At 37.8% G+C, this 72,089-nt stretch overlaps 1 protein-coding gene across 2 annotated transcripts; it reads left to right on the plus strand.

Moving 5' to 3' along the window:
* Nucleotides 1–814: 814 nt before the first annotated feature.
* Nucleotides 815–47,802, plus strand: Tmem65 (transmembrane protein 65). Of its 2 annotated transcripts, XM_063231131.1 has the most exons (8): nt 815–1,478; nt 15,225–15,302; nt 29,393–29,437; nt 32,002–32,069; nt 36,681–36,735; nt 37,576–37,618; nt 39,589–39,694; nt 45,022–47,802. In XM_063231131.1, the coding sequence occupies exons 1-8, from the start codon at nt 1,223–1,225 to the stop codon at nt 45,121–45,123; spliced, it is 753 nt and encodes a 250-aa protein (XP_063087201.1). In that variant the 5' UTR covers nt 815–1,222; the 3' UTR covers nt 45,124–47,802. The 2 variants fall into 2 exon arrangements, with proteins under 2 accessions (XP_063087201.1, XP_063087202.1); XM_063231132.1 differs by lacking the exon at nt 15,225–15,302 and having other exon boundaries at nt 824–1,478.
* Nucleotides 47,803–72,089: the final 24,287 nt, after the last annotated feature.

Raw genomic sequence — 72,089 nt, forward strand, 5'->3', positions numbered from 1 at the left:
AGAAGACCCTTTGACAAAGGCCTTACAGCTGGCTTGGACCTAGACACATAAAAATACTGGACAATGGCAGAGTTCTTTCCGCCCCAAGATGAAGGGGAAAACAAGACAAAACAAGACACAACACAGCACACCCACAAGCAGCGACCCAGAAGAGGCCGCAGACGCTGCTGCCTCGGGCTCCAGCATCAGCGATCTGCACGCGGTCGCAGTCATCAGGGCAGGGGCGGGAGTTCTCTGGCTCGACCGACCGCAGTCTCTAACCCTGCTCTTCGGGAGAGAACGGGTAGAACCGGCCCCGCTTCTCCTGGGAGCACCCTCGCCGGCGGGCGCCTCGGTGGTTGGCGGGCTGGTCGCGGTGGGCGCTGACCTGGCAAAGGGCGCGGCTGCGACGCCGCATTTTCCGAAGGCCTGAGCGGGGCGCTGCACCTGGGAGAGCGAGCTGCAAGGCGGGGCACCGCTCAGAGCAAGATCCAGACTGAGGACGGTGCGGGGTGGGGAGGGGAGCTCACAGCCTGTCCGGGAGAGGGGTTCAAAACTCGTTTTGCCTTTCCGCCGCGGTGGAGTTAGCGCGGCGGGGGCCGCAGGCCAGCGGGGCTCCTTCTCCCTCCATCTGTACGCCCTGGGGGCAGGGAGGCGCGCGCCCCCTCCCGGTGAGCGCTGCGGGGCGGGGTCAGAGCTCTGCGCCTGCGCCGCCCCGCCCACTCCCGCCCCTTCCCCGCGCCCCGCCCTGACGCTCTCGGGGCGGCCGCTAAGGGCAGCGCCAGCGGCCGGGGCCTGGGAGGCGGCTGCTGGGCGGGCGCGGAGCCCCACGGAGTGTAGATCGGGGAGTCAGAAGGGTGGGAAAACCGGCGGGAGAGGAGGGCGGCGCCACGGGGGGGCGGCGCGAGGCTGACTCATCCCTCCGGGCGCTGAGTGACAGTCGCAGACCCTCGCCGAGCGCCCGCTCCCGTGCCCGCGCTCGCTCCGCTCCTCCTCAGCCGGGAGGCGCCCGCCCGCACGCCCGCCCGCCCTGAGCTCCGCGGGCCCGGGCTCCGGAAAGTTTGTCGGGTCGGAGGGCCGGAGCCCCGCGGCCCCGGGGGCAAGAGCGGGGGCCCGCGGCGTGCATGGTGCCCGGCGCCGCGGCCGCCAGTCCGGAGGAGCTCGGGGCGGGTCGGGCTGAGCCCAGCGCCTCCCCTCGGCCCCGGCCCCGGCCCCGGCTCGGCGGGGCCACGCTCCGCCCGCCATGTCCCGGCTGCTGCCGCTGCTGAGGTGCCGGCCCGCGCGCTGCCTGAGACCGGGCCCAGCCGCCGCTGCCTTCGCGCCCCGCCCGCCGCCCTGGTGCAGCGCCCGGCGGCTGGGCACACACCCCAAGAAGGAGCCCATGGAGGCGCTGAACACGGCGCAGGGCGCGCGCGACTTCATCTACAGCCTGCACTCCACCGAGCGCAGCTGCCTGCTCAAGGAGCTGCACCGCTTCGAGTCCATCGCCATCGCCCAAGGTGAGGGGCGGGGGCGGGGCGCCCCCCTGCTGGAGCCCCGGCCTGGCGGGGACCCGCGCCTGGGACGGTAGGGGCGCGCTCGCCCGCGCAGCTGCCCGGAGGCCGGGAGGTTGGGGCCACGCCTGGCTGGTGTCTCCGGGCCCGTGGACCCCGAGTCCAGCCGGCGCTGTTGGGAGTTGGGTTTGCATGCGCCATGAGCCCCAAGCCCTGGCAGCCCCACGAGAGCGTGCACCCCCGCAGTTGGCGAGTCCCGAGAGTGCTGCGAACCCGCCGGGCAGGGAGAAAGTTTCCTGAATGGTTGTCAGACGGAGAATCTGGGAGTTCCCCAAACGGGTTGTAGCCTCCTGAGACAGGGATGCTCTCCGCTGCTGTTTCTGGGCGCTTCTGGTTGTATTAAGCAATCGAAGCTAAACGGAAAGGATGGAGCAAGCCCGGAACGCAGATCCATAGTTGGAAGCCCAAGGAGGTCCACACTGAACTCCAGGTTTTGTTGCCCCAAGTTTGAAAGAATGAGATAAATAAGGTATTGCAGAGCGGGAGGGAAATCTGTGGCTATACAATAAAAGCGTTCTGCCGAAAATTAACCTGGAAGAATGGAAGCAAAGCTATTTTTAAACTAACGTGTTAAAATAGGATATTTTTAAAACAAGTGCAGAATGTGGTGGATCAGAATTTGAGTCTAGGTGAAAAGGCTGAAAGTTCAAGAAAATCAAAAGACTGAAAGGAGCAAAGGACCAAAACGGAATCAGTCTTAAAATATTTTTGCCATTTAAATACTATGAATTATGTTTTTAAGTGTTAAAAGGTTTTGAAAAAGTGTACCTTTACCCTCCTGAAGTTGGTATATATAAACATCCCCATAAATTGTTGATTTGGAACATGAAGTTTGATTTGCCCGAGGCACTTGTATCATTGGACTTTGTGCATGAGTTATCTTTACTACTTCAGAAACTTATTAATTGTACTTGTTTGTTCTTTTGTTGATCAGTTCATGGAACATATGGAAAAGGTTTCTCCAGACCTTGTTTCCCCACAGTGGTTTTAGAGGAAAATATAACATTGCAATCACCTCAGTTATTAAACAAGTTGTAATGTTACAGGAAATCATAATTAGATACACAAGCATATTGTAATTTTGTGTGCACTCTGTAGTTTTCATATACTCAAGTCTGAAAATGTGTTCGTTGGAAAACAATATAGACAATCACATTACAGTGTTAATTTTTGACACTGGATAGGCAAAACTATTTGAGCAAAAGTAATTTACTGGAAATTCTGCATTGTCAACATGTTGCAAGATTGCAGGGCCCTTTGAATCTGATTTGATGATGGTATTGAAAAACATGTCCTGCTATAAGACTGAATACATTTTATCTCATACATTTTTACTTTTGAACATGCAGGCAGTATCACAGGAGGATACTCCATTTTCCAATGCAGATAATAGTTTAAAAATTTACATGATTTTAGCATCAGTTAAACTTATGTAAGTTGAAAGAGAGAGACAGAGAGAATGAGACTGGTAACATATTGTTCAGAAGAAACAAGTATATAGGAACAATGATACTCCAGTGTTGATTTCCTGTTTATATGGTAAAGAACTTTTACTGACTGTTACTGCTTTTGTTTTAGCTGTCACTTAGAGATGCTGCTGCTTTAATTTTTTAGTGCAGTCTTGGTGCTCACACAGATATCAGTACTTATAGTTATGAGAGAGCTAGAATCATCACTGAACAGATGATCTTATTCATTAATCATAGACCTTAAAAAGGATTTCACTGTGTGTGTACCAAGTGCACTTTCTAATGAAACAAATTTACTGTTCAAAGGGTAGTTTCCCACTACAGAAGTCTGTGTGTCCTTGGAAAGGGTACTGATGAACTGATGAAATTTTTTAGTATGGAAACATTGTAGACAAAAATCATTTTTACTTTGACATGGTTAGTGAAATCTGCTGAAATGTAGTATATTTGTCCTTATCTTTCTTCTATGTTTATCAGTACGCATGTGGTTTAATTTGTGACAAGATAAAACCTGAGAATAAATTTGTAAAGATAAGGCAGACTGGGATGTCTTATCGTGGTTAAATAAGAGATTACGATTTTTTTAAAATTACAAACTCTTTCTTTCCCAATTTTAAAGGAGTTTATGCTGTATCTCAATATGCTAAGCCCCAGCAGCCAAGATTTTGATAGCAATTTTTCTTAAGTTTTGTAACTAATGTCTCTATTTCTATTATAATGTAACATTTTGGTTTTGAAGATGGCAGTGCTCATTGTGTTAGTTAACCATTGTGGTATAACAAATTTTCCCAAAACAAGCATGTATTATCTCACAATTTCTGATACTCAGGAATCCTGCAGCAGCTTAGTTGGGTATTTCTGGCTCATAGGGTCTTACAAAGTTGAATTCTTGATGGTCTGGAAAACGCATTTGCAAAACGACTGTCATGGTTTTTGAGTTGAAGTGTCAGTTCTTTGCTGTATGGTCTTCTTGCAGGGCTGCCTGAGTGGTGTTTTCAAGTCATGGGTGCTGGTTTCATCTAGAATAAGTAAGTGTATGCAAGAAAGAGACACAGTCAGTCAGACAGACGGAGGCCAACTAGACTGGGAGCTGTAGTCTATTATAACTCCTTAAAAGTAACCGTGCATCTCTTTTGCTATGGAACATCGTGGGAGGGTACTGCATAGAGTGAGTAAATGAAAGGATGGACGTCATCAGAGACCATCGCGCAGACTGGCTTTATTCTTAGGTGAGGTATTGCAACTCATGCTCACTGTAGAATTACATGGAGACAACAAGAGCTGGCTCTTGGGCAGGCAACATAATGAGCGATACAATTTGAAAAAAAGCTTCTTGGCAAATGTTTTTGTTAAATGTGCACTTAAGATATGTTTAAAAAATTATTTTTATGAATAGCAAATAGATGTAGCAAGATGAATATAGCAGTTTTTCTATCAATAATAGAGTTTTGTTAGCTTACATTTTTTTCCCTTTGTATAAGTAGAAATTGTGCTTTTAAATTTGTTTTTTGTACTTTTCTACATCCATATCTATTAACCATGTACTTTTTTGGTCTTTTTTTTTTTGGTACTGGGGATGGAACCAGGGTATGTGTGTGTGTGTGTGTGTGTGTATTTATTTTTTTGAGACGAGGGCTTGATGGTTCTCTAGGCTATCCTTGCACTTGTGATCCTCCTGCCTCAGCCTTCAGAATTGCGTGGGTTCCAGCCATATACCGCAACTGTGCCTGGCTAATCATATAATTTTAAACTTTAATCTTACAATTTCCAACTTTTTTTTTAGTTTAGTTTTTTGTTTTAATACCAAGTAAATTTATCAGAAAAGAAGAAAGTAAGAAAACACCCCCACATTTTTCCCTGAGAAATTAATATCCAACTTACTGTGATTGTTCACTTAAGGTAGAATTAGTTTTGTTTTGAGTTTGCCATGTAGCTTAAATGGCTTTTGACAAAATGATAAAAACCTGGTATTAAGTTGAATATGTAGAATAATCACAAGTGAGATTTGTCACACAGTTTTTGGCCATAGGGATCCTGGGCCTTTAGCAGCAGTTGCCCCGTTGCTCAGGAGTAATTGAGAAAGAAACAATTCTGTTAATCTCACATCGGGAATAGATCGGGGATGATCTCGTACCCTAAACTAAGATGCACCAATGAACATACTTCAGTGCCTTGGTTAACATAATACAAGAGAGATAAGGGAAATACAGGCCCAGCAGGAGAGAATGAACAGGGGGTCCAAAACGGCTTTACTTGCACAAGGCTGGCCCCCGCTGGAACACTTTGGGGTCTCACTAGTGTGACAGCCTCAGAATGGTTTTAACACTTAGATAACGGGTCTGGGCTCCCAGAGGAGATGTTCACAAAGCTAGGTAGATTCGTATTGGTTCCCTTTTTCTGTTGTAACAAATTGTCACACATCTAATAGCTTAAAACAGTACAAACTTATTCTCTTAAAGTTGTGTGGCCCAGAGTCCAAAAGGAGTCCAACGAGGCTAAAATCAAAGTGTCAGCAAGTAAGATTCGTCCTTGCAGAGGCTCCAGGGAGAATCTGTTGCTTGCTTCTTTCCAGCATTTGGCATTCTTGCTTCTTGGCGCAGCGCTGGAATCTTGTTTCAGCTGTTGCATTATCTCCTTTCTCATTGACCTTTTTGCCTTCCTCTTAGAAGGACTCTTGTGATTACATGTAGGGCCAACCAGATCATTCAAGGTAATCTCTCTCAAAATCTTTAATGACACCTGTAGAGTCTCTTGCTGTGTAAAGTCACATATTCACAAGTTGGGGAATTAAGATGTGGACGCCATTGGGATCCATTGCCCATCCTAGTGTTACGATTTTGGCTTGGAAGTCCCAGAATATCATTTCTGTTCCATGCTATTGATCAAGTAAGTCACTGAGTCCAGTCCAGATTCACAGGGAGGAAGATTAGGAGGTGACATTTCATGTAATAGTCATACCCAATAATTGGAGTTTGTTCTTTTATGTGAATACATTAAAAACCATTTCTGTTGGAAATTTTGTATTATAGCCTTACTAAGGCAGGTGACTAATATATCAGCTTTTTTTTTTTTTTTTTTTTTTTTTTTTTTTTTTTAGGTCTAGGTACTTTATTTTGAGTACTTATTGTACTGGGTTCTAGTGTAATGATTTCTTTGAAAAGATTGTTTAGTGTTCCTTTCTCCATATTAAGATTTCTTACTCTTGGGGCTGGGGATTTAGCTCAGTGGCATAAGCACCTGCCTGGCAAGCGCAAGGTTGTGAGTTCAATCCCCAGCACCACAAAAAATAAAAAAAAAAAGAAAAAAAGAAAAAGATTTCTTACTCTTAGCAGTGTATTCATTTTGGGCTGAGGTTTTGTTACGGGAACTATCCTCCAAACAGGATATTTTAGCAACATCCTTTCTGCACTAAATGCCAGCAGCACTTCTATCATCCTTATCCTATTTGGCTATTGCAAAATGTCTCCAGACGTACGTAAATGTTCCTTGGTAGAAGAGGGGTTAGCAAACTCTCACTGTTTGAGAGCTGTTCCCTTATGTGAAAGCTGTAAGCTGTGTCTTCAGTTCCTCTGCCTCCTCTCTCCTCTCCTCTTATCCAGTGATACTTGTTGTTATAAGTGCATTGTTTTTGCTTCTAACTCAATGCAATGTGTATATTTGTTTTGGGATAAGAACAGAAGGATAATTCCTTACCTATCAGACTTTTCACCTCTATCTATTAAATGAACTTTCTGATGACTTTTCCTTGATTGCATTGTCTCTTTACTTCTCAGCTAAATTCTAAATACTAGGTAAAAACTTAGAAACTATGGCTCAGGGAAGTCAAGCATTGCGTTCGTTTAATGCACCAATATAGTTAATTTGAAATTTTCCATCAGAAATCACTTACTGATTCTTTTTATGGCTGTTGTAACAAGCAAGTTTTTATAAAACAAATTTTTGGGTAGGGAAGTTAAAATAATATAAAGTCAGTAATTTTTAGGATCATCTGATGAAAACGATCTGGAGCCAAAAGATAATGGATGATTTTGAGTGTTAGTAGAGATTGTTTTAGTTTTTAAAATGATGTTTACATAGCCACACTCTTATCCTGTTTCTTTTGGCCTATCAGTATAAAGTAACTGGAACACAGGGACTAAATTCCTGAGTGCAGATTTTATGGGTGTCTTGTGCAAGTCAGCTGAATTAATTAGAAAGTGAATGTATTAGTATTCTTTTTTCTTGACTCACAGGCTTCCCTCTGTTGCAAGTTAATGAAAACAATCACATAAAAACAAGTAGTTACATGTTAAAAATTGCCTCAAAATGATCTGAGTAACAAGAGCTTTTATAGGTAAAAGGTTTTCCAGGCAGCTCAGTGTCTTTACATTTCAGTAATAGCAGCACTCTGGGAGGCTGAGGCAGGTGAATCACATGTTTGAGCTCACCTTGGGCAATTTAGTTTGAGAGACTATGGCTCAACATAAAAATAAAAAAAAATGACTGGAGATGTAGCTCAATGTGAAGGCCCTCGATTCAATTCACAGTTACTCCTTTCCTCCCAAAAAAGGATTTTGCAGGAAAACTTTGAATCATTTGTTTTGCTGGCTTTTGATGGTACCATGTTTGAAGATCTAAAAGTTTTTTTCTGCCTTAGTAAAAATATAAGCACAATGTAGCTTTCAGTTGTTGAGAGTCCTTATCTCTTGTATTTTTACACAATAATTTGAGAGAGGTGCTTCTACTCATAGGCATTCTGATCATTATGCTTGATCCTCTAGACACTGCTGTTTCAGGGCATGTTTTGTAGGCTTTTATAGCGACCATGAAATGGTTGGGCTTATTAGCCTCCTTTTTCTAGTGTTCTCAGACTGTTCTGCACTATTGCTGTTCATACTTCATGGTTATGGAAGATTTTCTGCTTTGTAAGGAAGTCTCTTCTAGGCATTTTGTTATTTCTAACATAAGCTCCTCTGCTGTTGTGCACTCTTCTCCTTCATCCGTAGTGTTTTTGGATGTTTTTCTCTTTTTTTTTTTTGCTTTTATCTCTCTTTTAAAATTAACTGTCCCCCTATTTACTTCTCAGTAGAGTTTAATCTTGATAGACATTTCAAGGAGCACTATTATTTTTGCAGCTAAGCATTAACATCTGTCACATGTTATTGGTTTTTGTTAGCTCTTAAAACATGGAGACAAACCTATGGTTTATCTCTAAACATTGCTACACTGGGAGTAAAACCCTCAATAAGTGGATCTTCAGGTGGATACTTTATGTTTAAACTATAGCACTATCCAGTAGTTAACTGAATACATGGGCTCTGGAGTACCTGGGGAAGGTTCAGGTTGGAGAACTATTGAGTGTATATAGCAACTAGGCCAAAGTGAGTAAAATCAGGAGCTCCTAGGAATTAAATCTGAAAAACAGCAATATCTATTGTAAAGGAAGAGAAAGAACCAGAATTAGGTAAGGAATAATGTCCAGAGACCCAGGAAAAAAAGCAAGAATAACATATCCCAAAAGCCATAAGTGTTCCAAGAAAGAGGGAATGAATGACTAATGCTTTTGATAGGTCAAAGAACCACAATGCTGAAGGTTCATTGGATTTAATAACCTAAAAGAGATTGATGTCTTTGTTGGAGCAATTTTATGATTAACTTGTGGGGAGAAGCCAGATTTTAGTTGGCTTAGAAGGAACCGTGAATAAAGAAAATTCAACTCTAATGAGAACTTAGGATGTAAAAGGAAGATGTTAGACATTGCTAGATTTTATCTGAGATGCTCTATTTATTCATTAGTCAGAAGTCTGAACTTAACTTTAAGCACATTACTAGTATGTTCTTTTTTTATAGATAGTTCCTGTGTAGAATTCTAGTTGATCAGAGGCATTATTTTATGCTGTATGAACGTAGATTTCCTGTCTTCCCTTACTTTTTCCACTCAGTTCTCAATATATTTAAGATTGGAGAATGACGTTCTTTTTTCCATACTTTGAAAAATCGTATTGTAGAAAGCTGACACTTTAACATATTTTCTGTGGCAACAATAACCATCTTGCAGATACCTGTTTAAGGGCTTATTAATCTTCTATTTACTTAACAGCAAAAATATTACTGTGTGCTTCTCTATGTTCTCAGAAAGTTAAAAATGACCAAAATTTTTTTTAAATGAGGCGTACATTTTAGAAGTAAGCAAATAACACTGCTTTTAAGCAGCATTGTGTAGAAAAACCAGTAGCTATTTAGCAGATGAGATCTTTTCATGGTATGAAGCCTATAGACAAATGGAATTTGCCACATTTTACATTTGCCCTATTTGCCCAGTCATCAGCTGTTGATCAGTTTAAATTCAGAAACTACAAAAGTTAAAGGAGTTTTGTGGTGTTTTAGGAATCACATCAGGAGAAACAAGTTCAAATAGCTCTGAATTAGTGTTGTCAGGGAAAGTGGTAACTTACATGTTGAGAAGGAACAGGGGCTGGTGACTGATAGAAGACGAAGAATGTGTACACAGAATGGAAATAGTCATTAAATTTGAAGGGTAGCCTCTCTGTATGTGCCTAGGGCACAGAGGAAGTGTGCTGTTGTTTAGGTAGTCACAGATGCTTGTAATCAAAGGTGTCCACAAAGTTTACATTCCAGGCAGCAGCTTAAATTGTACATGTAAGTCCTACATCCATAATAGCCTCCTGACTATTTTGAAAAGCTCCTTCAGTGTTGCTTTCACCATAATTTTCTTTTCACACAGCCATCCTGCATTGGTCTTAAAATTTTCATCGAAGTCAGGCGTATGATTTGAAACTTCATTTTTCTAATTAAAGTACATAGAGCCAGAGGAACTTTTTTGTTGTTGCTATTGAGATTAAGCATCAACTGTAAGAAGAATGGTGTCTTAGTCACTTTTCTCATTGAGACAAAATACTTGACACCTAAAGTTAGAGCAGGAAAGGCTTATTTAGCTTATAGTTTGTAGAGATTTCAGTCCATAGTTGGTTGTGGCATGGCAGAGGAGGCATGCAGAAGGCAGCAAGGGACAACAGGAACCCGTTCTGTCCCTTGTGTCTCGCCAGGTTACCCACCCTTAGGGCAGATCGCACTCACACCCAGGGTGGGGCAGCCTTACTCCTAGCACTGTCCATCTCTCCCAGCGTTGCATCCATGTTCCCAACAGCACACACCCTAGATCTGGCCACCTCCAGAAAGCCACACTTATTATTCCATGAGGCTTTAGGGGACGTGGAGACATAAGCCATAACATACGATCACTTACAAGATCTGACACAATTGTTCCTGCACTGTAAGTAACCAGCGTATTTGTTATAGGAAATTCTCCTTTTGTTTATTCACATGACATTTCAGTTGAAACCTTTGGAACAGGAAATTTAACTTTATTCAATTTTATAGAGCAGTCAGGAGACCAACACAATAATCTGTCTTTGATTTTGTGGTGTGCCCAAGATAATTCAGTGACCACTATTTGTGCATTGTTGGGGCTTAGAAAATGCTATTCCCCATACTGGTGCTTGCGTAAGTTGAGAGCCCTTAGAAGCTGCCTCAGAGTCCTTTTGACCTTGTATGTTCCTCCATCCCTTACACAGGCATAGCAGAGAGTGTATTCTTAAATCTCGTCAAATAACCAGAAAGAGTAAGCAGGAAGAGGAAACAAGCACAGGGTACTTAGTGTGATCAGACTTTACTTATTCTTCTGAGGGCACCTGAGGGGTGGAGGAAGAAGACAGACAGGATTATAACACACTCAGTTATTTAGAGTGGTATCACTGTAGGTGATGTAACATACCAGTGATCCATTACAGTGAGCCAGGAACCGTACTTACTAACACCAGTGGAGGTGGTGCACAGCAGGCTGAGTGTTGTGTTGTGGTGGAAATGAGTATATGTGGAAGACCCATATATCAGATGGCACGCATGTGTGTGTGTGCGCCCACACACACACACACACACACACACACACACACAATCATATAAGGGGACTGACCAAAGGACCTCCCCACAGCTTCACCCTGGGGATCATTACAGTGGACCTTTGGGTCCCTCAGGCCTTGGAAGTGACAGGCTATTTCATTGTGGCCTCGTAAGATTATAAAGCAGGTCCCCAACTTATGAACATTCAAGTTGTGAACATTCACAGATGCAAACAGTCCTTGCATTGCACATTACCTAGTGACATCAGAATCCTTAGTTTAAGTATATTTATTCTACGTTTGAACAACAAAATCACCTAATCGTGTTTTTCTCAGATACATCGCTATTACAAAGTGATGTGTGACTGTACATTTTTCTTCATCTTTTATTTACCATTATGATTTGGGATAATACTGTCAGATGAAGTCTTACTTCTTCAGTGAGCTGTGTGCCCAGTCAGACATAGTTTTTCTTTTTTGTGTTATTCTCCTCCTGTACCTTTATTACCTTTAAAATTACTTCTGAAATTTTGAAGCACTCTCCAATTAAAAAAAAAATTCAAATACAGTACAAAAGCCTTTGTTTCTGCTTCTTAAATCATTAGAAAATGAGGTTCTGGCAAGGTGCCCTGTCATCCCTGCCCCCGGTTTATTTCCTTGGGTGGTAGTTTCTTAGGGATTAACTTGTAGGCAGTTTACTGTGTGTACTGTTGGAGTCCTCACCTTACAAAGGGAAGGGAAGGAAGCAGGTTTGGGCAGAGGTCGATGTAAAGTGGTGAGCCCTGTGAGGAGCTCTGGAGTTGGGATAACCGTTTCATACTGCTCTGAGTTGCTTGCAAGAACTGGGTGGGCCTCCACTGCTGTCAAAGTGAGCTGTTGGATGTAGATGACCCTGGCAGGGTGCAGGGCCTTGGAGGAAGCAGCATTCTTCAGCTGGGCAGTCCCTAAGGATGGCTGTGGAGAGCTCTGTTAGCAGGACTTGGAACAGCTAAGGACTGGACGTGCATCCAGTGTTTACCGTACCTGGAGTGCTGCGGTGTGCATTTTCTGCTAAGGGAGCATTGCTCTGGAGGCCACAGTATAAAAGTAATGTAGTACCAAGTTTCATCTCATTCATCCTCCATACTCCTTAAGAGCTGAAAGATCCGGACCTGAATCACGCATTGTTATTTAGTGGTTATGCATCTTTAACTTCCTTCCATGTGGAGTAATTCCTCAGGGTAGCCACTGCACTCAATGTAACAGCCTTGTCCTGTACTTTTCCCACTCTAGCTCTAGAATCAACCATTTTTCTAAGGATCCCTGGTTTCTTTCAGTGCGCAGTGTTATTTAGAAACCACCCTCTGGTAGTAAATATGTTCTTTGCTGTTAGAAGGTGGCTATTTCCAGACCCTCACAGTAGACAAAGCTAGTGAACAAAAGACTGTATTTATATGTAATATATGTCATTTCTGTTTCTGTATCTGTTTTTGTAGTATAAATAAGAGTTCGTAACAAGTTCTCTAACGCTAATCCAATACCACAAAGCACATTCCTGTTTTCTTACTTTCTGGTATTTCTAGGCATTACCTAGCAGAGCAGTACCTGGCCCTTGTTACTCTTGGCGTGTTTGTTATGTTGACCACTGCAGCAGGGTGTCATCAGTATCCCATCATCACCAGGGCCGACCTTTTCCTCATACCCATATCCTTCTCACTTCAGCTCAGGCACGGACACCCTGTGCCACAGAAGCCCTTCCTGCTACCATGCAGAAGCCCCTCTCACCCCAGTTGCATCTGACATCTTCTGTCAGACTGACCCCATGCGTGGGTAGCGTCATCCTGCTTGAGCTCTGAGACTCTGCTGTACGCTGCTGTCTGGCTGTCTCCTGCACACGTGCCTGCTTTAGTCCCACCTCGTGGCTTTTAGAGTGAAATGTTGTGGGAAGCAGAGAGTTACCTCCTTCTCTTCAACCACGTACTCAAATCTGTAAAGCCTTAATTAAGTTCAGCACCTTAGAGCTTTACTCTTCTGGAGGCTGTCTCTTTTTACGCACATGATTTCTTCCCTTTGAAAATTTATGTTATAACTTATTATTATTATCTCATATTCACCCATATACCAACTCCAACTCTGTAACTTTTGTGGAATTATTTTCTGCAAGGTTTTTGTTTGTTTGTTTGTGCTTTTCTGGAGACAGGGTCTCACTATGCAGTTCAAGCTGGCCTTGAATGCATTATGTAGCCTAGGCTGGCCTTGAACTTGTGGCAGTCTTCCTGCCTTAGCCTCCGCAGTGCTGGGATTACAGGCATGTGCCACCATGCCAGTCTTTCTGGAAGTTTTTTCCTTTAGTAATAATGCAAGGACAGATTTTTTTTTTTAAAAAAATTGCTAGTTGATTTGTGAGAAAGTTCCTTTACTTTGGAACTTAAGATTTAGTAATTGAACCATTTTCTTATAGATTAGTAAATCTGCAGCTGATAGTTAAATGATAGTAAATTCAAGTAATTTAAATGGGAAATACTTTTGAGAAAAAGAATATTCTTCCCTTTTATTTTTAATTAATTTGTATATATAGAAAACACATTAGATTCTAATGATATATTTTTCTGGATTTATGACATTTTATTAAATCATTTTTTATAATTAGAATCCTGTTTTGCTTGAATTTCAGTAACTCTTAAATAACATCTATATCCAACAACACAATTCAAATTTTATTTATCTCATTCCTTTAACTTCAAATAATTGGATGAAGTACAAACTTTATTGTAAACTTTGCTGCTGTCTCCTCAGTTCACAAATCATTATGTAAAAACAGATGATCATGAGATTATTATTTATTATACTTACAGATAGAAAAACACGCTTATGTTTCGTTGTTTATTATGTTCCCTAGGGATAAAGCCACATAGCATTTTACAAAAATGTGTACTCCAAAGGGAATTGAAGACCTGACCCAGGAGCAGGGTGCCCCTATACTCAGCTGCTCAGGGAGAGCAGGAGGATTTCTTGAATCCAGGAATTCTGGGCCAGCCTGGGCAATATAGTCTAAAGCAAGGAAAAGACTGAAAAGGAAATTGACTAAAAAGCAGCAGTGTAAGGCATAATTGTATTAGTTGGTTTTCCCTTATTATAGCAAAATACTTGAGGCTAATAACTGTTAAAAAAAAAAAGATTCGTTTAGCTTATAGCTGTAGAGGCTCAAAGGCCTGCATGTGGTGATGGCTGTCTTACTAGCAGAGTCTTGATGTGCAGGGCATCCCATGGCCAGAGATGGGGCACGGGTGTATGATTCTCTCTAATTCGATCTCTCTTCTTCTGAACTGCTGGTAATGTTATGGCAGCTTCAGCCTGATGACTCTAATTCTAATCATTTCCAAAAAGCCCCACTTGTAAACCACATAGGTAATCAAGTTTTCACGCTCTTAATACCTCACAGTGGGAATTAACTTTCCATGCATGAGCTGTCGGGAACATGCTTGAACTTTGTCTAAACCACAGCACTGATAATGCCATAATGAAATTCCATTCCATTCCAGCGGAGTACAGAAGAAACGGCTGGGAATGTCAACACTGGCACCGAACTGCTGCCATCTGAGATGCCAGGAGAGTTCAGGGAGACAAACTTATTGATGTAAATGAGGAAAGTGAAGAGGCTGTGATGAGACGGTGGTATTCTGCAGGAAGTGATCCTAGTGAAAAGTTCACTTTAGTAAAGGAAGTCTCAGAGATAATTTCATGGCATTGAACATGTAGAGGATAAAATACCCTGTGGTAGTCTAGGCTTGGAAAGGATGCTGACAGTTCACCAGCATAGGGGAATTGTGCTTGCTCCGTATGATTAGAAGTTATAGGATGAGACGCTCTATGAAGAGGACTAGCGCTGTCTAAAGGAGATAAAACATTTTAATTGTTAGTGTTTTTGTTTCAAGTTAGTGTGCTAAATTAACTTTAGTCTTACTATTTTTAAATTTCTCTTTACATTTATGCTTGTCAGTAAGATTTTTTACTGTTTTGACAAAGACCTTCAATTGTTCCTGAAGGTCACAGAACAATTTAAAATTTTCCTGTTGTTTTCTGTGCTAGGGATCAAACCTGGGACCTCACATGTGCTGGGCGAGTATTCTGTCACTGAGTTACACTCCACCCCTACTGGGTGTTAAGACCATTTTATCAGTGTAAGCGTGTATCGCCAGCTTTGCTGACCTGTATGGTATTGTGCAAAACAAGGACTGCCTTTGGACTAGCATGTGGTACTTCAGAAGTGCATGCGTATCCCTTTGTTTATATTTATTGTAATGACTTCATTGTTTGAATACATTTTGAATTTACAATATTTTTAGCATGCAGATATCCAAAACCTGAGATTGTCATTGTGAAGCGTGCAAAGGAGATATCAGCAGAGAGCCCTGATAGTTTTGGTACAGTACAATCTTGTGGAGGTGTTTGTCGGATGTTTATTGCAAGTAGCAAAGTGTCTGTTTGACAGTACGTCTTGCTTGTTTGAAACAGAATGCTTTGGAAGTTTTTTGCAATAGTATTTTAGACTGTCAGTCAAATATTTATTTCTGTTGTCTAACCCAGGCCTTTGTGGCTATGACTGAATAATGCATGGTTTACTAACTGAATGATTAAATTATGGAGCTGAAAAGATGAAATCATTTTTACTTAATTATGTTTAATGTATTTTAAAAGTTACTGAAATAAGCATAGCAAATGAAATGTAAGTAACAAGGGCTATGAATTTCTTTAGGATAAGTGAGTTGGAGAAAAGAACTGTGTACAGAAATCTCAGAATATTCTAAAGATAACTTTTTTAATTAATGGAACTTCGGGGAACATTCAAGTTTTGGTTTCTTTAGGGGATCTAACATAGGACCTCATAGAGTGTTCTGTTACTGAATTATATCCCAACCTACATTCAGTATTTTTAAAAAATATATTCTTGAATAGTTTGAAACTTTTTGTAAGTTCAAGGCCATTAATGTAAGTTTTTTAGATTCAGCCAACATACAGTTTGATAACCTAATTTAAGTTACATGCTGTGGTAGTGATAGAATTTGTGTGTGTTCATGTTTGTATATATGCATGTATCTATGTATAAAAGATACACACCAAGGGTGAGAGAGAGATTAATTTTGTCCTTTTATTATTTTTATTACTTTTTATATATTTTGTCTAAGAAGCGTAAGATGGTGTTTGAAAATGAATCTGAAATACTTTATGTTTTTGTGAGCCAGTAGAAATTTTGTATCAAAAAGACTTAATCACTCCAGTGATTCAGTAATCCATTTTTGGAAGACTGATGAGGGCAGAACAAAATGAAATGTATTCTCTTCAAATGTTTTGGTATCAAGGGCAAATTCTAGAACTTCAGAGAAATATGGAGGCATAGTGTGTGTACACATACAAACATATGTAAGATACATATGTGTATTAGCTTGGTAGCACATTGCAGAAATCCTACAGTATAATCTACTGTACCAGTTCTAATGTGTTTCTAAAATTAAAAATTTTAAAACTCATAGGCATAGACAGTGCATGCTGATATCTTTTGAAGAATAGTTTTAATTTTGAATTATTCTGAAGAACTTAGCTCTCACTTTTGGGATGATATATGATAAAAATTATACTTACTATACAGATAGTGGCAAACAGTGTACTGGGAGGTACAGTGCTGCTGAGTGGTAACTAAACTAACAGTAGGGTTTACCTATCAGTGTTCATCTTTTGAAATGTTGGCTTTAGTTATATTTGTAGTGTGTATGTGTATATGTGTTTGAATTCATATATACTATGCTTCTTCATCAGTGTTTAGGTGGCACTAATGCCTGACTAATTCTGACAGTGTTTTATATTCACAGATGATTGGTTTTTGGTTATACAGGGTTTTTTTTCCTAAATTTATTAAGGGACCTAATTAGGAATTAGAACATGGGATTAAGATCTAGTCATGGATCACTGCTTTAGTTACTTAATATCTCTGACTAAATCTTCCCTGTGGATAATTAAGTCACTATGTCAGTGGGCAGGTTTTGAGCATGTAGGCTGGATAATTCTTTGCTGTGAAGAAGTCTGTGCTGCACTATAGTGTGCTTAGAGTCTCTAGTGCTGGTAGCATGAGAAACAACCGTCTATTCCCAAGTTTTTTCTAGGGGGAGGTATCATCCCACTCGGAGAGCTGCTGGCAGATGGCTTCTAAGTATCCTTTGCAGTCTGACATTCTATAAAAAAATTCTCTTTTCTCCTTGAATTTATTTCATTTATTTGTTTACTTTTTAAAATGCCTTATTTTAGAGCTAGGATGTAGCTTAGTGGTGCACCACCTGCCTGACAAGCCAGAGGTCCTGAGTTCAAATGCTGGGTTAAACACACACACACACACATGCACACATGTACTTTATTTTATAGAGCACTTTTAGGGTCATAGAAGATGGAGAGGAAGGTGGAGACACTCATTGCCCCTCACCCACACAGCCCCCTCTGTAAGCAACATCCCTCATCAGGGTGGGACATTTGTTCTGGTGCATCATTATCACTGCAGACCCTCAGCACCATCGTACTGCAGACTGTTGCCATCATTATCACTGCTGTTTACAAAGTGTATTTAAAAATTTGTATGTGATTTTCTGTAAGTATATTACTTACCCACATTTATTTGTTGAGCTTGACACACCTCTTTTTGGCATTTAATTTGATTTATGATCTTATATTGATGCTTACATTCTCAGTAGTAGACTAAAATAAGTTATATTTAGAATTATTCCTATGACAGCATAGCAGAAAATAGACTAGGAGATAAGACTTTTTCAGAATTTTTTTTCAAGTAGGTGTTACATCTTCTAATGTGTGGTCACATTTAATAAGATACTTAGCACTAAAGATGATAAATTACAGTTTCTATTATAATTAAATTACTCTGTATGCCTTAGGGCCTAGTTCTGCTTTCCAGCATTACCATTGTTTTAAACAGATTTTGTAATTTTGTCTTGGTTACTAAAGATGTAGAAACTGTAGACTTCCCAGTTACATTTCTTCAATTGAAGTCTTTTGGTTTTCCATTTAATCGTATATACCATATATCATAGCAAAATATACTGAAATGTGTTTCGAGAAATAATGTGTGATTTCAACTTTTCTTATTTTCTGAATCTTGTTAATTTTATACATTAAATATATAGTATATAATCTTCCTACTGGGAAATATAACAGTGCTTTAGATATGCCAAAGGCATCTAGGATTTTGTTTTCTAATTTTTAGTTCAAAATTCCTTTTACATTAAAAAATTTAGTAACCTCATCTTTTAAATGTATAAACCATGAATGTATAAATGTATATTTACATACAAATTATGTGAATATATATACCTTAATGTGAGATAATTATATTAAATTTCAACTATAGTAATCAGTTTTACCTGACAGCAGAGTCAGAAGACACTTGAGAGACTTCTTGAGGGTAGGTATTTTATTTAAATTCGTGACAGAGCAGGCAGCCAGCTACTCTCTCTAGTTTGTGAATCCTTGAGGGTTTTAGTTTCATTCCCCCAAGTTAATAGGCAATCTCATCATCAAAATTACTGGATTTTGTTATAGAAGATAAATTTGGCAAAAGAAAATTGGAGATAAACTACTTGCTGTCTTTTCCAGTTAACATTACCAGAGTTAGTTGTATCTTATATTTTAGTATTACCAAGTTTATTTTTATGTAGTTTAGTTTGGTGATAACTTTGCTGTATATGCTTCAATAAATTTTATTAGTTTTTTTAAATCATCAAGGCACATGGCCTTTTTCAGTAGATTATTTGGGGAATCTGCTATCAGAAACTTGATACTCAAATCAAGTAAGAATTTTGTATTTTTATAAATGAAATTTTTTCACTGGGGAAAATGTGATTAATGAAAGACACACCAACTTAAGAATCAAGAAATTTAGTTTTTACCCTCAGTTGTACTTGTTATCCCTCAATGATCTTGGATCATTTTCTTGGTCCTTATTGCACTTCTTGGATTCAGTAAACAGTACTGATTTCAAGAGCAGAAGTAGTATTTGGAAATGTGATATACATCACATGTTATAAATAATAGTGGAAGTCAGCTGCAGTATATGTTGTAATTCTATAAAACCAATATAGCTATGCATTATATAAAACTGAGATAAATGTTACCTTAACAATTAAGAGAAAGAATTCCACTGGTCAAAGTTATGACAAAGACCAGAACCACCTGTTGTCTCTTAATGTCTTGGTGACATGATTCTGTGTGTATGTGTGTAATTTGAGAAGTTTTAAGAACAGCTTGGGGTTTGGGGTATTTGAGTGTGGCCTGCTTTCTTCTTTTACATGGCATCCTGGCATCTGGCACTTTTTCCGTGACATTGCTTGACCCTTGCCAGAAAGTAAACACCAAGCCTAGGGTTGTGATGTTAGCTGCTGGCAGGTAGATTCTTGTTACAGACGCAGTTGATCAGTTTCTTGTAGGCAGTTTGTCCAGTGACAAATTAGTTAACATCTGGACATTATTTTTAAACTTTCAGTTCTTTTGGTTGGTCTTCTCGAAGCTGTTACTACGTTTTTGTCTCAAAAATAGTATAGTAATGATTGACATTAAGATTTTGTTTAACTATACTGTCTTTAATATATCTACAGATACATCTACAGATAATTACAGACCTTTAGATCTGTTAGTAGAACAAAAATATATGGTTGTGTCATCTCAGACCGTAAGTGCTCTCTTATTCTCCTTCTCTGAATGCCAATTATAGTGTGTATTTCCCACTAAAATGAGTGGCCAAGTGGAATTTCAAGAGAGTGCAGTAGAAAAGGCCACAATGGCAGCTATGAACTAGGGTCGGCATTATATGGTGAGGCTGCAGGCAGTTCTGTTCTCAGGGTTCAGTTTTAACACTTGTAATGTTTGTGAAAAGTACAATTAAAATAATCCTGTACTTATTCTGAATTTTGATAGAAAAGAATAACTTTTAGTATGCTAAAAGATAGCACGGATAAAATATTTTAATATGTCACATTTCAGTTGTGGAGTTTTCTAAAACATATTATGTTAAAATCTAGTAGGAATTTCCTGAGATTAAAACACATGTGAGCTCTAAAATGGAAATATTTATTCTTATGTGGTTAGAGGTCATATGGTCACTGCAGTCGATAGGCTTAGTTCTAGGATTACTGACCCAAGTATGTGTCATTGGAAAAGCTTCGCCTTGATCTTACCAGCCAGAAAACTATTTTTGGATGTCTTCTAATAGAGTAAAGTGAAAAAATCTGATTAACTTGAATTTGTTTTATTAAATTGTACACCTAGGTAATTTCCTGTTCCACCAGATGCCATATTAAGTTAAAAAAAGTAACTAACTAAACAGTTGGTCAGGAATTTATTTTAAAATAAACCATTAGAATGTGAGCCAGAAACCATTAGTACTATAGCAAAACCTAGGAACTTGTGGCACAGTTGGAGATGGTTCCTTTTCTGTTTTTCTCAGGTGCTTAGTATCATCTTTATGCTGAGTCTGATTCAAAGGTAGCAAATTTAGACCATTTGATGGTCAATCAACAAAGCAAAAACTGTAGAGAGACCATGTTTTCCAGCAGCTAATTCTCCCAGATCTTGTTATCCAGTAAGTAGTTCCTTTAGAAATGGTCCGCCAGTTAAAACCATTCCATGTCCTTCTTGCCTGAAACAAAGATTTGGACAAGATAAGCCAAAAATGGCATCAAAAGTTTGTTTGAAAAGTGAGTGGTGAAGGGGTATGAGAGAAGCCAGCTCTGCAGTGTGCGCCTGTGATGAACAAGAGAAGAAAAGATAAAAGCAAAAATAAAAGTTCACTCTGTGTCTGAGAAACTCCGCCTGGACTATCGTGGGAAGCCAGGATACCCTGCTTCCTGTGGTATCCAGGCTTCTTTTATGCTGTCCATATCTTGTAGGAGCTCTGGAGAAGTTCTGCATACCAGGTCCTGGTGTTGCCCTGGGATTGTGTAATTGACAGGTCTTGATCATTTTCCAAGCCAGCTCTGCCACAAGCTATCTCCTATTTCCCCTGAGAGACATAAATCCCATAAATCTTTATGGGGTGTTGAGGAGGAGGGTGGCTCTGCCCTTTATAACTTCAGCAGGAAGGGCATATAGAGCCCACCTGTTAGGGATTGTGTTCTCCAAGCACCTCAGGTGCTGTGGCTGTCGCTGTGTTGAGGGAAGGAAAACCTGTCAGAAAGTGTGACCTTCAAGCTGCCTGTCTGGGGAGAAATTACCATTAGCCCATATATGGGAGAGCAGGTCAGACTTCCACGGTTCCTGTAGAGAAGAGTGTACATTAGAGGGGTTTGTAAGATAAATTATAGTCATGGCCTTAACAAGGTCTTGTTTACTTAGCAGCAGCAGCACTGCAGCCTTGGGTTTTGAAGACAAATCTCAGTCTTCCAGAGGTCACAGGCATGCTTTTTCTTTTTGGACGATCTTGTTCTTTAGGCAGTTTAGATTGGACTAACTTTAATCTAAAAGGGTGAACCCATTAATCTGTCTTTGACATCTTTACTACAGTGGGTGTCACATGGAACACTGAAAAGGGTCCTTTCTACTTTGGTTTGCTGGTGTTCCAAGTTTTCACAAGCACCTGGTCTCCAGTGCAGACCCTTGGGCCAGGAGCCGGCAGGACTCTGTCTTCATACATTCAGATGGCTTGTTGTGCTTGGCCCTGATTGATGAGATATTCTGAAGATCTTTAGTCTCGGGGTCATCTACCATATCAGAAGATAGAAATGGCCTTCTGTATAGCATCTGAAACTTAGCCCAGTTTGGGCAGGTTGCAAACCCCCCGAGTCCTGTTAGCTGCAATCAGAGCCAGACTCAGACACCTCTTGGCAGAGTTGCCAGAGCTCACTTTAGGGTCTGGTTGGCTTTTTCTATTTTTCCAGAAGATTGAGGTTGCCAGGAGGAATCGAGGTGGTTCTTTATTTCTAAGGCCTTTGCCACTCGCTGAGTTATTTGGGAGGTAAAAGGTCCATTGTCACTCTGAAGGGACTAGAGTAGTCCAGATCTGGGATGATGTTTTTTCAAATCCATTTTATTCAAAGATAAAAAGAAAGAAAATAAAAAAGAAAAAACTACAATAAAATTTCAAAACACATTAATCAGGGGGAGCAATGGTACATACATTGCATACTGTCACAGGATGGTTTTTTTAAAAAAGTACCTTGACTACCCCTGTGATCTTTTCCGAACAGATAGGAAAGGCTTCAATCCAGCCTGCAAAGGTGTCGTGTAGGATCTGCATGTATTTAGTTATTTTACATGGTGGCATATGCCTAAAGTTAATTGCCAGTCCTCCTCAGGGATCCCTTTCCTCTGTACAGGTTCTAATAAAAGATGTGGTTCAGTTTTGCCCAGGTTGTTGTAGGCACAAAGTGGGCAAGCTTTGCAGATCTTTTCGGCGATTGTCACTAGTTCTATGCCTGTGAAAACCTGAGCGATCATTTTCAGTGTAACATCTCTTCCTATGTGGGAGGAATAATGAGGTGTTTTATAGCCTTCCACTGTGTGTTTTTAAATACCTTCCACTGTTTGTTTATAGGCTTCTGTCAGTTTGTTTTCTACATACTATTTAAATATTTGTACTTATAATACAAAATTTTTGGGCTAAGTATATTTATTCATTAAATAGAAAAAAATTAATGTTTCTCCTTTGACCTTTTGATTTTTTTAAGTGGGGTACTGTCACATTTAATAAAGGTTTAAAATGATGATTTAAATGCACAATAATCCCTGGATCACCAATGTAATATTCTTTTTTGAAATTTAGTATTGCTTTTTGTAGGTGGTAACAGTATTTTACAAGCCATAATTGCTTTCTGGTTGCTTTAACTATTGGAAAACTAAGTAGAATACCTCATTCTTTATACATTTCAAGAAATTAGTTTTATTTAATAAAAATTGCTTTAAATATCTTAAATTGTTTTCCTTAATATTTCTGCGTTGCTGCAGTGAAATAAGATGTTATATGCTGTGTCAGCGCAGCTCTGGAACTTCCCAGGGTGAGGACTGTGAAGGGCAATGGAGAGGTGAAGAATTAAAGACCAGACCAGAAAGGTGGGGTCAGGTAGAGTCCTCTCTCTAGATGGGAGAGCAGGAACTGCTCAACAGCTGTAGCGCATTTATTATACTTTTGGCAGGTGAGTGTCACGTGACACCCCTTTGCCTAACAATTCATTGCTTGGATTGTCTCCAGACTTGGCATTCTCTAGACTGAGCAGCTTGTTCAGCTTGCCTCCAGCACTCTGGTCTCTCAGGGGCTTGCCTTTCCCCCACACTTTGATCAGTTTCTAACTTCAGCTACTCCCCACATCTCCCACTTTTTTGCTTTGTAGTTGCAGTCAATGGGTGTTCCAAAGAAGTTGAAGCAGTTGTTTGGAGGACTCTGCAGACAGCTTTCTTCTTTATAGTTACACTTTTTTGCTGGATGTTCAAGACCAAGTCAAAGTGAGACCTGTATTAATTAAAATCAATCTCTTGCTAAATATCAAGGTCAGTTAAGTCTCCTCAGGAATTTCGTTGGAACCATGCACAACACCTCTTATACTTCTGTCATTGTCAGCCATCTGGATGACAACTCACAGCCATTGCTTGACCAAGTTGCTTTCTATGAAGCTTGGGAGATTTTTCTGTCCTGGTGACTCTACATATTGAACACTTTTTTTTGTGGTCCCACAGTCTCCTTGGTCAGAAGACCAGGAGATCACTGAGTATAGGATATTGCAGCAGAGATTCTCCTAAGTCCTTGATCCTCATTGACCTCAGAGGACTGGGGCCAGAGTATTGACTGTCCTCCTAAGTTTTCTTTTTAGTTTTTGGTCTCCAAGCCTCACATCCAGAAGAGAAGGTTAATGAAGGCAGTAAGCTTAATATTATGACATTGTCTGAGTATCAAACACTTTAGAACATAAAATGGAACTGCTGCCTTGATGTCCTAGTATTTAAATCCCTACAGAATATAACAGATAAGTTATATACTTTACACAGAAAATTAGACATTAAAACTATACATAATATTGTAACAAGGCAATCACGATGATATTTTTATAACACAACTGAATTTCCATTTTGACATAAAATACCCTTTTTAGTCAGTTGTCTTTATTTAATATCGGGTTCTGACTTAGATCCCCGATCTCCCAAATGAGTGTACGCTGGAAGTTAAATAAAAAAGAGAAAAATTGTATGATTTTTAGGGCTACAGGAGGGTCAAAACCCTTTAAGCTCGAGACTTCGAGGGTAAAGACAAAAGCTTCTCTGGATCAGTCCACTTATATTAGAACCGAGGGCAATGGCCAGAGAGACTGAGGAAAGGGCAGGCAATGAGTAGGACCTAGGGAGTCACTTCAGAGATGTCTCCAAATAATGAATCAAGTCAGTTAGTAGAACTGTCTTTATCATGAAGACATGGTAGAAGTGAAACTGTAGGAGTAATCTTTGCAGCTGCAGTCTCTACCTTGTTAATTGGGGTTGGAGCCAGAGTGTCCGTGTCCGCAGCTGTGGCCTTATGTTTCCCTTTGAAGTATCTCCTGCCTCACAGGCCACTAGGCCTTAGCCAGGACCAGTGATTCATAGAGCTTCACTTACTATGAATCAGCTCCCGATGTCAGACAAGGGGCCAAGGCCTAGGACAGACTCACAGATAAACACAGAAAGCCAATTAGTAAAGTTTAAATCCTGCTCAGAGCTGCTTCATAGTGATCTCCAACAATCTAATACATAAGAAACTTTTAATTAACTAGTTGGCCTTTAGTGGAATGTACATCTCGTAAGTTTTTGTTAAAGGTGGATGTTTGAATCTGAAAGAAAAGTCATCACCATAAGTAATCTTTATTCCACGCTTTGGAAGACCCACACATCTGAAAACATAAGTGCATTAGATACACTACAAAAATAATAACAATTGTCACAGACATATGGAAACCTTTGTGCCAGAGCATCTTTAAGTCAAGAATCTTTTTGTCTAGAAAACTTAATCTTTTGATGATGACCAGTGTAAACATATCATAATAATATATTTTTAATAACAGCTATTGAAGTATCTCTCAAAGGCTATGGAGATCACTAGGGCCTCCCATTAATGGACAAGAACTTGTTATGTTATGCTAGGCAGCTGCTGTCTTAATCATTAATTGGAGTCCTGTCCAACCCAATCTCTCCCCTCCTAACGAATTTTTAATTCTCCTAATCATTTTTGATGACTTATGAAAACTCAGTCACAACATAACACATTATTGTTTTGAACAAAGAGAGACTCTCCAGACATAATAAACAACAATATCCATTACATTTGCACAGCCAATTTTAGCATCATTTTGACCAGCTGGCAACCCAGGTAGAAGGATGCTTTTTAAATCTATAAACCAAATTAAATTTTGAACAAATGATACAAAAATGCAAAAGAAAAAAAAAGAGAAAAAAAAACGTTAAGCTCAAAATACAACTGTTCAAGTACACAGCTTAACAGACAATAAACATTTACAAAATCAGAGTGCACTCAAATATATTTTTGACCAAATTGAATTATAATTTTTTACAATTTAAAAATTTATAACTGCAAGTAGACTAGTCAGAGATTGTTGTTGGTCAATTAGCAGAGGTCTCTTGCAAGAAAAATTTGGGACAAAATCTTTTATCTATAATTAATATATATTGTTATTTTACTTTGTCTAAAGGATACTAGTAACTTTCATCTCCCTTTCTTTCATGTAACTTTCAGCTCAGTTATCTTTACACTCAGTCACCTACTCAGATTTTTTTATTTCTGCTTTTGGTTACCATCTCCGGGGCATCCTGGGTCAGTTCCTTTAACTGGCCCCAGGTTGAGTCTCGCCCTATCCTTTTCTATCAGTTGTGATGTGATCTCTGAGGCATCACTGTCAGAGGACTAAGCATCTTCTTGAAAGTTGGAATGAACTCTGGGTCCAGGTCCATGATACAGTCAGACAACATGTTCTGGCACCCAAATAGGCCATTGAGTATTCTCTGGAAAAACAAAAGCATCGCCTCTACCCCAAGTGTATAGTAGGCTAGGATCTTTCCTAGCTTCTTTTCCTTTACCTGACTGAATTGTCTTTCTGCTGCTGTAGTTCCATCCGTAGTAGGATTTAAAAAGTTAACAGTGTATACTGCCAAATGAAGTCTTATTATGAGGTGTAAGTTTTGTAAGAAACCCCACCTTTTGTTTTTATAATTGAATTTTGAGTGTATGATGAGCATATTTAACAATTTTTAGACTTTGAGGATTATAAGGAAGACCTATGATGAGGGAAATATGAAAGTTTTACAAAACCTTCGAAAGGCAGCAGTCCTGTAGCTGGGCCATTACCACTCTTAGGTGTAGAAAAGAAACACTTGTACTTGGTATTTGAGGCTTGGGACTTCTGCTTCCAGCTTTTGTGTCTGGCTGCAGCTCCCCCTCTTGCCTCAGGGCTGTGAGTGAGCTACCCTGTAGCTCATTGGCCTGGGGGACTGTTTCCCCTTGGCTTTGCCCTTTGGCACCAGCGCTTTGGTGGCAGTGATTGGGTGGGGGTCGGTGCTTGCCTTGCTGCCAGGGAGGGGCTCATCACTGCCCATCCCCCATGGACGTGGCAGTTGTTGCCTCTGTAGCCATGGCCACCATTTTTTAAAAACAGGAATTTACAGAAGATTTGTAACAGCACAAAATGAAAGGGTTTTGACCCAGACAGGACACTGTAGCCAGTAAAACCAAGGGGCTCCTATCTCCCCCACCCTTAGGAATTTGCCTATGGCGCCAAACAAAGACCAATGGGCTACCTGTGCATCCTTAATGCCCCCTTAGGTTCCACCCCAAACCGAGGCTACTTATGTGCCTCACTCCACGTGTTCCACGGAGAGATCCGCCCTGGGATGGAGATGCCACGCCCCAGGGGGTCGGGGTATCTTTCCCCACATTCTCAAAATAAAGGTCATTTATATTTCATACTTCTTATCTTTCAGCCACCGCTGGTCCCCCACAGTTCTATCACAAAAACCATACAACAGCTATATATACAACTAATAAAATATGTACAGTGTCAGTGTATTGAAAATTGAAAAACTGATATAAGAAAATAAGACCTAAATAAACGCAGAGTTATATTGATCTTGAATTTGAAGCAAGTACTCCTAAAGTAATTTTGAAAAACAACAGAGTTTGAGAATCACACTACCATATATCAAAACTTACTACAAAGCCATAGTGAGACAGTGATATGCTGGAGCCAGCCTATTACCAGCTCACAGAAGCCAAATGTTGAAGTTTTAGAAGTTTTGCAAGTTGGTTGGCATCATATTGGTTATTTGAGATTGTCTATTATGAGAACGTTTGTTAAACAAAAGTCAGCAAACCACAAATCAGTACCGCTATCCCCTGGTCACTAGGAACCTGCCGCACTGAGCAGGGCCGTGCTGTCTCAGGGAAGCTCCCCAAGCCTTAGCCCCTCTACTGTTTGGCAGGGCTGTGGCGGCCTTCCTGGCAGTTTCCTGGAGTAGGTCCTGTCCTTTTCAGTTGTGAATCTACACTGAGTAGCCCACTGATATCCTCAGCTACCCATTGGACAGATAATAGAAGGTTTTGTTAAAGGGACAGATATGGCTGTGCTGCCTTTACAGGTGCAGCAGGGAAATCTTGGGCAAAAATGCCCTTCACCTCCACAGCTGAAACAAATGAGCATGTTCTTCCCTTTCCTCTAGGCCGTGGATGAACGGCCTGAGTAATGGGTGTTGCCAAGGCAGTCCCTGTGCATATAAGGGGCAGTGTCGGCCTAAATTCAAATCTCTGGAGACAGTGTAGCCTACTTTTTGTGGGCTCTTAAAACCTCTTTATACCATTTATTTATGCTTTCAAGTGCCAATTGTTGAGCGACTGACTCACCAGCCTGTGTTACTAATAATTCTCTCACAAGCTTGTAATAAGCATGCCGCATAATCTTCAAAAGGTTCATCAAGACCTTGAAGAAAGCAAATCAGTGGTCTCTCACTCTTTGAAGGAAGTTCCCTCCAACCCTTTTGGCAGCTTGTTTAATTTGCTCTTGTAATTCAAAAGTAAGTTGATTGTGGCAGCAGATACCTGTGATTAGTGTATCTTTTATAATGGCCATGTTGTGAATAGCTTTGCTTAAGGCCTGATTTGTGCACCATTCAAAAAAAATTGTTTTCCACAATAAATAATCCCCTAGACTTAAATATGCTTTAGTTATTTCTTTCCAATCATTTGGGGCCATAATCTGATGTCGTAGGAACTCTACTAAACTCAATGTAAAGGGAGCCATAGGGCCATGATAGCAGTAGTAGCCTTTTTTCATTCTTCTAGGGATTTAAGAGATACAGCTTCATGAAGACATGTAACTTGCCCTGGGTTATGGGGAACTTGAACTTCAATAACAGGGTAGACAGGTTGAAAACACTCCATGGATTCCCCCACCGTCTGGCTTCTTTGGTGCCAATTGCAAAGGAGAGAGAGAAAATGACTCCCTGAGAGGCAGAGGTTCCACCCTGTGATGCAGCAAAATTTCTTGGTGCTGAAGTGTGGGAATTGTTATTTGTGGCTCAGTTACAGTTATCAGGATGGCTCTTATTCTGCCCTCTTTTTCCTGCTTGAGACTTGATTTTAAAATACTGCTCCATGCCAGATCCCTAGGGGTTGCCCCAACAATCTTAGGACCTAACTGGAAATCCACAAAAGTAAAGTAAATACAAGAATCAAGGATACAACAATTATTGCTATGTACGTCTGCAGTTCTTGAGAACCTGTTTGTCCATGTTTTACACCTGATATGGGTCAGTACTGATGATATTAATGGGCTCAATATTGCAGATACTTTAATGTTTGAGAAACTCTCTGACATATAACTAATATATTACTGACAATTGTAGATAGCATGATACTTTCTTGGTTGTTGCAGTGTGTAGAATACTCTCTATTATCCAGTCGTGTATCAAAAATAAAAATATTCAGTATATTATCAAATGAAACTAATTAAACATTGCACAACCCAGTAAATTCATCATTGCAACTATATTGCTTTAAAATATTACTTTGCCTTTTAAAAAATAATGCCTAGTTGTCTTTGAGTATTCTTTGTTCATTGTCAGCATTTGTATATATTTTGACATTCTTTAGAGTTACTGTTTTATTAAAAAACAGTAGTTGTATTTCTGAAGTGTTTTTCTATTGTAACGTAAACAGTTTCATATTAGGGCAAACACCTAAAAGAAAACAAAAGACAAGGGTCTAGGGCCCTTCATAGGGTTGTGACTAAAGCTCAGCTTTGTTTGTTCGTCTTGTCATCTAATCCATACTGATTAATATGCTTGTAAATGAATAATTTTGGCCCATTAACCTAAATACAATTTATGAATAAACTCTGATTTCTTCCATTTCTATGTCTGTTGATACTTTTTTAATTGTAATAAAAAGATCATGCTACTGTAACTAATTCTTGCCCCACGCTCTTTTTTTCCCCTTTAGAAAAGTTGGAAGCTCAACCACCCACCCCAGGACAGCTGAGATATGGTAATGATTGTATAATTGTTCAATATTTGTGCATCCGTATTTTAGATTTGAAATAACTATCATTTGCTGATAGCATGGAAGTAAACCAGATCTTTCCAGATAAGAGTGGATTACCCCATTTATTATGCAGAAGTACTTTATAAACTTAGTTTAAGACATCACAATATTATGGAATATCTGCTGTTCTTCAAAAGAATCTAATATAGTTAAAATATCTTTACCACCTAAAATGAAAGAGAATTAAACATATTGTAGAAGTATTCTTAATTCCCAGGGAAAATTTCAGTGTATATTTGCTTCCCAGAAAAAAGGATGTGTTTGAATGAAAGTCACATAACTGCATAATTGGAGTTTTTAGGCTTCTAGTTGGGTAGAACTGTTTTCTGACATAGAAATGCTTCCTGTTAACTGTTACATACAGTGGGAAAAAAATAAAGTTCGCTTAAAACCACCAAGAAAAAAAAGCCTTTTATAATGCTACTAGTGTTCTTTCTTTTTGGTAGGAATAAATATTGCAAGTCTAACTTATGTAAAAGAGTTTAGGATCTTAGTATAAAGATAATGGAAGAAGAGAATTATGTAGTGAATTTGAGTAGGTTGTAAATTAAAGCTAAATATTAAATGTGATTTACTAGTAACTGTTAAATTACAGAATAGTGTTTTCCAAAGGAAATTGAAGAAATTAAAAATTAGATCATTATACAGCAAATTCATATAATTGGAGAAAAACTAATAGCTGATTCTTTTTTCTCTCACAGTAGAATATAATTTATATTAGAACTTAGTAATGTTCCTCAAATACTAAAACAGTTTGAGTTCTCTTCCCAAGTAATCTTTTCTAATTCTTCTTAGATTAATAAAATCTATTTTGATAGTACCATATAATGCTTTATCATTTTCATGTAGGCCATATTGAATTTCACCATTTAGTTGGATATGTCATTTATACCTAAAATCCTTTAAGGACTTGGGATCAGCTTTGTATTTTAGGTTCTCAGGATAGCACCCAACACACACACACACACACACACACACACACACACACAATTTTTTTCTCTTTTTAAGAAATCACATTTTTCCCTTTGGGTTAAAAATTTTTGTCTACAATACTCATTTGGGTATAAACATAAAAATATATCTGTAGTTCAAAGTGGCTGTTGTAACAACATGCTTTAGTTTTACTGACCAACTTTTTACCAGAATAGTAGTATTTAGTACAATCTAACTTTATCGTCTTTAACACCTAAATTCTAAGGTATTTGTAACTGGCCAATTTTAGAGATGCTATTAACTCGAACAGGCTAAGCATTCCCAACTGGTTTCATCAGTATTTTGCCATTTTTATGTTTCTTTTCTTTTCTTTTTTTTTTTTTTTTTTTGTCTTTTTCATTTTTATCGGTACCGGGAATCGAGCTCACGACCGCCTGCTTGCAAGGCAGGTGCTTATGCTGCTGAGCTAAATCCCCAGCCCATTTTTATGTTTCAAAGACCACTGGAAAGATGATTTTCGGATATACTTAAGCAGCGTCCTCTACAGTGTCTTATTTTTTTAGTGTACTTTTAAACATGTTATTATACACTTCTGACCTGTTTATGTTTTTGGAAATTGAGATTGTGTATATGTTTTGGAAGCCACTTACTGTAACATTGTGAATGTCTTATCAGGTAAGTACCTAGGCAGGCTAAAAGTAAAATAATTTTAAGGCTAAAGCCTTTGAATCTTATTAATATGCTATTTGATTTTTATCATGCTAATAGGTTTTTAATAACCTTCATAAATATTTTGTTCTTGATCTTGGATATTTTTAATTAAGACCTATTATATATCTATTACTATCTCATGTAATATTATATAACTATAATCCTATTATGTTTTATTTCCCATTGGGCTTAGTTTTTGATAGAGGTTGTGGGTAGAGGTTTTGTTTGCTTGCTCGTTTTACTGCTTATCAGCTTTCAATGATTAGTATAGAAGTCATTATAAGATCAACCTTTCATAACTTTTGGGTAATAGCTTAATTATCCTTTCTGTGGGCTTAACTCTATTAAAAGAAAAAAAACTCCAAAGTCACCTAATACATGTATCCAGTTGGCTTAAGGGACTTTTTTTTTTTTTTTTTTTGATATAGTGTAATACTCAGCAGTTGTGATGTTTATTGAAAAAAAAGTTCTCAGAGGACAGGGATATAGCTCAGTGGCATGGTGCCTGCCTGGCAAGCACGAGGTCCTGAGTTTGAGTCCCAGTTCCTAAATAAATAAATAAGTAAATGACAGGAGAAAAAGTCCTCAGTTAATTTGATATTGACTATGCTTGGCAATTTTATAGATTACATACAAAGGCCTAGCACAACTTTTTTTTTTTTTAAACTTATTGCACATTGTTTTGTTTCTCCAGCATAGCTTTTGTCAAGTAGTGAAACTTACAGCAGTATCAGGATCTGTTGAAAAGGAACTTCTAAAAATTATCAAGTCAGTGGGGGACGCTTTAATTATATGATCTGTTTTTGTCATTCTAAAGTTATGGAAATTTTAAAATATATTTTTCTCTTCTTGATGTTTTTCAGTATTCATCCACAATGCGATACCTTTCGTAGGGTTTGGCTTTTTGGATAATGCAATTATGATTGTTGCAGTAAGTTCTTTTTCTCACAACTTCTATTTTGAATTGATAAAGAAACTAATGTGATCTACATTTTCCTGATTTACCTATCATAGTTATAAAATTTTAATTAACATAACGAACAAACTATTTTTACTATATTTCATATTAACAAGACTAGCTCAGTTTGAAAGTATATATATTTATCATTAAGACTTGGCAGAGCATTTAGACAAAACATGCAGGGCTTGTATTATTCTGTTGTAGTTTGACAATTTTGTTAAACAGAATTTTTTCTGATGTTCTTTGTGTTTATAGTCATCTCACATGCACATTTTTTGATTAATTCCATATTGAATTTTCCCATTCAAAAATATTTTAGTAGGTTTCTGATAGTCTAGCCTCTCGTCTAGCTGTTTTAAATTTCAGTTTAGAACATTGAAAATATTGCTATTCTGCATTTTGTTGTATTGCAGAAAGTCCCCCTTTGCTGTGGTCATTTTAATGTAAGAGTGCTCCTTAAAAGTGTGGCTTCCTCTTAAGGGTGACTGTTTATCTTTCTTACCGGTAGTAATTCCTCTTACTGTTGAGTACTGATGTATGAGCTATATTTCTAACAGAGTAGATTGTGATTTAAATGCAAGTGTTTAAAACTTCCCAGTTCTTTACCCTCTTTTTTTCTTTCCAATTTCATCCAAATACAGTTGATTATATAGTTTAGTTTAGAAGGCAGTTACCTGCTTTCAGTACATATTTTTAGAGTCCTTTATGCAGTCATCCTTCTCAGATATTAGCAGTAAACTCATCAAAGCCTGTCTACCTGTACCCTAGTAGGACAAGGAGTATCTAGTTTATGAGTTCTCTATTAGAACTCATTTGAGAATGTCAAGGTTCTGAGTTAGAACTCTATTCTAACTCTGAGGGTCTGACACTGGCTCTTAACTTTCAAAAACATTCTATTATCTATTATTTATACGATAGCTAGACTATATTGTAGGAGCCTGCTCAAAAACAAAAATAAAAAATAAAGTTGGGCATGAGGGCACACATCTGTGATCACAGTACTTGGAAGATTGAGGCAGAAGGATTGCTCCTCGTTGAAACTTAAACTAGAGAGACCATGTCTCAGAAAAACCAACAAACAAAGCAATAAAAAACCAAAAACATGGACTGGGGAGTTAGCTTAGTGGCATAAGCAACTGCCTGGCAGGTATGAGGTTCCGAGTTCCTTGTTGGTACCAAAACCAAACCAAAAACACAGGATAATTTTAGAATTATTGAATATAAGGAAAATGCATGAGAAATACACGGTTTCTTTTGGTGTTTTGGAGTTCATGAGTATTGCAAACAGACATAGATTTAAAAAGTAACTTACATTGTATTATGTAGATGATAAAGCATAGCTAATGTTGGTCACTCAAGAAGCACTTGTTTCCTGTGTAGTCTAACACTATATGCAGGTTAATGAGGAGCAGATGTGCTGTTACTCACCTGGCGGAGACACCCGGAGGATCCACACAGCAGGGCTGTACCAGGAGCAGCTCTGCGTGTACACTTGAGTAGTCTGGCAGAACCAGATTTTTAAAGGTTGACACACGTTAAATGAGTGCCCATAAAATGTAATTCTAAAATGGTAGTTTTTGGACTAATTATGGCATTTTTGTAATACACATATAAGAATAAAGTTTGTCAATTTGTACATCTGTGAATGTAGAGACTTAATCAGTACAGCAGTGCCTCCATTCATAGAGGTAATTTGTTCTGTGGTTTTGGAAAAGATGGCCACATTTGTGTGTGAGGGAAAGATGCCCACGGTCGTGTTTGTCACTCATAGCAGGGTTTGCAAACAAACACAATTTTGCCAAACACTTCTAGTCATGCACCAGATTATTTGCAAACAAAAGCATTCCTGAACCAAGGTCCCACTACATTGAGGGCCACATTTCCTTTTTTGAAGCTACTAAATTTGAATTAAGTAGATTAGTTAATGTAATCCAATCTAATTGAAATGGAAGCTCCATTATGATGAATTCATAAACTATATGTAAGGCTGTGTGTGTTCATAAATAGGCTGTCTGATTCGGAGTATCTTCGTGGCAGACATTTCTTTACTCTCACATGATTTCACTAGATTCTCTTTACTGACCCATACTAACACCTTAGTGGCCCTTCCGTTTCTCACGTCAGGATGGTAGAGCTTACATAATCTGATGCTGGAACATTATCTTTGCTATAGGGAATTGTGGAGAATTTGCATAATGAGAAAAGTACAAATATGTTGATGAGAGTTATTACAAGAGGGAAACTGGTAGTTTTTTAAACTTTGATTAAGACCTTTGCAGTATACTCTTATTTAAAGTAAAGATCTAAAGTCACAGCTGTCTTTGTTTGAATATAGCTACCAAAACATACCAAATAAAAGACTCATATTGAGAGCGAAGTTATTTTAGTCTTGCTGCTCAGGCCTGTGCTTCATGTTAGTATAACTGAGAGTAGACTATTTCTCCAGCCTGAGAGGATTGACTCCAGTAATAGCAACTTGTTACTCTGTTTATATTGAGCTACAGTTTCAGGGGTTTATCACTAGGGTTTACTGAAATAAATACTTCCAACCCTGACATCAGCTCCTGATAGGAGTGATAGGTACGGCAAATGTACTGTCCAGTGATGATTACAGATTAGTTCACAGTGACTTTTTCAGTGAGGAATTATAATGGAATGCTGAGACTAAATAGGCAAGTGATGTAACTGTAGAATTTATAAGAAATGAAATAAGTGATCTTCATTATCTGAAGAATCTTTTTTATCTTATTTGTTTTAAACACTGATTACCTCCTTATCTTGTAGAACAGCTACGAATTTGTGAGGTGTTACTTGATTCTTCTGTCTTCTTTTGCCATTGCTACCTACTAAAGGTACTTTCATGGCTGCTACCCTAGGTATAGTTATAAGGACAAAGTCCTGCTTGTAATGAATTAGACCTTTACTGTTTGCTGCTATTAATTGAACCTTAGGTTTCATAGTTTATTGTATTTTTATATTATTGAATTGCTTTCTGTAACTTGTGTTGTAGTGGATTTGGGGGTTACTTTTCTTAAAATTTAATTGGGATGGAATTTTAAAGAATTCTGGAATAGATTAAAAAGATTCATTATATTAAGGTGATAAACCAGGTATACTTTTAAGGTAACTAGTATTAGATTTATAGTTTCTACTTTACCTGTTAATACATAATTTTATGGAAATGTGGGATGGAGTAAAGAAGGGGGTCTGTTGCTTTTAAAACATCTTTGAACTGGAAGGCTTTTCATGTTCTTAGGGGGACCTTCAAGCTGAAATTTAGCCAAATGATTAAGCACATACTTTTTAAATACAGATTTTGCAAAGAAATTCTTCTTGGTCATTGCCAGTGATTCACTGCATCAGAGTTGGCATGTATCTTTGCGGTATATTGTAGCTGTGAAGAATCTTTCTTTTATAGGGTTCTCTAGATTTTTTTTTCTTCATTTATAGATAAAGATATACATCTTCATTCTTTTTCACTGTGCGGTTTTTTCCTTTTCTTTCTCTTTTGTTTTCAGAATCTCTTTCTTTGGGTGCCTTCAGAAAACTTGTAACTTTAAGTGCCTGAGTAATTCATGCATTAGATTATTTCATTGATATTCAGCTATAACTATCTTAAAGGGTGGAACCAAAAATCCTATAGACAAGAAAATTAAGGGAACTCCCCTTCTTTTCAGTTTGCAAATCACTGATAAGTAATGCAATATACCTGTGTAATGGAACATTGTTTTTTTCCCCTGCCACATCATGGAAATTCAAACGTTAACTTTCAGATGTCAGTATTGAAGAGATCTCTTGAAAATTAAGTACAGCCTTGGTGCAAGATTACAATTGAATTAGCACAATACTATAGATCCTGGGACTTCTTTCTCATTAGTTATAGTAGACTATGAAGGTAATTTAATCTTCTTCACTCCACTTCTTCTTTTCAGAGGAACAATGACATCATTGTAGAACATCTTAAACTTTGAGTAAATAAATTCAATGGAAATACAATGGGACCTCCTTTTTACTATAGGCTTGTTACACTAAATGCTGTTATTACTTAGGAATGAATTATATGGTTTCATCATTTAATGGTTAAAAATTTAAATGTCATGAGGATTGTTTTCACAAACCCTGGTTTTTCTAAAAACTAGTTTTAATCTTTGATAGAGTAAATAACAATAGTATAGGTGTATCATCCAGAATTTAAGATGATGTAAGTTGATCTTGTATTCAGAAAACATTAACTCATCTTTCTCTGTGATGGAAAAAAACAGAACAGAACTGGGGATTTAGTGATGAATTTTATTTCTGTGTGTACTGCAATTTTTTATAAAGCCTTAATTTTTATGAAGCCTTAATTTCAATGAATAAAATGTTATTGATGTTATTTCTGCATGAATATGTAGTCTTAATGATTGAGTGAATTACTTCACTATATGTGCATTTATCTGCATATTTTATGGCTATAATTTTGCCATTTTGCATTTGTCTGTGCTGACATTGATATAACTGTTTATGTTTTTGGTAACTTTTTGTTATTTTTATTATCACTTCAGCTTTAATTTTTAAGATTTTTTTGTAATCATTTTTCAGGGAACCCAGATTGAGTTGTCTATTGGAATTATTTTGGGAATTTCAACAATGGCAGGTATTTAATTATAGCAATTGTTACTCCATTGTCTCCATGTTTATAAAGCATCTTAGTGGGTTATAGTTAGAAGAGGATCATTTATTGGAATTAATTTACTTATTGAGATTATCTCCTTAGTCATAATCTTCTTAGTTTTGTATATGTATGATTCTTAGTTTTGTATATGTAGCATTTTTTTATTTTCTAAGAAATTATACGTAATTCATGTTAGTTAATGGGTAAAAATACTGTATTATATCTATGTTAAGAGAAGTTTTTGCAGTAATTCAGTCATACCTCCAACCTCTTTTACCCTTTGTCTCTATTAAATTATTTTCTAGTGGGATGGAAAAATTCTAAAATGCAATATAAGATTGAAATTCTGTCTCATCACTTTATTCTTCATAATCGTGAGATTTTGAAATGGTTGTGTGCTGTTGTAACAAACTATGAGATCAAAGTGAGTTAGTACAAGAAGCATTTCTTTTCCTTGACTCTTTGGAGTTGTCTATATGGTATTCTTTAATGGCCAACTATTCGAATTCCCTGAAATAAATACCATATAACATATATGAGTAAAGTATTGTATAAATGTTTCAGTATTGAAACCAACATGGAAAATGGTTGATATAACAGGAAAACAAAAATAAGAACAAAAAACCTACTACTTCATGGAGGTAGAAAACTGTGATTTCAGGTTTGTGTCATTTTGAACCTCTTGAGATTCAGAGTTATCCAGTGAGTTGCTGGAATCAGGTAAATGTAAAGATGCTTCTAGACCAGTAAATTACATAGTGATATATTATGATTTTTTTGACTATTCTGTAACAATTTACTTGTCCGTTTTTAAATTTTTAGCTGCTGCTTTGGGAAATCTTGTGTCAGATTTAGCTGGACTTGGGTAGGTTTATTCATTTATTCTTTTATACACTTGGGTAGTTATATATTTTTTGTTTCTCAGATTTCCTTTAGTTGAGAAGCATAAAAATGACAACTTACTTTGTGCTAAATTTTGGAATTTAATAGCATGAGCTAATTAAGTGCTGAATATTTGGTTAGTGGGCTTCAAATATAGATACCTTAGTTATACCCCAGTCATACAGAATTAGTGTTTCTGGGCATGGGATTTTCTCACTATGTACAAAAATTTATTCTAAAATTACCATAACATAAACCAGATGGAATTACAAGTACTGAAGATGTAAATTCACATACATTTCTATGGGTAAATGAGTATTAAAAGCAAGAACCTCTATCATTATTCCATGCTGTCCCTTTCCCACAAAGCCCAGAGATAGGAGGTACTGAGAATAAATTTGAGAATGTTGACTGGATATGTTTACTGGAGAGTGAAACTTTGAAAAGAAATGATGGCCCAGAGCACACTCATGTACACACACATGCACATACACACAAATATATAGCCATATATATTTACATATATCTATTTTTTATAACACTAATGTTGTTAAAGATTAAACCTAAGCACTTGTCCATGCTGACCATGTACTTGACCTCTAAGCTCCTGACACATGTATTTGGTCATTTTCTCTCTTTATTCCGTGTGTCAGAAATGTTGAAACAGCTTGAGGTTAACCTGTTATAAAAGCTTTGTTTCTTTCAAGCGGAGATGGCCTGGCCTGCTTTATGTGCTTGGGAAAGCCTGAGAAATTGGCATTAGTAATTATGATAAATATCTCTCTTTTGCTTTGCTTTGCCTTTGTATCTTCCTTTTTTGGCTAATTTTAGTGATGTGACTTGGATTTGGTCTCAGTGAAAGTCAAATTGGCCCTATAATCTAGGAAAAGGCAGCTTTCTATGTGACTTAATCCTCAGTATTATATGTATGCACTTCAGTGGTGGCGAATGTGTGTGGCAGGCTGTTTGTATCACTGGAAGCTATAAAAGGTTCACTGTCACCATCCTAGCGTTTGGGGCAAAAGCTACTGTTCAAAGCAGTTTGCTTGTTTTAGTATCATGGTTAGAATTGAATTCTTGATATGTCTACAGGGATATCCCTTTTCATTATTTCCATTTTCTACTTTCCAAATTTAATCATGATAATATAGTGACTATATAGCTTTGTGATGTATTTAATAAAATTAAATCTAATAGATTTTAAAATGATTTAGCTTGAGACTGTACCACAGAGCAATGATTTTGACTAAAGATGAATTTATTAGGAGTCTTTATATTTAAAAAGTATTTCTCCTGTACCATATTTTTGCTCTCACGAATAATAAATCCTACAGTGTTAGATTTTTAGATGCACAGTTTTTACAAACTTCACTGATACCAGGATCCATTCATACAGTTAAATGACAAACTTTTTCTTTCTTAAGTTCGTAAAGTAAGGTTATATATAATAGTGGAGGCAACTTAGAATTGATAAAATACTTGACGTTGGCCTGAGAATTGTAGGCTATCATTCTTTGTATTCCAATCTGATAGATTTTAAAAGCTTTTGCCTTCTGATAGTAGTTATTAATTTATATTATGTTTAAGTAATTTGGTTTGAGTTTGGAATAAGAACAGATATTATAATTTGTAATTATAATATAATAATTATAATAATATAATTATAATATATTTGTAAAAAAGTTTTTGTATACCTTGATTTTTTGAAGATAATGATAGATTAACTTAGAGCAATTGCTGACCTGTATTAAATATATTTGTATGAAAACATTTTAAAAGCAATATATACAATAAAAATAAATGTTATCAGAAATGTTTGTGCCATTTCTAGAGTATCAAGCACAAGACATAAAATTATCCTGGTTCTTTTTGTAGTGATTACTTTTTGCTATCTGAGGATTCTCCTATATTTCTTTAAAAACCTATTGTTTGTTCTCTTGTTTTTTTTTAAAGACTTGCGGGCTATGTCGAAGCTTTGGCTTCCAGGTTAGGCTTGTCAATTCCTGATCTGACACCAAAGCAAGTTGACATGTGGCAAACGCGTGTTAGTACACATTTGGTAAGTACTTTATGTGGTTAATGATAATGAATTTGGTAGGCAGAGTTTGTGGCCCTCTCAGAGACTAATTTTTTTGGTGAGGGAAGTTGAACCCAGGCCGTGTGTGCTAGGGAAGCACTCTGCCTCTGAGCTGTATCTCCAGGGCTTTGAGACTAACATTGATGCAAGAGGAGTTGTTAAATTTATGAAAGTCTTGGTTTTCAATAAAACAATAATTTGTTTAACAGCAAATTATCACTTGGCATGACATGTGCTATAATAGAATTATGTACAAGATCAATCAATAGCATTAGGGTTAATGGGTTAAAGTTAGTGGGACCTAAATTAGAGCTGATGAGTATCAATCATCAGTCAACAAATGTTTACTGCTGTGTGTAAAGTACAGTTCTAGGAGTTCTAAATATGTGTGTTACCAAAGGACGTTTTTTCCCCCTGGTGAATCTTTACATTTAGCAGGTAAAGAGAAGACAATAAAAGGATCTGATGTAATATTTAGTATTTTAGAAACTGATAATTATTATGTGGAGAAAAAAGACTGAGCAGAGTAAAAGAGGTTGGAGTACTAAGATGAGGCCAATTGTATTAAGCAGAAAAGTTGCTGTAGGCCTCACTGCTAAGGCAGATGAGAATTACTGTGGGAGAAGGAAGGTGAGGTTGGAGGGGAGTGGTTTTTCACGTAAGGTACTGTACCAGCAGGATTGACTGCTGTAGGAATTTGCTAGAAATGTAAATTGTCAGTGTCCATCTTAGGTCCAGCTATTGCTACATAAAAAGTTAGTGGCACATACCAGCACATGTCACACCTCTCATTTCTGTGGGTCAGGAGACCAGGCACAGCTTATCCAGGTTCTCTGAGTGGCTGTAGTCACGTGTGGGCTGGACGTGGCTTTTGTTTTGAGCTTCAATTGGGGATGGATCCACCTCCAAGCCAAGACAGGTTGTTCACAAAGTTGCAAGGAGTGGCCAAAATATACCATGAATGTCTAAATAAAATTTTATGGCAGTAAAAGACATCTTGCCATTAATCCTCCTCAAAAAAGTTCTGGTTTCAACACACTTTTCCTGTGGTCTTTGCCACTTTCTGAAGCAGTTCTGGAAGTCCTTCTTCATGAGTGTCTTGACATGTATGATCAAAAATGTGGGGAATGCTGCTGGAGAGTGCCATCCAATGAGGATATGGCATGTTTAACCATTACGGTACATCCTTACCGACCTTATCCCCAGAGCTAGCACTGGGCAACTTCTGGCTCTCCCCCAAAATCAAAGTGACCATGGAAGGTAAATGTTTTGAGTCAGTTCAGAACATAGAGAAAGTGACAACAGTACAACTAGACATTCAAGAAAGAGGACTTTCAGGAGTGATTCAGCAAGTGGCAAGACGGATGGGGTAAGTGTATTTAAGAGAGGGAGAGTATTTTTAGTGAAATCAATGACGTGTCTTTTTTTTTTGTCTTTTTGAGACAGGGTCTTGCAATGCAGTTCAGGCTGGCCTTGGGCTCACTTTGTAGCCAACTGATCTTGTACTTGCAATGATCCGCTTGCCTCAGTCTCCCGAGTACTGGGATTATAGGAGTTCACCACCATGCCTGATGACAACGTGTCTTTTACTATAATAAATTAAGAAAAATTAAACATTTACTGTATTTTTCTTTTTAAAAAAATAATTAGTTGATGCTTTTATTTTCATTCATTGTCTTTTTCAATCACACCTTGCTATTTCTTGTGGCTGTAAAGGTTCAGACCTCTGGCCAGAAGGTGCTATATGCATTGACTGGAAGCTATCGTTATCTCCTAGAGACTTCCCCTCACTGTCTAAAACTTACAGAGCCAGTAAGGGAGACAAAATAAGTATGCAGGCAAGACAGAGCCTTTAACCTAATGCAATACAATCACAGAAGCAGCATGTCATACCATCTGTTCTGTTGGTTAGATGCGTGTTAAAGTGTCTCGCCTGTGTTCTATGGGAGGAGTTTATGAAGAGCCATGAATACCAGAAGCAGCAGGTCGTGGCCACTTTAAAGTCTGTCTGCTACAATTTTATAGAGTCAGAGACTATATAGCTAAGATCTGGGAGCTTGTGTTTAAAAAGCCCTCAATGTAATTCGGTTGCAATCAAATCTCCTACTATTGAGAAAACGTGCCAAATGAAACCACCTGCAAGCTCATGGTCGTTGGAGATTTGCAAGGAAAAAGTTGAAAGAAGCAACAAGTGGCAATCAGTTTCTCTTACTATAAAGTAAGGTTTCTAAGAAGATTTACTATTTATGGTTGGCTCTCAGTATCTGTTGGTTCTGGACCTGTAAATTCAGACTATTACAGATGGAAAAAAATTGTGCCATTATTGAACATGTACAGGCTTTTCCCTTGTTGTTATTCCTGAAGCAATACAGTGTAACAACTAAATAACACTTAGGTTGTATTAAAAACTGTAAGTAACTGAGAGATGGCTTAAAGTGTACAGAAGGAGGAATATAGGTTAAATGCATATACTGTTCTCTTCCTGTAGCTTTTACATCCTTAGCAGTTCCTAGATCTCAGTGATACCGTGAGACCTACTATAAGTTGCTCTTTGGGATCATTTCTTGTGATTCCCATGGACTACTGGGAGAGGAAAATCAAATGGGAGTGGATTTAAATGTTAATGGGAAGTGAGGAAAAAGATAATATGTAAAGTTCATGTATTTAAGTTAAACAATTTGTTTTAGTGAGGGTGTTAAAATGAAACTTTTGGAAGTACTGTAAACAGAATTGGTACTTGAAAAATGTCCATCTAAAGTATAGAAATATATATGTAGGCTAAGATTGAATTAAACTTTTGTCACTTTATTTGAAGTAAGGACAGATATTTTGGAACAAATTTTATACTTTGTGTTATAGTGGTGAAGGTCACTGCTAAACTTGGGAAGTGTGTAGCTTTCACCTGAAACGTAGACAGTGTAGAAACCAAATGAAGACCACTTGCTTGTTACAAGTTTACTTTATAAAGGATCATAAGTCTTAAGAAAGGACGGTGTGAAGCAAACAGCAGGTTAATTTGAAGCTTTTAAGTTGTATTTGTCCCAGTGCACAAATGTGTAGGTAAATATAAGTAATGCGAGTATCAGGTATCAGCCAGACTTACTAGGGGAAACTAGCCAGACTACTAGTCTTACTACTACTAGTCTTACTAGCCAGACTGTAGGAATCTGTCTTAAAGTTTTTATGTTACAGTTGGGATCAGGAAAAGTTTGTTTTCCTGGAAGTCTCGTCTCACGTAAATCATAATTCTGTTTTCTTTCTATAAGGAGATTTGTTTACCATATTTTATGACATAAGTACCTAGTTTACTAAACTAGGGTGTCTGTATTTATTGTAGGCCTTGATTAAGTCCCTACCAACATACTGAAGCAGAGATTCTGCTCCTCAGTTGTTGACTCTGCTTGTTTAGGTTAGGATTAAATCTGCTCTGTAACACAGCGTTTTGATTACACACAGTCTAACATATTTGAGGTTAGTGATCAGCTATTTATTCATGACATAGCTACCTCTGAAAATTACCCATAATAGAAGATATGAAAATACACATGCCGTTCCAGTTAACATAGGTTGTATTTGAAAACCTCATTTGAAACTTGGATTTTTGAACTTGGGAAACATTTTCTGATAAAACTCTTGGACAGACTAAAGTTCTCAGATTAGTTGCAATATAGGGCTTATAGTATTGTAAATCCTATTAATATATAAATAACTTTTTACAATGGAAATACAATGTTTTAGGATCTGAGTCAGGGAGCCAAAAGAAGATAATTACTTCTTTCCTCCCTTTCTGACCTTGTGAATTTATATCTCTTTGAGATAGCTGGGTTAGGAGTCCTTGACTATCATTCGTAAAGTGAGGGAAAGGAAAGCCTAAGCAGTATGGACAGTAGTAAGAATATTCCAATAGAGTGGACGGAAGTGGAAATGGAGTCTGTCATTTCAGGAAAGTCAGGAGGCTACAGTAGAATATAGTCCCTATGAGTATATAAGTAGACAAAAACATTAAGTGAAAATAAGAATCTAGGATTAACTTTAGCAGCCTCTGGAATGAAGAAAATTTCTGCTTGTTAAACTCTGGAGAGTTGGTACCTTTCAACATTTTGACATAATGAAAATGACGAATTTCACTATTTATGCTACTGCTCTCACCGTCACCACCAACAAATACCTTGAGATAAGATAATGAAAAAGTATTGTGCAGGCTGCTATCAGAACATCAGTGTCTCAGTGTTTCGTTAGAAAGACTGTAGGACCTGCTAACTAAATAGCAATTGCAGAATACGTTTTATTTAAGACCATAGATTATGTAGCTGTTGGAGCGTCTGCGATACTGTCCGTGTGTCCTCCGTGTACCTAGACATGCTCTCCCAGGGACAGAGACTGCATCTATTCAGGCCGTCTCCCGATGCAGCCAGCACAGAGTGGACTCTCAGTTTGTGTGAGGAGATGAAAGTTAGCTGGAAGTGTTTAAACTTACGTTTATCATAGGGATGTAGATTTTAAACATCATTTACAGAAGTAAAGATTTAAGATTTTTCATGATACAGGCGAAATTGCAGAAAAATGCTATGTATTTATAATATGTTGAAATTGTCATGTGCATACACGCAGTTTTGTCAAGAGTGTGCAGCATGACAATAGCCTGTGAAGATGTATAAATGCTAGCATTAGATTTAAAATAAGTCACCGAAGAAATGCACACAGAAGCTTCATTGTTATGCACAGTGGTGAAGAGGTAGGAGTGGAGGCTTTTTACGGTAAAGAGAATTTTTAAGTAGATTATAGGATCACCAATTCGAAAGAAGTTAGAAGTCTATATTGTTTAAATAGCAGCATGGAAAAGAGTTTATTATAACATGTTGCTGTAGCAAGTGAAGTGAGGCTGGAAAAACAAAGCTGACTGAATTTATATATAATTAGGTGTCCATGGGAATGAATATTGAAAAGGAATATATACAAGAGATATCAAATCCAGGTACATTGAGAGTAGTTGCTGAGGGTGCCTTCCCTTCTTCTGACATTCAAACATGTACAATTTTTAAAAGGTGCTTTTTATTTAACATTCTTCGATGTTATTTTTATGACAATTAATGTTCCTTTTCACTGGGAGTTTAGCACAGCAGTCCTCCTGCCTCAGTGTCCCAGTGCTGGAATTATAGGAATGTGCCATCATGCCTGCCTATTTTTTATATTTGTTGCTATGATCATCAAATACAGTCAGCGCTGAATTATTGTGGATACTTAAGCTAAAACACCCTTTTCAGAGCTATATAGTAACTTTTTCAAAATTGTTCTTTTCTGTTCTTCAGGGCAAAGCTGTTGGAGTGACTATTGGCTGCATTCTAGGAATGTTCCCTTTGATATTCTTTGGAGGAGGTGAAGAAGATGAAAAACTGGAAGAGAAAAATTAGTCTGCTTAGAATACCTATAAAAAGATGTAAACTAACGTACCTCAGTTATTAGACACGCTGTCACGACATTTAAGTGTTAAGACAGAAACCTTGTATAGATATGGGATCAAATAATTCAGCATGTATTATGGAAAACACTAACTTATTGTGGCTTGGTCTTTGTAGGACATCTTTTTTTAAAAAAACTATTTAGTATTGTTTTGTGTAAACTATTGAAATGCTTTTTCATCAATGGCAGTCAGCATTTTCTCTTCTTCTGTTTCTTTATATATCAAAGTATTTAAGTTTCAGCCATTGTACTGTACTGACTTGGGTTTGCTTCTTTGTTACTTAGCCATGTGTACATGAATGAAAGTATTCGTTGTTGTTGTCATTTCCTGATAGATGCGATTCAACCTTAAGATTTTTTTCAAATTTCTTAAGGTTATTATCTGTTAGAGATTTTTTTACTCTTTTTGGCAGCATCAATTTTGTACTGTTTCACAGTAAACATTTACAATCATATAATTTCAGTAATTTTCTTAACTCACATCTATTCAAAATGAATGCAAATTTTAAGCATATATTGCTCATTTTAATTTTCTGGCCATAGTGTCTTAAGAACCAGAAGTTAATTAGAAAGAAATTATGTAGTCTCCATACAACCATACATGCTAACAAGTGTACTTACTTCTAGTTGATTTTTTTACCTTTAATTTCCCTAAACTGAATAATATGTGTGAGTTCGGACTGCTGAACAAAAGAAAATGGTTACTTTAAAATCTTTTAGAATAAGAATTATAAAATAGAAGGATCTAAGAAATTGGACATGGCCCTTGGAATTTAAGAGGCTAAGTTTTTTTTAATGAAGTAGAGTTGGAAATTGCCAAGGTTATAGGTAGTAAAGCTAAAGTAGTGTTTGGAAAGTGACTGAGATGCAGGTTGTATTGCCTGGGAAGGTTCCTCCCACCCTCAAAGTGTTATCTTCCATCTCATCTGAATAGAATGGATCTGAATACTCCATTATAGTTTCAATGTTTAGTGAACTTAATTTCTGGATAGTTTCTTTTAAAGTGAAAACTGTCGTGTATTTTGCTTTTTTAGTGTATAATGTAGTCAAAAGTTACATGAAGAGAAGTATTTTCTCCCATGTTCAATCTTTTTCTTCTTTTGTGCAAGTGCTTAAGGCATATGCTTGGTTGAAGTTGCTTGTTTCCAGTCTTGTATATCTAACCTCCATGTAATCATGTATGCCTCACAGACTTTAAACCTTTTAAGTTTTTTAGCATTTTATCCTGATGCTCCTGCTAGAAATTTACTTCTGTTCATAACAGAGTAAATACATCATGGAAAAGAGAAACAAACTATAAGTTACTGTTTTGGTTATTAAAACCATTTATGTCGCTAAGTAGATACCAGGGAAGACAAACTTATCGAATGACTATCTTTATAGGAGTATTATTTTGAAGTTTCATTTAAACGTAATTATTCTCAACTCTTGTTTTCAGGGAAGATTTTTTTTCACAAGAAAATGTATCATAAATTCTCTTCTCTGGACTTCAGAATGATTTAGTGATATCCATTAGTTATGAATTTTGAGGGAAAAGGAAAATGCACAAGATAAAATAAAATATATAAAATGCTTATTATGCAAAATAGTGTGACATGCTCATTTGATTAAATTAGGATTATATAACTTGAAATCTTAAAATTGTGTTTTATGTCTTCCATGTATCACATATGAACACCAAAAATATCTTTTAAATTTCAGATTTTCAGTCTATCAAATTATCAACTATCAATCCTATCAGGATTAAAGTGCTTAATTTTTTTGGTAAATGTGTAAATGCTTTTGCCCCTAACTTTCTGTTTTTACAATTTTTTTTACTGTGGTGCTTAACTTCTTATTAAGTCCCATATCCAGGAACTTGACCTGGAAGTTTAGACATAACTTTTGTTTTCTTTTTTTGTTCTTAAAAATAATCCAGTTGTACTATTAATGGGATTTATATTATTAACAGACTAGTTATCAGAATCTGTCAGTTTAATTGAAACTGCAGAATTATTTAAGTTGCCAAAATATGGAATGTAGAACCTTAAAACTGAAAGATATTTTATAGTCACAATAAAAAATTTGAATCATATAGAGAATTGATTTTCAAAAAATGAAGCCCTATGGTCATTAACTGGTGGAATACATTTTTCAAGATCTAATTCTGCTGTAATACGGTGCTTTGCACAAGTGATTTTTGAAAATCGGTTCCTTTTAAGCTAATGATATATAATTATTGTTTCGTGCTACTTACACCAAGAATCTTACTTCAGAATGAAACTGGAAGTCCTTGTTTCTCATATTAATTGTTTCTCTCTTATCAGCACTAAGACTATGGTAAATGAAACATGAATTGCTTACACTGTTCATTTGAAACTCGCGTTGTCCGTGGGCTATGATTTATTGACTTGTTGATGCATGTGAACTGGGTGCATTTTGTTGTCGCTGTATGTTAAATGGTGACCAATGTTTTTACAAAAGAATTGAATAACAACAACAAAAAAAGAATCGAACAAAAAAAGTCTTTTAAGAAATTTGGGATGTGGTTTTCATTTTAAAGTTTGATTTTTTTAAACTAGTCTCAGAGGGCCTTTGATATTCTGTTGCTAAAGGAAATTAGGTTTAATAAATGGAGATTTGTTACAAGATGGTAGCAGTGTCACTGAGACAGTGAATGCATCTGTTTACTGCTTTCCTGAAATCCACACTTGACACAGAACCTTACAGGCGTTGAGGGAAGAATGATTTCACCAAAAAACCCTCAAAAACACACACAAAAAGCAACAAAACAAAAGGCATAGAGAGGTGGTATTTACAGCAGAGATATCCAGTCCACTCATAATAATGTCTTATTTACTTTATTCTATTTCTCTGAAGTAAACTCTGAAGGAAAATGATTTTTTTTTAAAGAAACCAAATGTGCATCAGTTTTGAAGTTAACCTACCTAATTTTAGAATTAGGTTTTCTTGCCATTTTAAAACTGGATTAGCTGTGAGAGAACCTTTTCTCGTGGCCAGGTGGCTTCTTCATGGACTGTTGCAGGCTGTGCTGTAGTCAGTCCCTTGGAAATCCAGTTATTACAATTTTTCATTTTCTCTTTTTTGCTGCTCTTGTTTTGGCAACTATTTTCTTTCTTTCATCTGCTTCTTTCTTAGTTGTATGGACTTAGAAAGTTGATAATCAGTTTCAGCATAAATTATTTCAGAGATAGTAGGAAATAAACCAAGTGAGAGGAGGAAAGGAGTAATTGCTCAGTTGCATTAAACATTTTTGCAATACACTGTAGTATTTCACACATCCTGCCACATTTAATCACGTTAACACTGTTGGTGCTATTATCATCTCTTTCATGGTGAGTAAATTGAGGACGAACAGTTTATTTTGCCCATGACATCACTAATAAGTGATCTGAAATCCAATTTTGTCCACGTGTAAGGCCAGTGTTCTTGACTGTATGTAGTAGAGGCATCAGTTGCATGGAGTTTGTAAAGTCTGTTCAGTTTAGTTTTCTTATATTCTTTCAGATTCAATGAGTATTTTCTCATCTATAGCCCAGAGAAGTTATAGCTTCAAAATTCATTTAGCAAATTCTATGATTTTGAACGCATATCATGTGCTAGGTACTAATATCCCTGTTTTCATGGAGGAAGAAGACACAGAAAAGCAAATGTATACTTAATTTTTGTTTTGTTTTAATGGTGGTGGTAAGTTCAGAGGCAGTAAATGAACGAGGTAAGGTGGGTAGGAGAAATACTAGCAGTCCTAAGTGGGGCTGCTCAGGGATGACCTGAAGTGAGCTCATTGACAGTACAGACACCAGCGATGAGAAGGATCACTGGGTTCTAAGGAACTGATATTTAGAAAATCTCAGATCTGTGGAGTGTTTCACTTTGGGAGGCATTGTAAATGTTGTCTTATTTTATGTTGCTAATGTCATCTTGTTAAGCCTGAAGATTACTCCTTAAATGTTAAGATTAATACTCCTTGGCTATTTACTGATAGCAGTAGAAACTATCCAGAGGCATGGAAAAGATCATGGAATTCAAAGTCTATAGATAATCCATCAGAAGATAATCTAGGGTTCGTTGTGTACTCATAATGAAATCTAACTAACCTTGCTTGTTTTTACCAAACCAATACATGCTATTGGTATATGACTTACAAGTAACTGAATCAATTTGTTTTTCTTTGAACTTAGAAATGGACTAGCAATTAAAGCAGGGACATGTAACATTTGTTTTGTAAGTTCAGGACTTTCTGAGTCTCCTGATCTAACAGTCTTGCTGTCAGTTTTATGAAATACATGACGTTTTGTATTGGTGTTCAAGTGAAATTTTATGACATGCAATATGTGAGTGTGTTTGGCATGTTTACATAAATTTATGAGTTAAGCCTAAGCAAACTTTTTTATGGGCATGAAAATTTTAAAATTAGGTTAGGAATCTTATAGATCACATCACTTCCAAATCAAACTTTTTGTGTCAGTGGGTGAAATGTGTGAGTGATGGCTGAAGAATTACAGGCACTACCTTTGGGAGCAGCTGGGAGGAGAAACCCTCAAAGTAGGATAAAGCAAGTTTGCTGCCAGAGTGAAAGCCTTATTTTGTGTAGTGCTTTCAAAGCACGTGTGTGAATGTTGTACATAAATGGGGTTTAAAAGCAGTTTTTCTTTTTAACCACATAATTAGAATTAAGGTTTTATCTTTCTTGCATGCCAGCCCGATTAGTACCACCACTCTCCTCTACGAAGTGTCAGTTCTGATCTTTTCCTTATCTGCTTTTCTTCACCCGTGGGTGATAGAAATGCTTTTAGAATGCATTTTATGTCCTGTGCTGTTACTTTACAGGTGCATGAATCAAGGATTTTCTCTTTTCTTCCCCACCCCTACTTGGGAGGAGAACAAAAGTCATCTGCATTATTAGCTCAGGCAAAGAGCTCACATTTCATAAGAAGAACAACATCTGACCGTGTTTTAAAAGTCAGTTCCACAGAGAATGAGATCTCCTGTCCTCCTCCTCCCATTTAATGTGCCTGTAAAGTACCTGGCACGTGTGTGCTCAGGGGCCCTTGGCCGGTGAGTGTCACTGTGCCCACATCACTGTGATTTTCTTGCCAGGGATTTGATTTGGACTCGACTTTTAGCCCATTCTGGATCAACACTGAAACATGACTTCCTTGGTCATATTCTGTAGCACTTCTAACTTTATCACATTTTGCTTTAGGCAGATTCATTAATGTACTGCCAGTTATAAACCATTGTTTATAACATCAGATGCTTAATGAGAAATAAAATATGTATATACATTCTTTTCTTTTAAAGCAGTTACCAAGGAGCAAATGTTGCTTTGTTTGGCATTGTTGAGTCCTAGTAATCTTGTGCTGGAAACTAATGGTTACCACTTTACTTTCTGTTTAATCTGTTCTAACTTCCCCCTGGGGATTAATATCAAATATATTGATCTACAGTTTTTAGAATCTCTCCCTCTTTTCTCTTTTTATTAACATTCTGTTATTTATCCACCTCTAGGCTTAATGTTACTTTTACTGCTCTCCTCACGTCTCAGGAGAACAACTCTGTGATTATGTTGCATTACTATCATAAAGCAAAGATTTTTTTTAAGCTTTCTGGCCTCAAAACTTCTGAAAATATTAAGATCCATAAAGAACTTTAGTATCTGAGGGTTATGTGTTTACTGTATTAGAAATGAAAACTGAGAAATTATAAAAATTACTTATTTAAAAATAAACTAGTTTGATGTTATAATACATATTTTGTGAAAATTCTCAAAGCATTGACAAAGTAACATTACCTTTTTTGTCATGAGACAAGACAGTTGGGTTCTCCTGTTTGTTTTTGCACTATATCTGTTTTATGTGTGGTTTTGTGTGGGGTAAATAAAGAAAAATTAGCCTCTTCCATATATGTTATTATAAAAGGAATATTTTAAAACTTTTTCTATGACTTGTTTTCTGTATCCAAACTGGATGATCAGTAGTTTCTAAAGAATTAGTTGCTGTGTAGAGTATGAATCCCCATCAATGAAGTCTTGCGTTGAACTGCATTAACATCCGTTGCTGTGTACTTTTGTAACTTTTCCCCTTGCGAAATTTTGTAGTGCACTCAATCTGAAAACGACTGATTCACTTAGTTATGCAGATCTTCGAAATGTTAATGTACTTTACCATATGCGGTTTTTTAAATCACGTGTAATATGATCAGTCTTCTTCTGAGAAAGCCCTTTAAATATTGAGGTGTTGTTAGGTTCAGATGGCAGATATACATTTTCCAAGTTCTGATTTTCACTGGAAAGCAACAACACCATTGGTTTTCTTTGCAGTGACAGTTCACTTGGGTCCTGTTTGAAATATGTCTGTCAAATAATCCATGTTGAATACCTAGGTTAGGGGCTGAGGACATAGCTCAGCGGCACAAATACCTGTCTGACAAGTGCGAGGTGCTGAGTTTAATTCCCAGCCCCCATCCAAAAAATGAATGGTCTACTTTATCACAAAAGTTACAAATCCTTTTCCTCATGACAGCCGTCTTATATTTTGTCCGCAAAGTACTTGGTGTACACTTCTCAGTTCTTCATATGGAGAACAGTCAAGATTTATAACATATGGCCCTTACTGCCTGATGGGAACCCTGAATGAAGCCGGCCGGCTTGCTGATGTGCCTCTCCCCTCCCACCTTGCTCACTCTCCCTCTCTTCCTCGCTCCTTAAACTCTTGGGCTTATCTGTTCGGCCCACCCGAATGTCTGGAGTAGCTGGCATGTATAACCCTACCTGAAATTCCATCTTTGCTTTTGCACCATCAGTGAATATTACAGTAGTGAAAAAGTTGATGATGTCTTATTATAAAAATAGTTTGAGCTCACAGATTTTTAAAAATGAAAAGTCTGTACTTCTGCACTTGGAGAACTGCTGTTTTGAACTTGCCTAATTAGAGGAGGGTTAGTGACAAGCAGCAGAACTCCCAAATAACAGCCAAAACAAGGTAAGACATTTATTTCTCATGTGGAATCGTTTGTTGTCTAGAGCAGGTGAGATCCTAGTTACTGCTTCTTTGTGGTATTTCCCGTGCAATCAGAGTTTTGTTCAGGAAGTGTTTTGCCTATACCTAAGTCCTCAAGCACTCTACCTATTCTATCTTCCAGCAAGTTTAGTGTTTCTGTTTTAATATTTAGGCCTTTGATTCATTTTGATTTGTTTGGTGCATAGATCTAGTTTTAGTCTTTGGCATGTGGAAAGCCAGGTTTTTCATCTCTATTTATTAAAAAAGAGACTTTTTCCAGTGAATGTGTTTTGTTCTTTTGTCAAAGATAATGTGGTTGAATGTATTTGGAGTTGTTCTGAAGCTTCTAATCTGTTTCACTGATCTTCAGGTGTTTTGTTTGCTTGTTTGTTTGGCTGGTTTTTATCACAACAGCTCTGCAGTATAATTTCAAGTCAGCAACTGTGATGCACCCTGACTTTCCTTAGTTGCCTAGAATTGTTTTTTCACTATTCTAGTTTTCATCTGACTCCAGATGAATTTCAGGATTGTTTTCTCTCGTTATGTGAGATATACTGTTGGAATTTTGATCCAGGATTGACTTAAACCTGTTAACAATTTTGAGAATATGGCTGTTTTCACTATGTTGGTTCTTCCTATCCAAGAGCAAGAGAAAGCTTTCCATTTCTGATATTCCACTTCAGTCTCCTTTTTTCAGAGTACTGTAGTTTTCAAAGTAGAGATCTCTTTCTTTCTTTCTTTCTTTTTTGGTACTGGACATTGAACTCATGACATTGTGCTTACCAGTCAGGCCCTTGTTCCGCTGAGCTAAATGCCTGGCAAGATCTTTTACTTCTTTGTTTGATGATTCTAAGTATTTCTTTTTTTTTTGGCCGTACTGGGGATCGAACTCACGACCTCACGCTTGCCAGGCAGGTGCTCATGCCATTGAGCTAAATCCCCAGACCCCGGTATTTCATTTTTGGGGATGCTATTTTGAAAGATGTTGTTTCTCTAATTTTTTCCCAATGAGTTTGTTATTTGTATATAGGAATAGCAATGATACTGATTTTTGAGTGTTTATACAACTGAATTTGGTTATTAAATATAGAAGTCTCTTGATAGAGTTTTTGGGCTTTTCTATATGAAGTGTCATATTATCTGCAAATAATGATATTTAACTTCTTCATTTCCTATCATTATTTCTTTTTCTTGTCTAATTGCTCTGGCTGATGTTTCCAGAACTACATTGAATATGAGTGGTGCTAGTGGACATCCTTGTCTTGTTCCTGATTTTAGAGTGAAGGCTTTTAGTTTCTGACCATTTAGTATGACGTTACTATTGGTTTGTCATAGAAAACTTTTATCAGATTGAGATAAAGACTTGTAATTTTCTGTAGGGTTATCATGAATAGGTGTTGGACTTTGTTAAATGTTTTTTTCTGCATCTGTTCAGATAATACTGTGATTTTTTTGTCTTTGGCTCTGTTGATACGATATATTGCATTTTGATTATTGTGATGTTGCCTGTTGGTTTTTCATATATGGCTTTTATCAGATTGAGATAAAGAACTTACTTCTATTCCAATTTTCTGTAAGGTTTCTTTTTTATCATGAATAGATGTTGGACTTTGTTAAATGCTTTTTCTACTCTATTGGGATGGTCATATGGTTTTTGTCCTTTGCTCTGTTAATATAGCTCATTAAATTTATTAATTTGCATATGTTGAACCATCCCTGCATCCCTGGGATGAATCCCACTTGGTGTTTGATGTTCTTGATGATTTGCTGCATTCTTTTTGGCCGTTATCTTACTGAGGTTTTTTGCACTAGGCTCATTAGGGAGTTTGGCCTGTAATTCTCTTTTTTGGTTGGATCTTTCTCTGGTTTTGCTTGCTTCCAGTACTTTGGGAGTGTTGTTTGCCTTTCAAATTCAATAAAGAGTATTTGGAATAATGGCATTAGATGGTGTCTAAATTTCTTACAGAATTTAGCAGTGAATCCATCAGGACTTTGGCTTTTTGTTTTTGGTAGGTTTTTAGTTACATTTTCAATTTCTTTGACTGATGATACTGGATTATTTAGAATTTTTATATCCTCTTAATTCAACTTTGGTAATTCATATGTGTCTTTGAATCTGTCTATTTCTTCTGTGTTCCATCTTGTTAAGAGTGAAGGTTCTTGAAGTGTAGGTATTGATGATCTTCTCAATTTCTGCAGGATCCATTGTGATTTTACCCTTTTTATTCCTAATTACATGAATTTGAGGGGTTTTTCTCTCGTTTTTGTAAGGTTGGTTGTCTTTGTTTCTTTTCTGTCATTGCTAAGAGAAAATAACTGATGCCCAAAGTTAAAAGAGGAAAGGTTGTTTTTAGCTCACAATTTGTGGCAATTTCAGTCTATAACTGGCTGACTCCAAGGCAGGGTAGCACATGGCAAAGGTCAATTGTTCAAGGCAGTGAAAGACACCAAAAGCAGCAATCGAGGAGGAGGAGGAGGAGGAAAAGACAAACCTCTTTTTGTCCCTTGTATTGGATGCAGCTTACATGTCCTAGGGTGAGTGTAGCACTAATTGGAAACTCTGGATTCACCATCTCAAAAAAAGCTAAGACTGCGTGAGCCTCTGTGGGGACATCAACACAACCATGGTGGTTAGCTGAGGCTTTGTCAGTTAATCTTTCAAAGAACCAAGACTTTGATTCATTGATTCTTGGCATTGTCTTTTTAGTTCCAGTTGCAGCAATTTCTGCCCTGATTGTTATAGTTTCTTCCCTTGTATAAGCTTTGAGCTTGACTTTTCATCCTTTTCTAGAAGTTAGCTTGTTTATTTGAGCTTTCTGTGTTTTCCTGGATACAAGGATTCATTACTGTAAATTTCCCTTCAAAACAGGATAATAGTAAATCCTATATATCTTGTTATCTTTGAAATAACTGCCCATACCATCAGATATAATAAGATCAAACAAGACAGAACAGAATAAAACCAAACCAAAGAGTGAAAATGATACAGAACTTTTTTTTTTATTTAAGGAGAAAAAGAAAAAAAAAAAGGGTGCAAGTAATACAAAATTAAAAAAATAAACAGTAAGAAATCACTAGTTAATAGATTACATATTCTCATCTTAGAAATAGTTCTTCAAGTTACAAAATTGAAGCATATAAAGTGGACTTTCAAACAGTGAGAGTGCAAACAGTTTTGTTCAATGATCCAAAAAAACTCAGTAATATGGTTATCTATCTTATACACTTAAACATATATGCAGTTATAACCTTTAGAGCACTTTCTTTTCTTTTGTACAATGACAATTACACATTTTGAGTTTTATTACTCCCACAGTTCTTATTACTTTTTTTGAAGAGAGTAAAACCAAATGCGACATATGAGACCAGAGTCAGTCAAATCAAAAGGATGGACATAATAGATAATGTAAAAACAAAATACAAGGTTATCAACATTGGAGACATTACAGGACTTTAAAAGAAGATAATAGTTAACTGGAATGGGCATCATAATGAATCTTATTGTCTTGCCTATACTTTCAAACTTGGTACTGTCAAGCAAAGCAGAACAGGCGAAAATCATTCAAAACAAGATGGTGAGGGCAATACAGGATTTCAAATCAAGTTAATAGGAAATCAAAGTAGGTTACTATAATGTATCCTGCTATTTTTTATTCATTTTTCCCTTAATTAAAAAGATGAAAAAAGTAAATAATTAAAAAAAGGGGGGGATTGAGATAAAAGAGGGCATAACAACAGAACAGTGCAGGTCCAAACAACCATTTAAGTAAAATAGTGTTTCACCACAAGATATCCTGACATAAAAATAGTTCTCTTTCCTTGAAATCTTTGGGTATAACTTCGTTTAAGTAGCACCAAACCTATCAAGACACTATAAAACCATTCAAGAGAATGACATTATTACGGGGTATTTAGAACCAATTAACAGAAAATGAACAATGGTTTCTGTATAATCTTGTCTATAAAAGTTTTTACTTATATTATCATATATAATAAAGTCCAATAAGATACAACCTTTTAAGACTGATGGAGACAAAAGAATACAAGTTTGATGGGACTTCAAAACAAGATGATACTAAATCAGCACTAGCTATTATGATGTTTTGTTCTCTCCAAAATAGCTGTTCCTACCATCCAATCTTCTCTGCCTCATTTCTGTTGAGATCTTTTTCTGTCGTTTGTTGTCAGTTTGTCTTCTTCATTTCACTTTCTGCTCCATTCATTGTGGCCTCTCTGCCACTATTTCTGGAATCTTGGTATTTTCCTTTTTTAGAATATCCTGCAGTATTCTCTGTAGAGTTGAATTGGTGGTTGCAAATTCCCCGAGTTCCTCTTTATCCTGGAACCACCTTGTTTTTCCATCAATTTCTAGGGACAGTTGTGCAGGATATATCAATCTTGGCTGGAGGTTATTATCGTTCAAAGCTTGAATTATTTCCCCCCACACTCTTCATGGTTTGATGGTTTGTGCCAAGAAGTCTGCTATAATTCTGATGGGTGTTCCCTTGTAAGTGATCTGTTTCTTGTCCCTGATGGCTTTTAATATTCTGTTCTTATGTTGGATTTCTGGAATTTTGATTATTGTATGCCTGGGTGTAGCTCTGTTTGGGTTGTAGATGGCTGGGGTCCTATATGCGTCATACATCTGAGTATCTTTACCTTTTGCTAAATTAGGGAAATTCTCTTGGATTATTTCTGTGAGTAGCTTTTGTAGTCTATTTGTTTGTGTCCCTACTTCTTCTTTTATATTCTTAATTCTTAAGTTATAGATCCTCTTATCATCTTCTAGCCTTTGTATTGTTGCTGTTTGTTTTTTTGTTATTTTTAAGACTTTTTCATTTCATGCTCCCACATTATAAATCTGCCCTCCAGTTCAGATAATCTATCCTTAGTTTCTTTCAAGCTGTTATGCCAGTTTTCGATAAGAGTTTTTAGTTTCCTGGTAATCTCACATATTGTATGTTTTTTCCATCAAACAATTCTCCCCTTTTTTTCTGTTCTTCTATTCCACCATCTGTTTTTTCTTGGGCGGTGTTTAGCATTTCTCTAACCATTCTACTTATGTCTTGCTTCAGGTTGTTAATAACTTCATTCCTGAACTCATCTATGAGGCTCTGGAGATAGCGCTTTATGTCTATTGGTGCCATGTCTGCTATTGCATCTTTCTCAGGATTGGGGGCCGAGGACGCTTTCTTGTTGCTCCCTCTTCCCATATTTTTTGTTCCTTTTATACAAGCGAATATAGGAGGCCCAGTTTCTCTCTTTGTCGGTTACAGTTTGTTTGAATTGCACCAGCTAGGTGTTTCCGCCCAGTGCAGTGTACTAGGGAGACACAGACCTGGGCAGCCTATGCTGGGCCCGCCCCTCCAGGTCAACCTACCGAAGGTCTCACTGCTAGGGTACACCACCATGCACTGGGATCTGGTTTGGGCTAGCCTACTGGGTCTTAGTCAGCGACGTCACGCAGGCCAGGCACTGCCACCAATCCCGCTTGAGAGGGGAATATGTGACTGAAGTCACTGCAACAACCTGTTCTGGCCAGTCTGCCCCGTCCCAATATGACCTTTGCTGAAGCCTCCTACTCTAATGGAAGGGTCCCTGATCTGCTCACTCACCACAGGTCGATGCAGGGCTCCCCGGCTACTCCCGCTCAACTCCATTCACGGCTTCCCACTCGCAGAGCTTTCACGCCTCTCTCCTTGCCATGCCCATTGAGATAGCTGCAGGAAATTCAAATCACAGCTTCCAGTGGCGCTGGGTCCAGCTTCCCTGCTGAGACCTTATCTGTTCCTATTGTATCACCAGGATTGCATTTCTAGTTGGTTTCTCTTAGTTTAGTTTGTTCCTAGGTCAGCAAAGTATATCTCCCCTTGCTTAGGATTTATCGCCCAGCGCCATTCCTGGATTTTAAGTGCGGTTTCTCAGCGAGCCTCTGAAGCTGCTACTATCTATCCGCCATGTTCTCCCGAAGTCCAATGATACAGAACTTTAAGACAAGATAATAGGGAATTAACAGTGCCTACCACCTTCAGAAGGAGATCCCCCATGCATGCTGTACTGCGTATGGTTATCCTCTAAGTAGAAGATCGAGTACTGGTTTAGGCCTGCAAACTCAATGAAACACTAAACAAGGATTAAGTTTACTTTACTTCAATAGCTGTTGTCTCAGCCTGTGTTCTCCGAATCAGCCAGTTGCCCACTGAGGGTGGGGGTATGTATGGAGGCCTGGGCTTTGGCTCTTTTTGTCTCAGCCATCTAAGGTGATTTTGTTAGGCAACTGAAAAGAGGGGTGGGTCATTTAAGGGTTTTAGTTCACAGGGTAAACATTCTAGGGGCCAGTACCGTGCTTTTAGTGTCTATATTTCTTTGTATGGAAAATGAAAGTCTTTAGAGGAATAATGCTGAAGGTGCTTGAAATAAACACTCATTTATTTCAAATCCTTGCTATTTCTGAGCAGTTAGGTCTTGAGAGAGAAGTAGTCGTAGAGCAGCTCTGCAGAAAGCTTACTCCAGATTCCTTACCCTTCCCATTAGAAGGTATCGCCAGTGTTTCGCCTGTCTGCTGTTAACACATTACCCTTTGCATGCCATCTGATATTTGGCATGTTTTATAAACAGGCTGAAAGCTCTAGGCTGGATGCTGGCTACATTCAGTTTTTATAATTACAGCTTCCTGCAATATTCTTCCCACTCAGAAGCTAATAAATAGTTTAGCTAAGACTCAGCCTTTCTCTTTGTCTCTGCAACACTTAGGAATCCAAATGCAATTCAGAGCAAGTGTTTTCCGTACCCACTCCTATCGTTACATGTTTAGTGTCCAGCAACGGCCAGATTACGAGGGAGATGAGTCACCAAAATCCTGAGATCCAGTCCCTTCCCGTGACTGTCACCTTATCAGAGAGCATGCAGTCTTGGGTCTTCTGTAACCCCCAATTCTGTAATTCTAAAGTGAGTGGCCCACATAGTTCCCTGTGTTGTTGTCAAGTTCTTATAATGCATTACTTGTATATTAGACTTTTTGTGTTTTTATGTAACTTAACATTCAGCAATGAAGACATTTGACACTATATTAGTCTTTACTTTGCAGTGAGACTTAACATGAAAGTAACCTTTTCATGTCATGAAAGACATTGGATTATGCCAGTCCAGGAAAAGTATGAGTAAAATATAAAGGGTGAGCTCAGTGTGTAAATTAGTGTTAAATTCTTTATGATCTTGTGGCTCTTTGGTTACTATTAATACACTATCAGAATTGGTTGTGGATGCCTAAACACTGTGCTCCTAAAATAGAAAGTATTCCTCATTCATTTGTTCAGTCCTTGTCTTTATCATGATACCCTATTATAGGTTACCCTTCTTTCAGCAAGGGAACTTGGCATTTGCTATGTCCTCTTTAGAATCTACTCTACAGAGAAACTGGTTGTTTGATAATTTTAGAAGACATTTGCCCCTCCAGTAGGACACTGTGGTTTTCAACATTGATACAGCAAAAATTTTGAATTTCTAAAGGCTTGGTTAGAGAATTAAATTCATCTAAAATAAATGGGTAGATTTAAACTGTTCACCCACGTCTGATGATCTTTGTAAGCGTCTGCTTCTGAGCTGCTGAGGGGAATGGTTGCTGCTTACAAACCTGGCAGTCAGTTGTATATAGGAAGTCACACGTTCACAGCTGATGTTTTTGCTTTTATGAAGCCATGTTAATAGTTTGTCATTTGTTATCAAAGACTTGTAGGTTAATTAACACCCAGCAATGAGAATTTACACACAAGACTTAACTTCTCTTAGCTCTGCGAGTACTACTCCTGTGTATGAAATTGAGACAGCACTATGGCTTTTACAGGGTGGTGGAAGCGTCTGTATGTCTGGGGAAATGATTGGCATATGGAAGGAGCACTGTAAATGGTGTGGTGAAGATAGATCTTTAGGGCTGTTTCTTAGCTTTAATTTTAGTGTAAATTATTTGAAAAAAGAGTGAACCTGAGTCTTTTGAGCTGATGAATCAAAGAATGAAATCATTCCACTTTCTTTGGGTATTTATAGCGTGACTTCCTTTTTTAAAGTATTCAATTCTCAGTCAATCCAGCACATCTTTGATGAGTTAAGTGCCAACCAAAAGATAACTCAGACCAAACAGGGTTTTAGAAGTTATCTGTGTCACTGCTGTCCTTAAAATAACTAAATTGATGCATGATGACTCAGATCCTCTCAGTGTTTTTATGTATGTTACAAAATCTGATAAAATTCCATGAAAATCCTTTATATCTTTGAAATATTTAGATCTATAGCCAGGTCTTCTGTTTTCTCATTTTTTAATCCCTAGGCAAGTTGTTTTACTCATCTGCAAAAGGAGTGTCACACTTTATTGTTATCTTGCTTCTTACCCTACAAAGGAAGAGCTTTTTCTTTTTCTTTTTTTTTTTTTTTTTGTCTTTTTCCTTTTTAGCGGAGGCAGGGATCGAACTCACGACTGCCTGCTTTCAAGGCAGGCGCTTATGCCGCTGAGCTAAACCCCCAGCCCCTAGGAAGAGCTTTTTCATTGAGATTGCTCTTACATTAAATCACAATAAGTCACAGAGGTGAAGATAGGGACTTTCATTTTATGGAAATCTTCACACATACCTCCTTTCTCGCATGAAACTGACGGCAGCCCACTGAACTCAAAATTGGTGAAGGGAAAATTGCTTAATTTCTCAGGGCTTAGTTCTTTAGGCATCATGCATTACAACAGTTTTAGCCTCTCTTCAGTCTGAGCCTGACTCCTCTGCTTTCTTGGTAGCCACATAAAATGCCCAGTCACTGGTAAAATCCAGCAGAAGAATTGCTCAGTTGACTCCCATACCAGATTTTGGAGCTGCGAAGACAACTGTATGCTTGGCATTTTAAGCCACTATGTTTGGGGGTGGTGTGTTATGCAGCAACAGCTAATTGAAACAGAAGTTTGGACTTGGATGTGGCTACTGTAACAAATTCATCACATATATGGCCTTGGCTTCAGCCTGAGCAGTGGGCAGAAGCTGCAGGAGGCTCCCGGAGCTGCCACTGAAGGTGAGGAGCTGGTGTCACCCTGGACAAGAGACAACCCATGTCATGGGGTGGTTGAAAGTTTGGCAACATGATGACTGTGAAAGATAGAAAATATATCTAAAGAACTTGGAGCTCTGACTAAGAGACTATTTCTAGACAGTGTGGAGCTTGCCAACTGGCTTCTTTTAGCTGCGTATGATAAGACACAAATAGAGAAAGATCAAAAATGAAAGTACCAATGTGGAAAACTTTTTTATGTTTTATTTCAAACAATAAAACAAAAGAGAATAGAACAAAGCAAATCGGAACAGAACAGTGCAAGCAACACAGCACTTTACAACCAGACAACCAGATATCAACAGTAGTTACCATAATGTCTCTTTTCTTTGAAACAGTTGAGCATAACTTCACACACAATAATATCAAACATAACAAAATAATATAAAACCATTTAAGAGAATGAAAGCATTATAGGACATTCAAAAACCAAATAATAGAAAATGAACAATGACTACTATAATATCTCATTTTCCTTAAAAAATTTATGCTATCACATATTAAAATCCAATAAGACACAGCATGATAGAACCAATGGAAACAAGAACAAAAGCATGGTAGGACTTAAAAGCAAGATGATATTAAACAGCAATGGCTGCCATAATGTCTTATTTTCTTCAAAATAGCTGTTCATACCATCACATATAATAAAATCAAAACAATAAAGCCATTTCAACCAAGAATGAAAACTATAAGACTTCAAAGCATCATGATTACCATAAAATCTTATGTACTTGTCTTAGTTACTTTATGCTCATCACTGAGACAAAATATCTGAAGCCCAAAGTTAGGAAAGGAAAGGTTTATTTCTTACAGTTTTTGGAGGTTTCACTCCACACTCAGTTGGCTCCCAGGTGGGTGGGCATGGCCTGGCTGCCTTTCATGGCGGCTGCAAACAGCAAGCTCGAACCAGCAAAGAGCAAAACACACCTTCTTCTTGCCATTACATCACATCCTGGCTCCACCCCTTTGTGGGTGGAGCACTGACACCATCAATCCAAGCACTAGACAATGAACAAATCACAGATGTACAATGCAAACTCATGAGGCCTGGGGGACACAGACATAAACCATGACATTCCACCCCTGGCCCCCAGGACTCATGTACATCCTTTATACAAAAGACATTTAGTCTACCTCCAAGAGTTGCCAAAGTCCTAACAGTTTCAGCATTGCTGAATAGTCCAAGTCCCAAGTCTCCTCTAAGATCTATGGTAAACTCTTAACTGTAACCCCCTGTACAAATGAAACAAGGTTAAACGTTTCTCAAATGCAAAGGCACAAAATACTACCATTCCAAAAGTTACAAATGGGAATATAAGGCATCGGAAATAAAGCAAGTCCAACATCCAGCAGGACAAACATTAAGTCCTAGAGTTCCATGCTCAGCATCTGAAGCAATCTGGTTGCAAGCTCCAAAAGGCTTGGGTGATTCCACTCCCATGGCACTTCCAGTGATTTCAACTCCCACAGCTTTTCTCTTAAATCCTCTGTGCTTGCTTTTTGCAGCTTTCCTTGGATCATCCACATTCCTGGCTTTTCCAAACTTTTGGGGACTCCACTGCACCTTGGGCTTCACCTTAACATATTCACAAATTGCCCTCTCAGGGGCACACTGCTTGGCCTCCCAGGCCCTTTGCATTTGAGGTGGAAGCCGTCTTACCCTCAGAATTTGTGCATTTTCCTTGCACCTAGAATCAGCACCTTGTGGATGCTGCCAAGGTTTGCTGCTAGCTGAAGCAGTAGCCAGACTTTTCTCTCTCTCTCTTGGCTGTAGGGGTCAGTTGCCTGGATCTCAGGGCTCTGTTTGCCTGATTGTGAGAAAAAGCTTCTCTACATTGTTGCCATTTTGGAACCTCACGTGGCCTCTGTCACCATTCTGGAGCATGGCACTCTGTGGCTTTTTTCTCTGAACAAATTATTTTACCTTTGCTGTGAGGCTGCAAAGGGTAGGAACCACTTCTTGGGATGCCCCAGGGCCATCTTTCTTATCTCTCTGTTTCCCATCAACAATCAAAATCTCAACTCTGTCTTTACAATCCACAGCCTTCCTGGAATTTTTCTGCTGGCCAAACTTACAGCATTAACTATCCTGCTGGGCTCTTTGCTCTTGATTTGAAACATAAAGCTCACTAAAAGCCGCCAACAATAGCCATGCCATAGCCTCAATATTCGATTGCTTTTTAATTTCTTTTTCAAGGTTAATCAGTCTATTGCCCTTTGTCTCAGTCTCAGGCAAAGACTCTGGGCAGGAGCAAAATGCAGACAAACTTTCTGCCAAGTCATCACACACATCTTGTGGAGCCCAACAACCAATACAGTCCTTCTTCCCAGCAGAAACCTCCCAAGCTTGGTCTTTACCATCAGGCTTTCTATCAGCCTTCTGGTCTCCTGAGCTCTGACCAGAATCTCCTCTACAGAACAGCCTAAGCTCCATGCATCCAGGTGACATGTCCGAACCTTTCCAAATTCTGTCCACAAGCCATTTCCAAAGCCTCTCAAAAAACATGGTCAGATATAGTCACAGCACACGACCCCACTCCTCGGTACCAAATTCTGTCTTAGTTACTTTATGCTCATCACTGAGACGAAATACCTGAAGCCCAAAGTTAGGAAAGGAAAGGTTTATTTCTTACAGTTTTTGGAGGTTTCACTCCACACTCAGTTGGCTCCCAGGCGGGCGGGCATGGCCTGGCTGCCTTTCATGGTGGCTGCAAACAGCAAGCTCGAACCAGCAAAGAGCAAAACACACCTTCTTCTTGCCATTACATCACATCCTGGCTCCACCCCTTTGTGGGTGGAGCACTGACACCATCAATCCAAGCATAAACAATGAACGAATAACAAATGCACAGTGCAAACTCATGAGGCCTAGGGGACACAGTCATAAACCATGACAGTACTCTTACCATTTCTTACACTAGGGAGACTATATGATATTTATATATGTGAGTTTGATTTGTTTTGCTTATGAATATGGTCTCAAGCTGTGCCCTTTTATTTATAAATATCTCAATGTGATTCTTTATAGCTGAGTAGTACTCCATTGTATAAAAATACCACATCTTTTTTATTCATTCCTCAGTTGATGGACACTTAGGTTGTTTCCAAGATCTGGCTATTAAAAATTGTGCTGCTGTAAACATGGGTGCACATATATCACTGTGGTATGATGTTTTCAGTTTGTCTGGGAATATGCCCAAAAGTGAAATAGCTGGGTCAAATGGGACTTACAATCTCAGCTTTTTGAGAAATCTCCAGACTGACCTCCACAATGGTTGCCCCAGTCTATACTCCCACCAACAGTGCAGGAGAGTTCCTTTTTCCCCACAGTCTCTCCAGCCCTTGTTGTTGGTAATTTTCTTTATCCTGGCCATTCTTTCAGGAGTGGAATGGAATCTCAGTGTGGTTTTAATTTGCATTTCTCCAATGAGTAATGATGCTGAACATTTTTCATGTATTTATTACCATTTGTATTTCTTCATCTGAGAACTGTGTATTCTCATATGCCTAGTTTTGTATTGGGTCTTTGAATTTTGGGGCTCTGATTTTTAAAAATTCTTTATATATTCTAGGCAGAAGTCCTTTGTCTGAGGGACAGTTCACTAAGATTTTTTCCCAATTTGTGAGTTTTCTTTTCACTGTGCTGGGGATTTATTTCGACATGCAGAAACTCTTTAATAAGATGGGATCAACAGGGAATCTGGGAAGTATTTCCCACGCGGTTTGATTCTAGTTCATAAATTACCTACCCCTATGTCTTCAAGATTTCTACCTACTTTGTTTTCCAACAGATTTAGTGTTTCTGTTTCAATACTTAGATCTTTCATCCTTTTAGACTTTAGTACATGGTGATAGGCATGGGTCTAGTTTTAGTTTTCAGCATATGGAGAGCCAATTTTTCCAGCACCATTTATTAAAGAGTCTGTCTTTCTTCCAGCGAATTTGTTTGATCCTTTTATCAAAGATAAGGTGACTGAGGGTGTTTTAGTTGTAGTATCTTCTGATCTGTTCCATTGATCTTCAGGTCTGTTTTTATTCCAGTACCATGCTGGTTTTATTATAGTAGCTTTGTAGTATAACTTCAAGTCAGGAATTGTGATGCCTCCTGCCTTGCCTTTGTTGCTTAGAATTGCCTTTGCTATTCTAGGTCTCTTCTGGTTCCAGATGTAGATTTATGAGGTATGCTAATGGTATTTTGATTGGGGTTCCATTAAATCTGTATAACAATTTTAGGAGACTGGCCATTTTCACAATATTTATTTTTATTTGTTAACAAAGGATGTCTTTCCATTTTCTGAGGTCCTCTTCAATTTCTTTTTTCAGGATATTGTAATTTTCCCTGAATAGATCTTTTACTTCTTTTGTTAAATTGATTCCTAAGTATTTCATTTTTGGGTGCTATTGTGAAGGGTGTGACTTCTCTTATTTCTTTCTCAGTGATTTTGTTGTTAGTGTATAGGAATGCTATTGATTTTTGAATGTTGATTTTGTATCCAGATATATTAGTGAATGTATTTATTATACCAAGGAGTCTTTCGAATTTTGGGGATCTTCTATGTAGAGTATCATGTCATCTGCAAATAATGATAATTTAATTTCATTTTTTCCTATCCTTACTCCTTTTATTTCTCTCTCTTGTCTAATTGCTATGGCTAGTATTTCCAGCACTGTACTGAATAGAAGTGGTGATAATGGACATCCTTCTCTTGTGCCTGATTTTAGGATAAAGATTTTCAGTTTTTGGGCATTTAATGTGATGCTGGCTGTTGGTTTGTCATTGATGGCCTTTATCATATTGAGGTAAAGACCATCTATTCCAATTCTCTGTAAGGTTCTTATCATGAATAAGTGTTGGACCTTATCAAAAACTTTTTCTGCATCTTTAGAAATAATCATGTGATTCTTACTTTTGGCTCTATTGATATGGTACATTACATTTATTGACTTATGTATGTTGAACCATCGCTGTATTCCTGGGATGAATCTCACTTGGTTGTGGTGTATAATCTTCTTGATGATTTGCTGCATCCTGTTTGCCAATATTTTATTGAGAATTTTTGTATCTATGTTCATTAGGGAGATTGGCCTGTAGTCATTTTTTTTATTTGGGTCTTTCTCAGGTTTTGGTACTCAAGTAATATTTGCTTCCAGGAATGAGTTAAGAAGAATTGCTTCCCTTTCAATTTCATTGAAGAGTTTGAGGAGTGTCGGCATTAAGTCTGCTTTGAATTTCTTGTAGAATTCTGCAGTGAATCCATCTGGGCCTGCGCTCTTCTTTGTTAATAAGGATTTAATTACATTTTCAATTTCATTAATAGAAATTGGGTAATTAGCAGTTTTACTTCTTCTTGACCCAGCTTTGGTAGCTCATATGTTTCTAGGAATCTGTCCCTTTCTTCTTTGTTATCGAACCTATGAGAGTAGAGGTTTTTGAAATAAGTGTTGATGATCTTTTGTATTTCCACAGAATCTGTTGTGATTCTACCCTTTTCATTCCTTATTGCATGAATTTGAGCTTTTTCTTTCCTTTTTGAAATAAGGTTGGCTATGGGCCTATTAATTTTATTTATTCTTTCAAATTTTATTTATTTTATTTATTATATTTTATTTATTCTATTCATTGATTCTTTGTATTATTTTCTTAGTCATTCATTCAATAATAATTTTATTTATTCTATTCATTGATTCTTTGTATTATTTTCTTAGTCTTTATTGCATTGATTTTTGCTCTGATCTTTATAATTCTCTCTCTTCTTTGGGCTTTGTGTTTGACTTTCTCTTCTTTTTCTAGATGTTTGAGCTGTAGCATCAGATTGTTTATTTGTGTTTGTTCTGTTTTTCTGATGTGAAAATTCATTGCAATAAATTTTCCTCTGAGGACTGCTTTCCTTGCATACCATGGATTCCAGTAAGATGTATTTGTATTTTTGCTTGCTTGTAGATATTGTTTAATTTCTTCTTTAGTTTCCTTTGTGACCCATTGATTGCTCAAGAGTGCATTATTCAATTTCCATGTATTTTTGGGGATTTTGCAGTTTCTTTTATCATTAATTTCTAGTTTCATGGTGCTATGACCTGATAACATGCATGGGATGATTTCAATTCTTTTGCATTTATTTAAGTATGTTCTGTGGGCTATTATATGGTCTGTTTTAGAGAATGTCTCATGTACTGCTGAGAAGGATGTATATTCTTATGTTGTTGGGTGGAATACTCTGTATACATCTTATCAAGTCCATTTGTTCATGGTGTGATTCAGATCTGTTATTTCTTTGCTGATTTTCTGTCTGGTTGATCTGTCCCTTTGTATCAATGGCATGTTACGGTCTCCTGTTATAATTGTGTTATTCCTTTTTTGACTTTTCATTTCTGTTAACACTTATTTTGTATAACTGGGTGCTCCTGAATTTGGTGTGTATATATTTAAGATTATTATCTCTTCCTCTTGAAATTTTCCCCTAACTAGTATGTAGTGACCTTCTTTATCTCTTCAGATCATTCTTGGTTTGAAGTTCACATTGTCTGCAAAAAAATATCTATCCTTGCTTTTGGGGGGTTCCTGTTGCATGAAGTATTGTTTTCCTTTGACTTTCAATCTATGGGTTTCCTTTTGGGTTAGATGGGTTTCTTGTAACAGCATCTGGTTGGATGTTGTTTCTTGATCCATTCTGCAAGTCTGTTTTTTGAATTGGTGAATTGAGGCCATTTACATTAGTGATCATAATTGTTATATACTGGTTTAGTTTTGACATGTTATCTTTCTGCTGTTGCTTCTTTCCCTTTCCACTCTGTTTAATTGTTTCTCTTGCTTACTGGTTTTTTTCCTATGTCTATCTAGAATATCTTTCAGTATTCTTTGCAGGGTTGGTTTAGTTATCATGAAGTTCTTCAGCTGTTCTTTGTCGTGGAAGTATCTTATTTCTCCATCCATTTTGAAGGACAGTTTTGCAGATTACATCAGTCTGGGTTGGAAGTCGTTTTCCTTTAGGACCTGAAATACTTCACTCCATGCTCTTCTTGACTTCATTGTTTGTGTTGTGAAGTCTGCTGTGATTTTGATAGGTTTTTCTTTATAGGTGATCTGTCTTTTTTCCTCTAATAGCATTTAATATTCTGTTCTTATACTGGATTTCTGGAATGTTTATTATTACATGTCTGGGTGTAGTTTTATTTTGGTTATAGCTGTTTGGAGTTTTATGCTTCATTGATCCATATGTCAGTTTCTATTCTCATGTTTGGGAAACTTTTAGCTATTATTCTATAAGTAGCCTTTTTGATATCATTTGTGTTGTCTCCTTTTTCACTTATCCCTATCAACCTTATGTTGTTTTTCTTTGCATCATCTTACAGCTGCTGAATTTTTATTTCCTGATTCCTTGTTATTTTTAAAAGATCTTTTCTTTCTTGTTCACTCGCTGCAATTTTGTCTTTGAGGTCTGAAATTCTAGCTTCAATTTTGTTGAGGCAGTTTTGCCATCTTTCAGTGGAATTTTTGATTTTTTATATATCTCTTTGAATCTGCTTCATGCATTCTGTTTGTTTCTTATATTGTTCATTCAGGTTTCTATCTTTTTGCATTATTCCTCTAATTTTTTAACTATGTCTTCTTTAGATATGTTTGGCATTTCTTTCATTACATTTATCATTTCTTCTTTTACCTGGGAGATTAATTCTGGTTTGAGTTCTTTTATAGCTTCCCAGAGTTGTTTTTTTTATTTTAGTTGCTATCATTTCAGGCATTTCAGGTGTATGGCTTGTATTTTCTTCTATGTACATGGCTCCTAGGCTTGCTTGGGTTGGGCTGGAGGTTTGAGATTGCATTTTGGTCTTTTGTTTTGTCATTTTCCTATATTTCTGGGTTTCGAGTGATGTTCCAAAGCTTCCCCCCAGGTGTGTTTCCCTAGGCCCCTAGGACTCAATGGTGGTTGCTAGGTGTGGCCCAGGCAGGCCTGCAGCACCTCCTGTGCCTCCTCTGGTGGTTCAGGATGCTGGGTGGTGTCGTAAGCACTGGGAGTGATGGTTCAAAGCTCTCCCTGAGCACAAGCATGTTGGAACTCACCTCGCTTGTCCTCAGCTCCTGGGGCTGAAAGAAGGTCCTAGAAAACTTTTTAACACAGGACTTACTGAGTTGGAAAATAAACCTCTCATGTCCAGTTTTTCTAGTCTGTAAAAGCTTTCCAAATGCCCTTGGAGGAAAGAACAAATCTTAACTGCTACCAATAAAATGGATCAGGGTCAAGTGTATGACTATATGACCTTTTGTTAAGACTCCAAAAAAGATTCAATATACAATTTCCTATGCAGAGGTGGTTTTAAAGGATACTCTGATAACCCTAGGTATAGAAGAGTCTCAGGAAGAGATTTGGGAGTAAAGCTCTTGTCTAAGAAGATTTATAGGAATCTCACACAATTCTGAAGAGAAGATACTAACAGAAATCCAGAGAATTGCACTATAAGAGACTGAATATGAAAAATGAATAGAAGCCACTAGCCCATCTTGGTGAAACTGGCAGGAGATTAGAACTCTTCAAAATGGGCATGTTTCCTTCTTTCTCTTTTCTTCCATCAGACTGGATCCCCTTCAGCTTGCTGGCCTACATGTCAGTCATCCATAGATACACTCAGAACTGCGCTTTCCTAGTCTGTTAGGAATTTCTTAATTCATTCAAGTTGACACATCATGACTAACAGTCACAGTGTGGCATTTGTTGAATAATTATAATGCATGCTAGCATCAGTGGTTCTCAAAGCTGTGATTGCATTGAGTGCTTTTTAAAAATGCATATTTTCCAATCCCATCTCCAGATCGTCTCTTTGGGGGCTGGGAATATGCATTTTAGCAAACACCTAGCTCGCTTTGATACAGTTGGTGACACAACGCTGTTTCACAGTATATTAGCCTGGCTTATGTTCCTCTTGCCTCTTGCTGCCTATCTGGTCATTTCCTTGTACCACAGGAGGGACCAGGGAAGATCATAAAAATGAGGCAAACACCTTGGGTAAAAAAAAAAAAATGTATCCTGGGAGTTGAAGATGCAGACTAAAATAATAATTCTTTACTGATGTAATTTATTCCTGCTTCTCTGCCTTTTCCACTGCTCGTCAAGTGCTGGCCATATTTAAAGTTACACTGATTGATTCTTTCTCAAGGCAGCCTCTGAGCAGCTCTTTAAAGCTAGGAAAATTCACACAGTTGGAAATTGAATTGAGATGAGTTTATCTGTCGGCTGTATGATGTTTCCTCACTCATCCTGCTCTGGGTGATAAATTCATAATCATTGAAGGCAAGAACTGCTGTTCATTATAGTGTTTATAGCTGGTCTAAAGGCCCCGACAGCCTGAACTGGCAGAAATAACAGCCATGTTTTACTTTTTATGAGGCTGGGCTGAGTTTGCATCTGTTTCGCCCCTTAATCCCCATCAACATCTTCGAGATAGGCTTTGTGGATGGGGACCATAGGGTTCAGAGAAATGGAAATAACTTGTCCCAAGGGGAGAGCTTGGAGTAAAACTGTTCTGTTTACCCCAGTGCCTGGAATAACCCTGAGGGCCAGCTCCGTAGAGCAGGAGTCACCAAAACCCCAGGCCGCGGGCCATGGTGGCTTCTTGGCCTGTTAGGAACCAGGTCCCACAGCAGGAGGTGGGCGGCAGAGAGCTGGGGAAGCTTCATCTATTTACAGCTGCTCCTCCTGGGTGCCCTCACTGTCTGAGCTCCGCCTCCTGTCTTCAGCAGCTCCACCTCCCGGCTCTAGTTCTGGTGAGAACCAGAACCCTAGTGTGAACAGTACTTGTGAGGGTTCGGAGTGCAAGCTCCTCGGAATTCTCCTTAAAACATTCTGCCCACCCACCTCCCAGTCCCTGATGTGGAGAAATTGTCTTCTAGAAAACCAGTTCCTGGTGTCAAAAGGTTGAGGGCCACTGCTGTACTGCACACATGGTGGTTTACAGAGAACAGCTATTGGAACACACGACTCGATGGAATCTGTTAGTTTTCTGTTACTAGAACATATTTGGAGATAACTTCCTAAGTTACCAAGTGAAAAGGTTCTTTTTGACTCTCAGCTGTAGAGGTTTCATTCTGGACCAAGAGGCCTCGGGCATGGGTGCTGGATGGCAGTGGTGGGGAGCATGTGGCAGAGAAAACTGTGCCTCTGTTTGCTGTGGGCAGGGACTAAAAGAGAAACTGAGGGCTCACCATCTCCTTCAAAGGATGTCTGGCATGAGGCCCCAACTCTGAAATTTCCAATCCAAATTTCCTCTCCAATACACCAAACAAGGCAACCACATCTTTAACATGTGGGGTCACTTACAATCTAAGGCATAGCAGTTCTGGAGCAAAGCTGAGGACTCAGGTCTTCCGACCCCCAAAATAATTTTCTTTCCATGGCCTCATACATGGGGAAAGAAAACAAATGCTAGGAAAAAAATGACTAAAAATGGAGAAAGAGGCTGGGCGTGGTGGCTCATGCCTATAATCCCAGCACTCGGGAGGATGAGGCAGGAGGATTGTTTCAAGTTCGAGACCAGCCTGGGCTACAAAGTGAGCTCAAGGCCAGCCTGAACTGCATAGTGAGACCCTGTCTCAAAAAGACAAAAAAAAAAAAATGGAGAAAGAGAGAGAGAGAGGGAGAGAGGGAGATGGGGGAGAGAGAAAGACAGATGTATTTTTCCTTTATGTGTTCAGATAATTTGGAAATTCTTGATTCCACCATCAATGATAGTTTTTAGGAGAATACTAACAGGCAAAGGCTAAGTTACGCTGTTACATGTGGCCTTGGAGCAGATCATCTGGGTCCTGCCTTACTTTCATAAACTGCTATTCCCTGCAC

Source organism: Cavia porcellus, unplaced genomic scaffold, assembly GCF_034190915.1.
Source record: "Cavia porcellus strain 051 isolate PalLab524CR breed Dunkin Hartley unplaced genomic scaffold, mCavPor4.1 scaffold_19, whole genome shotgun sequence".
Classification (NCBI taxonomy): domain Eukaryota; kingdom Metazoa; phylum Chordata; class Mammalia; order Rodentia; family Caviidae; genus Cavia; species Cavia porcellus.

Coding starts and splice junctions, on each gene's coding strand:
- Tmem65 (XM_063231131.1), top strand. CDS start 1,223: ATGTCCCGGCTGCTGCCGCTGCTGAGGTGCCGGCCCGCGCGCTGCCTG. Junction 1,479..15,224: donor GTCCATCGCCATCGCCCAAG/GTGAGGGGCGGG, acceptor CAATATTTTTAG/CATGCAGATATCCAAAACCT. Junction 37,619..39,588: donor TCAGATTTAGCTGGACTTGG/GTAGGTTTATTC, acceptor TTTTTTTTAAAG/ACTTGCGGGCTATGTCGAAG.